This window comes from Ascaphus truei, chromosome 8 (genome assembly GCF_040206685.1).
Source record: "Ascaphus truei isolate aAscTru1 chromosome 8, aAscTru1.hap1, whole genome shotgun sequence".
Lineage (NCBI taxonomy): Eukaryota > Metazoa > Chordata > Amphibia > Anura > Ascaphidae > Ascaphus > Ascaphus truei.
The window spans coordinates 29,864,591-29,936,679 of NC_134490.1; the positions used below are offsets into that span (position 1 = coordinate 29,864,591).

A 72,089-nucleotide genomic window follows, 5' to 3' on the forward strand; every position below is an offset into this window, starting at 1 on the left:
GTTTGGAGGGAAAATCTTCTCTGTCCCTGGTTCAGCTCCCTTTTCCTCAGGGTGTGTCAGCATTCAGGTTTAGAAGTTTCCCCTGTGTCTTGAAAGCAGCTTTGCTATTTCTTCTGGCAGGGCTCAAGACAAGTGTCCCTTCCTTGGTTCAGCCCAGTTGTGGACTAAGGAATCTCTGCTCTGTCTCCAAAGTTCAGCTCAGGTGTGAGCAAAGGAGTCTCTCTTCCTGTCTCAAAAGACAGGCTTTTCTAAGCAACCAGGCAGGTGGTGTTTATTAATTGACTACCAGCAGTTAACCACCACACTGCTGCATTAGAGGCACATTACCTGAACAGGGATAACTCCCCTGTTACAGTTTGCTTTTCTCAGGATAAATAAACTGTAAATACAAATATAGGATAAGTATCTGTTGCTTAAATTTAACATAGGTTGAACTTGATGAACATATGTCTGTTTTCAACCTCACCTACTATGTAACTATGTATATATGATCATCTATTGAGCTAACTTTTGTGTCCCTCATACCAGGGTTTTAGAATCAAGCTGGGGAGACTTTATAGGGGTCAGTTCTGTCACCTTTTTGATTATCACTGTGGACAGTTCTGCTCGTTTTCATTGGGCTCATGGACTGTTTTACATCTTTCCGTCAATAGCTTATTTATATGCATTTCACCTTATGCACTTATGCGGATAGGGCTGGCAGACTGGTGTGTGATTTTTAGAGATTTTTATTTTAAGTTTTATAATCGGAGAAGAATAAATTATTTGCTTTATTCAGTGTGCATATATTGGACACTTTTTGTATTCCCTTCTATTTCCCTTCTCCCCCCCCACCCCCTCTTTTGGGATATTGTTTCCATGTACACAAACACACATGAACAGTGACATACAGAAGTACACACACTCATATACACCTGTACCCTTGTATGCAACAATACACTTAAACACACACACATAGAGTATATATACACAGACTGTAGCTCTCCAGGGCAGGGATTTCCTTTCCTATTGTCTAACTTTGTTGCACTTATTGTATTATTATAATTCCCTGTAATGTATTGTCTTTGCAAAGCGTGGAGTACACTGTGGGCGCTACATATATATAAAGCAGAAAATAGCTGTGTTAGTCCAGTTGCGATAGTGCAGAATAAATGAGTTCTTCAGTATTCGGTGATACCTTTTTTATTGGACTAACAATTTATGTCATAGGACAAGCTTTCGAGAGTTCTCCTCTCTTCTTCAGGTCAAGCAATACTGATATACAAAGGAATCTATGGCTAAAACAGTGTTTTAGTGAGTAGTCCCCTCTCTCCACACTGTTTTAGCCATAGATTCCTTTGTATATCAGTATTGCTTGACCTGAAGAAGAGAGGAGAACTCTCGAAAGCTTGTCCTATGACATAAATTGTTAGTCCAATAAAAAAGGTATCACCGAATACTGAAGAACTCATTTATTCTGCACTATATATATATATATATATATATATATATATATATATATATAAACACAGCTGAAAACATCCATATCTTTACAAACTCACTTCATAGCACTTCCCCAGGCTTCTCACATCCTCTTACAACAAGTCAACACTGACCTCAGAATACAATTCATAAGAATTTCTGCACGCAGACACGGTTCTTCCACCACACAAGCCCGGCATATACACTCAGGCATAAGCCGTGAGCTGCTTTCTCACTGATGACAGAACCCTGCACAATAAACCACCCTGACATGCCAACCCCATTGGTCCCAGAACACCTGGGTGTGATGTGGTGATTTTAGGTGGTATGTTCAGAGGCACAGATTCTAAGGCTGCGTCCATGCAGCCGAAGATGGCGCAGAGGAGTGCGGGCGCGTGACGTCGCCCGTGTTTAGCAGGAGCGTTTCCTGGACAAGGTAGATGCAACGTGGAGGGCGTGTCTATGGGTGTGCCAGTGACGTCCCGGAACTGAGGGCGAACCGCTCAAGTGACCTGGCTGTCGCGCCAAGAAATCAGATTGAACTGATTCCTTGCGCACCGTGTGCCGTGCCTTGCGCACCGTGTGCCCCCTCCTGCTGTAGCACGCGTGCGCATACCTCTTCGGCGCGGTCTTCGGCAGCATGGACGCCGCCTAACTCCCATATTAGGCAGACGTTTCTCCTTGTGGCCATACTGTATACTGTAGCTGTGAGACTGTGTCACCTATGTGAGTTTGTATAAATATGAACAGTTAACAATACATCAGTCCCACATCCTGTACCAGGCAAAACAAAAAAAAGTGTTTTTAAACAACGTATAAATGTGATAAACTTCCAGGTATCACAGACAATGGTTTACTTTTACATAACATTCAGCTATTCCCAGATACAATGTGACTAAATGACCCAGCAGCAGAGATACAGCTAACACTGGGGATACCTCCCTGCTACAGAAACTCTGCCTGACATGAGACCTTTCTATTAAAATCCCAACACATACAGTACTCCTGCTGTCACCTAGTGGTCCCTGTGGTACAGACATAAATAACATCACAGGAGGTGACAGCAGAGAGACACAGAACCCTGAACATGGCGGCACACAGAGGGAAACCCTGAAGTCCAATACTGGGGGTGGTATTTCGTCATTTATTGACATATTATATTAAACACACCAAGTTATTCCCTGCCATGAAATAAAACAGATTCGAGTTGTTGCCTGCCTTAAACAAGGAAGAGGAACTATACGTTTGTAAAGATAAAACTAGTGGTGCCCCCGAATCCAATCACACTCCGACATTTCCTCACACGTACATAGTTAGTCACATAAACATTGAAACACCGTTACAGAGATATGCAGATATACACTAATATAGTCACACTCAGAAGGTATTTGATGGCGTCTGCCTTTACTCATTACGTCCTGTTTCTCTGGTGTACCAGACGTCCCACTCTGTCATACGCCGCTCTCTCAAGTGACAGAACTTCCCCAGTCTGCGTGTCTTCTAGATGTGGCTGTGCTGCGGTTACACTGCTGCACAGCTGCCCTAAATACACCTACTCGCATTCTGCAGATGTGGGACGGTGTCAGTTGTTCACATACTTTGTCTGCTGCGCTTCTCGGAGGCACCGTTTATGAGAAGACACCTGACACATTGTCACAGTGGAGCTATGCTGTACTGTTCTGGCTCTAATGTGCCTCTCCCGTCCCTGGAAATGGCATGTTGGTGAGAAAAGGGATCCCGTGCTGGGCCCATCAGGAACTGGTAACCACACCCCTGCAGTGCCCTGTAGTAATCCCTGGCGAAGCTGGGGTTGTGGCTGTCTTCTTTGTGTTTCAGGACTTCAGTCTGGTGCAGCATGAGGATGATAACGGCACTGCTGCTTCTGATCAGTACTAACCTGCTGAGAGGTAAGACTGTTAGACCATGCTGTATGACTGTCCAGAACTGGGGTAGCCTATTCCAGTCCTCAAGGGCCAACAACAGGTCAGGTTTTCAGGATATCCCTGCTTGAGCACACGTTGCTCAATCAGTGGCTAAGTCAGAATAACTGAGCCACTGATTGAGCCACCTGTACTGAAGCAGGGATATCCTGAAAACCTGACCTGTTGGTGGTCCTTGAAGACTGGCGTTTGCCACCTGTGGTCCCAAACATCTCACCTCTGTCCTGAAGCCCTCCCTCGTCTACTTAGAGAACCCCCTAGATTTATTATAACCTCGCAGTTCTGTTTTGGAGAAATATGCAGGTGAACAGTCATTTTCTAACAACTGCTTTATAACAAAAATGTTCCCTGCAATCTTTCTTCAGTCAGTTACAAGACACTAACTATCCCCCCTCCCCCAAATTTATGTTGTATATTCTGTGATCTTGCGCTTTTTTTGGAGAGGGGGGAATGCGGGGGGGGGGGGGGGGAGAGAAGCTTTCAGGTTTAAAGGTGCAGTCCCAAACCAGAACTAAAGTCAATTAACAAATGTGTTAAATAAAAGTATCCTAAGCACATGAGATGTGCAATTTGTTGTTAAAGTATATTAAATGACATATTGCAAAATAAACCAATGTTTCAGATCCTTGAGAAGATCCTTGAGAAGAACCAAACGTTCGTTTATTTTGTGATGTGTAATTGAATATTCTTGAACATTTTCTTGCAAGTATATATATATAATAGATATTTTAAAAAATTGGGAAAGAAAATGGCTAGCGCCAAAGAAAATAAATATTAAAATATGTGTAAAGCGAGAGTTCCCTAAATAAGACTAATCGAGTAAAATAATGTGACAATGCCAAGTGAAAAACAACTAAACAACTAGTGCAAATGATGCTAAATAGCTAATAATAACTGTTTGAACAGAAAGGACCAAAAAGAGCCCTCAAAAAACAATGGGGGCGATTCAGTAAGCTGTGATAACTGCTTTTAAGTACGATAAATGGCTTTTAAGACCGATACTGCCTGCTGCGCGATTCACTAAACAGTGATAACAGTGCTTTACCGGCCGAAAAAGGAATTTTTTCAGCCCAAAAAAAACTGGAAAAAAATATCGTCCGATCAGGCAATAAATGGCAAATGTGCCGTTTTTTGCCAGTCAGCGCAATTCACTAAGCAGTGATAAGTGAATCGTACTTAAAAAGCACGTCAGATTTTTGCAACAGCTAAAGGTTGGCACAAAATAAATGGAGCCACGAATAAAATCATTGTTTAAATTTGTTCCACCACACAATTAATACAACAGGCCGGCGGATGTCCCTGGGTGATCCCCGCGGGAGTCCGGGGCCCTCAGGTGATCCCCGCGGGAGTCCGGAGCCCTCGGGTGATCCCCGTGGAAGTCCGGGGCCCTTGGCTGATCCCCACCAGAGTCCCGGGGCCCTCGTGTGATCCCCGCCGGAGTCCCGAGGCCCTCGAGTGATCCCCGCCGGAGTCCGGGGGTCCGCGCTGGCCTGCGGTACCAATCGTGTGGCCAAAAAAACATAACAGCCAATACTTTAAAATAAATACACCCCCCCTGCCCCCTAACACATACAGTACAATAATGGGTAAAATTACTATTATCCAGATATGGATAATAGTGCATTTGTCCATTACAAATAAAACATTAAGCTGCAGAAATAAAATAAATTTTGCACTCACCCCTGCCAGGCTGCCGCGATGAAAGCCGTCCTCATCCTCATCACCGTCCATGTCCTCCCTTGCTACAAACAATGCAGTACAATAACAAATACAATCTAATGTCCTCTAACCCCTTAATCACATTAGCGTTTATTAACCGCTACAGTATTTAAGGGGTTAACCCACCCTCTCCCGCTACCCACCCAGGAGGCCTAACCACCCTCTCCAGGCAACTACCCCCACCCTTCACCCATTCATTGGTACAGTGGGTACATGATGCTCATAATATGGGCATGATTTACCACTATAGCAAGAAATGGTGAAGGAATAAAAAAACAGGCCCAAATAAAACATTACATTACAAAATGAACATATTACTAATGCCAATCATACAATTGAATGGCACAGTGGGTACATCATGCCCATATAATATGGGCATGATTTAACACTATGCCAGTCAATGGTCAACCTAAAAAAATCAATCACAAATAAGATCCAATGCATTCAAAACAATCTCAAACTAAAAACAAATAAAGAAGTAAACCAAACAAAATTACCACCATCATTCAAAATCAAAAGTCAAAAAATAATCCCACATTAAAAAGCAAACACCAATCAAAAGCCAGAAATAAACAGTTTAAAACACCACCAAAAATTCCTGAACACTACATCAATATGCAATATAAATAGCATCCAAATTTTAAAACAAAGAACCAATATACACTTAAAATACATACAAGCAAGCATACTAAAGGGTCATACATAAATACATTTGTAATGAATGTGTGAAAAATAATGCAATCACCAAAAAAATACAATAAAAAAACACCTGTAAATGAAAGATAACATACATTCAATTTTTTCCTTACCTTTTAGATGTCTTCACCCTCCGATTCCCGTGGTTACCGCAAGCTCCCTCTCTCTCCCTATCTTTCTTTCGCTCTCTCATCCCGATTTCCCTCCCTTTAACTCTCACCTTCCCCCACCCCCCACACACCCATATCTCGTTCTCCCCTTTCCCCTGCTGCTCTCCTTCCCTCCCCCAGTGTCCGGTAGTGAGTGGGGGCGCCCTGCTCCTTTAATTTGTCCTGGGCCTCATGATATCTGTTCGTAGCCCTGTCTGTGTCTGTAAAAATCCTATGCACAATGCTTCTTACCGCGCACCAGAATGTAATTGTAAAGCGCTTTGCGTTCCATTGGGAGAAAAGCGCTATATGCTCAATTTCTGCCTCATATATAGCAGGGATTTGACCCATAGAAATGTAAGTAATTCCGTGTCATTATATTGCTCTGCATGGTTATTATATGAAATTGCTCTGCAATAAGCTGCCTGTCCCTCTGGCACTAACTTCATAATTTACTTGATCACCTATGATATCTAATGAGGCAACTATTTGTGTTCTGAAGGTGCTGCCACCAGCAATGAGGTCACACCGAGGGAAAATTGGATCACAACTACAGGTACAGGAGATAGTAAAGGAGAAACTACTCTGTGCAATTGATTGGAGGAGCGGGACAGGTTACAAATAGTCTAACACAAATTGTACTCCTGTAATATTGTCCACAAAACAAACTCCATATGTGGTTGGTGCTTCCTCTTTAAGAGTTGTATCAAAACTCTTTGGTAAATACAAAAACTGCAGTGGGGTGGAAGAGCACAAACACACCACTCTATGGGGCAGATACATTTATTAATACAGTTAAAATCAAAGTAATTTATCTCACTCACAAGTAAGGGGCTTGTACTGAAGCACAAGGACGTGGCATTCAGGTCAGTGACGTAGATGCCCTTTCAATAGGCACATTTCTCAGAGATTCTGTTTCCACCTTCTCCCTCGAATGCTAACGATGCCGCTACTAGCCGTCACGCACTATTATTTCACTATTATTTCTGGGTGGTCGGTGATGTCGTCATGGAGATACCTTCGGCACCTCTAAGATTCCGACCAGGTCCCTCCTTTAGACACGCCCTACGCATTTCGCAGACCCACTGTCCGCTTCCTCGGGGGCATGGGAGTGCACATCGACATCGGCACGATCACGGATTTTGCCAATTGAAAGAGCGTCTGCTCCACTGACCTGAATGCCACATCCTCGTGTGTGAGTGCAAGAGAAATCATTCTGCTTTTTACTGTACTAATACATGTATCTGCCCCATAGAGTGGTGTGTTTGTGCTCTTCTACGTCACTGCAGGAGAAATGTTTTTAGTTTCAGAGATCTAAATTATTTTACCATTGGATGCTTAGAAGGATCCCATTAGAGTCTATGCGCACAAATGATTTATATGAGACTTGTGTGCCGTTGACATTCATTTACATCTTTTTCTTTTTTTTAGGTGTAACTGAGAAAATTCCAACAGATCTCAGCTGCTACCTCAATTACACTTTTGAACACAATTTTTGCTATTGCAGCTGGGAAGCTGGAAAAGATTCACAGGGAGCCACCTATGTGCTGAAATACTGGTACGTGTCAACAGCAGCAATACAGAGGCAGTTTTCCCTAAAACACCCTACCTTGAAAAGTGAGCTCAACGGGATGCCCTCAGCTTAATCAGCTTTATCTTCTTCACTATGTTTTGTATTTTTATTTAAAAGAGCCAAACGCCTGCAGTCGAGTATCCACATGCTGTTTGTTCTCCCTTGTTCCACTCCAACAGGCAGCACCGAGCTGTTTTCTATGCAGGCTCCAAAGAGATTTAAAACACAGATAGTGATCATGTGATCACCTATAAACCCTAGTATATGCACTCAAATGTATAAGTAGGAAAATTGGACTAAATATGTCCTGGGATCCCAATATCCCCGATCGGGATCCTAGGACTTATTTAGTCCATTTTTCCTACTAAGGCTTTGGTCCCGCTGCGGCCGGCGGCGCGGCCACCAACTCCTTACCTCTGGTCTGGATGTCCCCGCTGGCTCCTTCCGGCGTGGCTTACTGCGTGCTGTGACTACGTCAGCCAGCCGGAGCTACAAGGAGCTTGTGGTTTCGGCGAGTGCCGCGTCACGTGACACGCAAGGGAACCAATCACGGATTGGATCCCAGCAGCCAATCCGATTTCACCCCCCTGCTCCGATCCCCCCGTTCCGATTCCCCCCTCTGCTCCGATCCACCCTTCCGATTCCCCCCCTGCTCCGAACCCCCTCTCCGATCCCCCCCCCCGTTCCAATGTCCCCCCTTGCTCCGATTCACCCCCCGTTCCGATTTCCCCCGTGTGTATTTGTGTGTGTGAGTGGCTGTGGGGCTGTGAGTGGCTGTGAGGCTGTGAGTGGCTATGAGGCTGTGAGTGGCTGTGGGGCTGTGAGTGGCTGTGGGGCTGTGAGTGGCTGTGGGGCTGTGAGTGGCCGTGAGTGGCTGTGGGGCTGTCTGCAGTGCTGCGCTGTGTGTCTGTGTGATGGTCCCGCCCCCTCACGTCATGGACGCACCCCCTCACCCATTTTGGCCACGCCCCCTGCGCCAGAATTTTTTTACTGCAGATCGCAGTGCAGTGAATTGCACGCGCCGCCGGCAAGCAAGGCGGCTGTGCGGGTGCGTGCAGCGGGGCCTTAGCCTTATACATTTGAGTGCATACACTAGGGTCTGTAGGGGATCACATGATCCCTATCTTTGTTTTGATATCTCACCATTAATTATTCCCTTTTGCACCTATGTAATCCATTCTGATACCTTTTGATGTTAAGGCTGAGTGGTTTGGTCAATTAGTTAGCCCTCCAAAGAGATTTATCAGTAACGGTGTCCTATCTTAATCTCAGACATCTTCGAAGTATCAGCAGCCATATTAATTTAGATTTTGGGCTCACTTTTTAGGAATTAAACACAGTAAAAAAATTTTTTTTTAAAAACCCCGGTGCAAACAGACATCTTCTTGCACAATGTGGGGAAAAAATCTTTAAAAAATAAAAGTTGCACCTTTAAGAAGTTTTGCATAGTACGTATCTCACCCCCTACAAATAGACATACTGCTGTATACACAGAAAAAGTGTGTATGAAGAAACTGTCCTACCAGTCTAAGGCTAATGCCCCAGTGCCTGCGCTGCACGCGCGCCTGCGTGGCTGGCGGCATGTGCAGCCGAATTCCCCCGGTATGCAGTGAGCTGCAGGGGGAAAGACGGGGATGGGGGGCGTGACGGTGCGCGGCCATGATGTCACCCCGCAGGTTCGCCCTCATTGGCTAAATTGCTGGGGGCGTGGCCTAGGGCTCCGTCGCATGTCCTGCTCTCAATTTTCTTGAGAGCAGGAGAAACTGTCGGCGCAGTGCGGCGCCCCCCCCCCCCCCCTCGCTGCAGGCCCAGCCCCAGCCCCATTGTGGGGCGGCTCTTGTCCCTGCAGCGTCCGCCACAGCGGGCGCTGCAGTAGCCAGCGGGGACGAGGCCTAAGCTTCATTCCGTATACCAGACCCCACACAATGACATTCACGCCCTTCCCCCCCCCCCACCCCCCACACACACATACACAACTCTGAACTACAATTCCCAGCATTTTCTGCTGCTGGGTATGAGGTTAAGTGCAGGGATTTCAGGAAGGGCCAGAAGAGAACAGACAGGAAGGATCCAGCTGTCCCATCCAGATCCTGTTCAACGCTCCATAGACTCTCCCCTGCACAATGAGCAAACAAACAGAAAGGGAACCCAACCAGATAATAAGCAGTGAAGCTCCTTCCCGCTGCTGGACAGAGAGATCAGCTCTATACAAATACACGGGACTCAAATCTTCTCCAGCATATTCACACAGCCTGGGCTTTTCTATCAGCAATCCCAATATTTCAAAACCAAGTGTTAATGGACTTCATCAGGACCTTGTTCTTGACCCAGTTTTAAAAAATAACTGAGTTATACAGTTTCTGTGTAATGCAAGCTGCATGTTGTATTCTCAGGCCAGCAAGTATATACCCGTTTGAGGACTGTTGCCATAAATAATTGCGAAATGCACTTTTGATTACTGGAAGTAGCTCTTCTCGGTGGTTTCAAGATTACTGTCAAACCATTAAGAGTGAGACCCCTTCCCCTCTCCAAAAGTAAAGCTACTTCATGCGAATTTCCTAAGCAAGGTAAACGCTATATTTACTAAGCAGTGTTCTGCTGTAGGACATTTTATAGTGCTGGGAGACACCTTACAAACCATTCATGTCAATAGGCTGTACGGTGCATGCCAGTCCTGTAAGGGAGGGGCGCGCAAACTGGGGGACCCAACATTTTCTGTGGGGGGAGGGCACGGCGCTTACAGAGATCCCACACTCTTCCCCAAAGCATTTAAATGAAATGCCGGGGAGCGCGCGCGAGCCCTTAGTCGCTTACCTTGTCTCCAGCGGCTTCTGGCGACACATCGCTATTACAACGAGGCATCAGATGACACTGTGGGGGTCACATGACGTGTTGCCATGGCAACATGACATCACATGACGTCGTGATGTCAGAAAACGCAGGAGAAAGGTAAAGGGGATTGTGAGGGGGGGGGGGGGGAGAGCAGCTGTATCCCTGATGTAAGCTATTTTACGGATGAAGACTGCTTAGTAAATATTGCCTTTATGTTGCTCAGGAAATTGGCATCATTATAAGAACCGGGTGTAAGAGCAGTTAAGGGAGGAGTTATAGGAGCAATTAGGGGAGGAGTTATAGGGATCAGTTTTAGGAGCAGTTAGGGGAGGAGTTATAGGGAGCAGGGATAGGAGCAGTTAGGGAATCAGTTATAAGGAGCAGTTATTTAGGGGAGGAGTTATAGGGAGCAGTTTTAAGAGCAGTTGGGGAGGAGTTATAGGGAGCAGTTGGTGGAGGAGTTATAGGGAGCAGTTGGGGAGGAGCTATAGGGAGCAGTTGGTGGAGGAGGTATAGGGAGCAGTTGGTGGAGTAGCTATAGGGAGCAGTTGGTGGAGGAGGTATAGGGAGTAGTTGGGGGAGGAGTTATAGGGAGCAGTTGGTGGAGGAGTTATAGGGAGCAGTTTTAAGAGCAGTGCATCAGTGTGTCTGCATGTGTATCAGTGTGTCCGTGTGTGTATCAGTGTATCCGTCTGTGCACAGTATCAATGTGTCTGTGTGTGCATCTGTGTGTCTGTATGTGTGTCAGCATGTTTGTGAATTTGTGTAGTGGTTAAAGGGCATCAGGAGTGGGTTTTTAACAGCTATAACATTGCACAATTAACCCATGTACCGCCTGAGGACCCAGCAATATATATCTCTGCAGTGTTCTGCTGTCTCCTCTGGCAGTGAAGGAGTTACTTATTATAATGTGTGCCTCTGGCCTCCCTGAGTAATGATGGACTTCCACTGGCCTAAGGACAAATAATAAGACCTGTTGAGCTCCATTGAAACCCTTCTGACTCCATCTCTCCTCTAGCAACCACAGACTGGAGCCTCAGTGCTGTTCCTTTCATGCGGGGATACAGAATCATTTTGCCATTGAAGAAGATGATGTGTATATGTGGGAAAACATCTCATTCTGGGTGGAAGCATCTGAGATGGGCCAGGTCTATAGGTCCAAAAACATCACAGTGCTGCTGAGTAAAGCAGGTGAGTGAGACAGTTTTCTAATGAGTGAGACTCACTGCGAATGAGAGAGACAGTATACCAATGCGTAAGACTGACTGCAAATGAGTGAGTGCCATCCAATGAGCGAGGCTGACATCCATTGAGGGAGTCTGTCATCCATTGAGTTCGACTGCCTTCAAATGGGTGGAGATGCCTTCAGATGAGTAAAACTCGCTGCACATGAGTGAGACTGCCATCCAGTCAGTGAGACTCACTTTAAATGGGTGAAGCTGCCTTTTAATAGGAGAGACTTACTGCAAATGAGTTAGTCTGCCTTTCAGTGAGTTAGACTCACTGTAAAGATGTAACACTGCCTTCCATAAAGAGACTCCCTCTAAATAAGTGAGACTGCCTTCCAACAAGTAATGCTGCCCTCCAACGAGTGGTACTGACTCCAAATGAGTTATACTGCCCTCCAACGAGTGGTACTGACTCCAAATGAGTTATACTGCCCTCCAATGAGTGGTACTGACTCCAAATGAGTTATACTGCCCTCCAACAAGTGATACTGACTCCAAATGAGTTATACTGCCCTCCAACAAGTGGTACGGACTCCAAATGAGTTATACTGCCCTCCAATGAGTGGTACTGACTCCAAATGAGTTATACTGCCCTCCAATGAGTGGTACTGACTCCAAATGAGTTATACTGCCCTCCAACAAGTGGTGCGGACTCCAAATGAGTTATGCTGCCCTCCAACAAGTGGTACTGACTCCAAATGAGTTATAATCATTATACCAACCCCTGCCCACCAACCAAGCAAGTTTTACTAACTAATGTACCGTACAGCACCCTAGATAAGGGCACTATATAAATGCTGTTATAAATAAATACTGCCTTCCAATGAGTCATACTGACTCCAAATGAGTTATACTGCCTTCCAACAAGTGGAATTAATTCCAGGATAGTGAGATTACCATTCACTGATTGGGGCTCAGTACAAACGAGTGAAGATGCAGATAAGAGCCTTTTTACAGACCTCCATGTCACTTATAGTTACAAGGTGAAAGAGAAACTGAAAGGTGTTAAGCTTGTTTTTTTTACATCTATGAGCTGTAATGTTAGCACTATCAGCCAAAGATACAGCATGAATAGGGGCATTTCCATTACCACTTATATATATTTTCTTTATTTATAAAATGTTTTACCAGGAAGTAATACATTGAAAGTTACCTCTCGTTTTCAAGTATGTCCTGGGCACAGAGTTATGACCGTTAGGGACAATATATGCTATCTGTGTATTTAACAGTTACAGACAAGATTAAAATGTGAGACAGCTGAAGTCTTGAAAGAACTTAGACTGGTCTCTGGTAGGTTGTTCCAGTCGTGTGGTGCAGTCTTGTTGAACCTTGGACCTTGCAATAGTGCCCTTGTTTGGCTATATTGCAGTTTAATGAATAACCCCCCAGAGCCCCCTGCATACCACTGCACATTTGCAGATCCTGTACGATTAACTAACCCTGACTGTTCTTGTTTCAGTGAAGTTTGGTCCCCCGGAACTGAACAATATCCAGTTTATCACACAGGTCAGGAGCCTGAGGATTAAGTGGCACAGGCTGGAATGTCTCCCAGATACCAAGCCATTCCTGAAAGAGGCTCAGTGCAGAACAGGGAGTCGCTCACTTTGGAATGAGGTGAGACAGAATGACATGGTACTTATTTTTTTATGATGATTGTAAATTATTCTTTTGAGTCTGAAGGCGGCCGTCAAGGATTTGTGATCCCATTCATGCTGACACAGGTATTGAGATCTGTCACTAACCCCTTTGGCTCCTGCTTCTTCTGTACCTGGATACTGCTGTCCATGCCACTCCTTCTTCATCATGGCTGCAGTGAGGAAAAATATATGTTTGCACTGTTTCAGGAAAAGCGGAAGCCTAGAGAGATGAGCAGTGAATCTCACAAATCCAAGATGGCCGACTCCTGACAGGAAAAAGCAGGTCTTAATAATTTTATTGTAGATTTTGTTCATCGTCGATTGTGAAGTGTCCAAATTTCCAAGCTAAGTTTTAAAAAGGGTGTATCCTGCCCTTGAGATCGTCATCACCACACATTTCACCAGAATCTTCTTTCATTGCTAGAAACCATGTGGCCTGCATGAGAAGGACGACTCTTCAAGTTGTGTTCTAGATCAGAACGACGATACAACCTGCATAGGTAAAACTGGGGATCCAACATATCAAAGCGAGCTTCGTTTTTCACAGTCAAGTTTCGGTGATTTATTGTAAGTCTCGCTGATTTGGGGTCAGTCTCACTTATTTTTACCATCAGAGAGTTCTAGACGTCAGTGGCGTTTCACTTATTAAAGCCAGGACTTTTCCATTCATTTGCTTTTTGTTAAGGTCACAATCCCCCAAACTTCACTGATTTCAGTCAACACGTGTCCTGAGCAAAACAGATGAGCGAGCGTTTTCCAAAGAGTGAGACTCACTGCAAATGAGTGGAACTGTCTTCCAATGAGTGAGATTCACTGCGGGCGAGTGGGACTGTCTTCCCATGAGTGAGACTAACATCCATTAAGTGGTATCCCATACTCCGTTTGCCACAAGACATGAGGGCCTATAGCAAAACATCTTTGCTATAAAACTGGTGCAATGAAATCCAGAACTCCATTGAATAATTCCATTGAATGCAATGAGGGTTTTCATCATTGATATATCTGATGCTGTGTTTTGCAGACAGGGGACTTGGCTAAGTAATCCCCAAGTATCAATTAAGGGTCATGGCTGATATGCAAAAAAAATCCCCAAAACAGACAACATTACAAGCACGATCCGTATGAGTTTGATGGTCCATGTTTTTTAGCTGACATAAGGAAATTAAAGACGACTACACCACAATTTAGGGAAACTTTAATGTGAATGTTTTCTTGTCGGGTAATAACGGTGTGTGTTTAATACATCAAGAAAGGACTAAATATCAATAAAATAACCAAGCTTAATCATCCCAAGTAAAGGACTTCAGGGTTTCCCTCTGTGTGCCGCCATGTTCAGGGTTCTGCGTCTCTCTGCTGTCACCTCCTGTGATGTCATCTATGTCTCTGCCTGGGACAGGGACCATTAGGTGACAGCAGGAGCAGGTGTTTGAAAAGAGCAGGATTTGTTTGATACTATTTTTTAATGAGAAACATACACATATATAATGTATTCCGAGAGCATATCTTCTGTTCACATGACAGTTATATGCTATACATTTATACATACTGCGATATGTGCGTATAAGAATTGCTTCATTTCTCATTTTCATTTGCAGTAGTAACAATTAGAGAGTAAGGCCGCGTTTGTCGCCGGCGCTTACACATGTAAGATATTGCTGCAGCTTTAAATTAGTAGGTTGTCAGCTGGATGGCTCACTGCTGTATGTCTCCTCAGAGACCTGTACGTTGACTCTGGAGAGAGACTACGCGTACTATATTCAAATACGGCAGAAGTGTGCAGATGGTATATGGAGCGAGTGGAGTGACACTGTGTTTGCACCCGCAGGTGAGCTTTGTTTGATGTTAGTCCCTTGTAGGGTTGCCAGGTGTCATCTCCAAAAATACTGGACACAATGGTGAAAGGTGCGACGCGTTCGAGGAAAGTCAGCGGTCAGGCATGTTATTTATAAACTGACCGTTACATCATTTGTTTTTTAAATTTCACTGCAACTTTGCACCAATTTGCACCATTTCAGATTCTATTTCGTAAAAGAATTCTGGGGACAGAGTGCCCCCATCCCCACCACCTCTCACCGCCCCATCCCCACCATCTCTCACCGCCCCATCCCCACCATCTCTCACCGCCCCATCCCCACCATCTCTCACCGCCCCATCCCCACCATCTCTCACTGCCCCATCCCCACCATCTCTCACCGCCCCATCCCCACCATCTCTCACTGCCCCATCCCCACCATCTCTCACTGCCCCATCCCCACCATCTCTCACTGCCCCATCCCCACCATCTCTCACTGCCCCATCCCCACCATCTCTCACTGCCCCATCCCCACCATCTCTCACTGCCCCATCCCCACCATCTCTCACCGCCCCATCCCCACCACCTCTCACTGCCCCATCCCCACCATCTCTCACTGCCCCATCCCCACCATCTCTCACTGCCCCATCCCCACCATCTCTCACTGCCCCATCCCCACCATCTCTCACCGCCCCATCCCCACCATCTCTCACCGCCCCATCCCCACCATCTCTCACTGCCCCATCCCCACCATCTCTCACCGCCCCATCCCCACCATCTCTCACCGCCCCATCCTCATCATCTCTCACCGCCCCATCCCCACCATCTCTCACCGCCCCATCCCCACCATCTCTCACCGCCCCATCCCCACCATCTCTCACCGCCCCCATCCCCACCATCTCTCACTGCCCCATCCCCACCATCTCTCACTGCCCCATCCCCACCATCTCTCACTGCCCCATCCCCACCATCTCTCACTGCCCCATCCCCACCATCTCTCACTGCCCCATCCCCACCATCTCTCACTGCCCCATCCCCACCATCTCTCACCGCCCCATCCCCACCATCTCTCACCGCCCCATCCCCACCATCTCTCACTGCCCCATCCCCACCATCTCTCACCGCCCCATCCCCACCATCTCTCACCGCCCCATCCTCATCATCTCTCACCGCCCCATCCCCACCATCTCTCACCGCCCCATCCCCACCATCTCTCACCGCCCCATCCCCACCATCTCTCACCGCCCCCATCCCCACCATCTCTCACTGCCCCATCCCCACCATCTCTCACCGCCCCATCCCCACCATCTCTCACCGCCCCATCCTCATCATCTCTCACCGCCCCATCCCCACCATCTCTCACCATCTCTCACCGCCCCATCCCCACCATCTCTCACCGCCCCATCCTCATCATCTCTCACCGCCCCATCCCCACCATCTCTCACCGCCCCATCCTCATCATCTCTCACCGCCCCATCCTCATCATCTCTCACCGCCCCATCCTCATCATCTCTCACCGCCCCATCCCCACCATCTCTCACCGCCCCATCCTCATCATCTCTCACCGCCCCATCCCCACCATCTCTCACCGCCCCATCCTCATCATCTCTCACCGCCCCATCCTCATCATCTCTCACCGCCCCATCCCCACCATCTCTCACCGCCCCATCCCCACCATCTCTCACCGCCCCATCCTCATCATCTCTCACCGCCCCATCCCCACCATCTCTCACCGCCCCATCCCCACCATCTCTCACCGCCCCATCCCCACCATCTCTCACCGCCCCATCCCCACCATCTCTCACCGCCCCATCCTCATCATCTCTCACCGCCCCATCCCCACCATCTCTCACCGCCCCATCCTCATCATCTCTCACCGCCCCATCCCCACCATCTCTCACCGCCCCATCCCCACCATCTCTCACCGCCCCATCCTCATCATCTCTCACCGCCCCATCCCCACCATCTCTCACCGCCCCATCCCCACCATCTCTCACCGCCCCATCCCCACCATCTCTCACCGCCCCATCCTCATCATCTCTCACCGCCCCATCCCCACCATCTCTCACCGCCCCATCCCCACCATCTCTCACCGCCCCATCCCCACCATCTCTCACCGCCCGATCCTCATCATCTCTCACGCCTTCCCCTCCCTCTTATTTTCTCCCCCCTATCCCTCTCATTTTCTCCCCACATCTCTCTCATTTTCTCCCCCCATCTCTCATTTTCTCCCCCCATCCCTCTCATTTTCTCCCCCCATCCCTCATTTTCTCCCCCCATCCCTCTCATTTTCTCCCCACCATCTCTCTCATTTTCTCCCCCCCATCCCTCTCATTTTCTCCCCCCCCATCCCTCTCATTTTCTCCCCCCCATCCCTCTCATTTTCTCCCCCCCATCCCTCTCATTTTCTCCCCCCCATCCAACTCATTTTCTCCCCCCCTCCCTCTCATTTTCTCCCCCCATCCCTCTCATATTCTCCCCTAATCTCTCTCATTTTCTCCCCCCCATCTCTCTCATTTTCTCCCCCCCATCCCTCTCATTTTCTCCCCCCCATCCCTCTCATTTTCTCTCCCCCATCCCTCTCATTTTCTCCCCCCCATCTCTCTCATTTTCTCCCCCCCATCCCTCTCATTTTCTCCCCCCCCCCCATCCCTCTCATTTTCTCCCCCCATCCCTCTCATTTTCTCCCCCCATCCCTCTCATTTTCTCCCCCCATCCCTCTCATTTTCTCCCCACCATCTCTCTCATTTTCTCCCCACCATCTCTCTCATTTTCTCCCCCCCATCCCTCTCATTTTCACCCCCCCATCCCTCTCATTTTCTCCCCCCATCCCTCTCATTTCTCCCCCCATCCCTCTCATTTTCTCCCACCCCCATCCCTCTCATTTTCTCCCCCAATCTCTCTCATTTTCTCCCCCCCATCCCTCTCATTTTCTCCCCCCCATCCCTCTCATTTTCTCCCCCCCATCCCTCTCATTTTCTCCCCCCATCCCTCTCATTTTCTCCCCCCCATCCCTCTCATTTCCCCCCCCCTATCCCTCAGAACAACTACAACACCACAGAAACATGCATACGCATGCGCACACGCATACACACTCACAGAAACAGCCTCACCTGCTCCACACTATTTCGTCCAACTTGGCCCCACCCCCAGGCTCCCGATTTCTCCTGATTGGCTGCTTCTGGCTAATGCAGCCAATCAGGATGGAGCAAACTGCCCAGCCCGTTAGCAACAGCCCTGCTCTGGGAAATCCCGCGGCCTCAAGCTGATCAGATCACTATGTCCAGAGAGGTAATACCGGTATACACACACATGTCCAGTATTACCCTCTCATTATTTACTGGACAGAGTGTCCAAATACAGGACAGTCCGGGTCATTACTGGACACCTGGCAACCGCGGCCCTTGGTTGGTACAATGTTACTATCCTCTCAGTCCAGTGATTTAAGTGCCTGCAAAGAAGTAGCAGATACTGCGCTTGTTTTCAAGCAATTGTAAGCCTGCTAAAGTTGCAGTTCCCTAGGACCAAAATGACCCAATGGCAGTGACCTATTTCAAGGTTCAATTCAACGTAGCCAGCCAGAGAACAATCCTGTAAATAATGTAACAGTCTCATTAGCTGAATGGGGGAGTCTTGTTGAATCAAGTGTTTTCTTTACCCTTATCCCCACCCTGTCCTTATCGGAGAGTCAGTAAAGGTAAGAGGAGGGTGAAAAGGGGGCTTTGCCTGTGCAAACCTTGGTAAACACACAGGGACATCAGACTGAAGGGGTTAGTTAGAGAAAATCAAACCCCTCCCAGGTCTTAGCTCACTGTCTTTACAAAACTGACTTCAACAAATTATTTAGAACATAGTTATAGGTGTCAGATATTGGCAAAAAAAAATAAAAGACAATCAATTACCCAGATGTGTCCCTTGAACATATCACTGCTATTACATTCAATGAAATCATTGAGACATTATTACTTCCATCAGAACATTGCTGTCTTGAATATGTAATTGTATTTGCGTTTTATATCAAAGAGGACACAGATCCTAATTTCCTGTTTATTTCAGACATTGTTGCCAGCCCAGAGATAGATTACTCAGTGGGGAAACTCCACCACAGTGAAATGAGGAACCTCAGCTTACAGTGGAAGGTACGTGTGTTTTTGTGGGTTTTAATCTGTAATGATAAAGAACACTTATGAGCACCTCACACGTCTCAGACGTGTCCTCAAAACCTGCCTCACCCCATAATCAAGGGAAGAAAATCAGGGCTCCACAGATTTGGTCAATAAACTAATTTATTGCCAATAAACTTATGCCATTTCTGCTTTTGAGAAAGGCCTGTGTGGCCGAAACGTTAAGTTTATTGGCAATAAATTAGTTTATTGAGCAAATCCGTGGAGCCCTGATTTTCTTCCCGTCGTTATACCCTGGATTGATACAGAGAATCCTGAACCAGGAGCACCGGTAGTTGTAGCCCCTTTTTTCTGATTATAATAGTGTGCAGCAATTTATCGTTCTTCACCCCATAATCACACAGCCTACAAGGTGTCCACTGCAGCCAGGGATTCTGGGTAATGACATGCAAATAAGCAATCATAGTGTGTCAATTTCCGCTTCTTACTTACTGTAACTCAGATCCTTTAAGCTTACAGTATGCCTGCTGTTTCACAAAGGTTTCTGTCTTCCAATGCCAGCACCCGATGGTTTTTAATAGAGATTGGCAAATGCGTCAAAGTTCGGCCTGCAAATTTTCGCACAAACTTTTCTATTTATTCGCAAAAACCCGCAAAAATTAGTAAAAATAAATCAATCGCACAACATATTTATGCAGTGTATTTCTGCTGATGTAGAATTTGGAGCATGCTGCGTTCGTATTCTGCGCAAAAAAAAAAGAGAGAAGACTTTCGCCAATATTAAGTTGACTGCGGAAATCAACGCAGAAAACCATCAAGAAAAGTGACGCAAGTCGCACATTCCTTAACACATAGACCTGCGCCAGTACGCAAATGTAACGCCGCCCCCTAACTCCTCCCACTTGCTCCATAAATCCCTCATCTCATCGCAGGCACATGCAGAGATACCCCAAAATGGCGCAACTAAGATTAATATATAGGCGCTGCCTGGCGCAGGTATAGTTCCGTTGCGACAAACGGCAACATTTTGTGTTTGATCCCTTGGCTTGTAAGTTAGGCGAACCAAACGTTTTTTGGACAAATTCACAAAATGTCGAACTTGCAAGAAACCACAATTTTTTGCAGCAGATTTCAACTTTGGAGAAAAATGTGGCCCATCTCTAGTCTTTAGCCACTGCACAAACTCATTGATACACACACAGTACAGACACACAAATACACCCACATTAATGCACTAGTACACACTCAGACATTGAAGGCTCTCAATTTGCAAGGCCCAAATAATCGTGCACCTCCAATTTATTTAGCGTGTATATTTGCAAAACTTGCACGTTTTGACCAGGTATATCGCTCATGTTTTCACACAAGATGGAATCCAAGTCGCTTGTAAATTTACGTCTGGCAGGTTCGTTGACATGTTTCCCGACTCTCTTTTTTTCCACTCGGAAATGTCCAGACACAAATGTGTGCAAAAGTTTCAGATATCTCTAATCTTATAAGAGGAAGTTATCTCTTTGAGGATCATTCAAACTGCTCGTCTCGACCACGGGGCTAATGCCTTTTCCATTTACAGGATGCCAGAGAAGAGCAAGGAAGTGTGACGTATGAACTCAGCCTGACGTTCTTGCCTTGCGCGGGAGAAAGGTTGTATCACAGCACGATTGCCAATACGTCCAGTTTTGAGCTATCCGGAGCAGCTTACAACCTAACGATCGTGGCTTCTAACTTGGCTGGAAGGGGTCGACCTTGGTCATGTGTCATTGAACAGGATCGAACAGGTGCGTGGGCTCTGAGTCATTGTGAGACATATTTGTTATGAGGCACTCAAGGCAATGGGCCGCAAGGTAACATAAGGCGGAGCACTGTTTGGTAAATGTGTGTTATAAATAAAAGGATAGTGTGTTCCAAAAGGCTCTCTTTGTTTTGCTCCCCTCTGTGTCAAATGGAAAGGACCCCAGGGGCCTGCAATGCATTGCTCTTACATTTTCAATAATTACTCCACATTAGACCTGGAGAAGTTTTTTGGACGCAGAACTTGATTCATCTCATTTTAATAAGGGAGTCTCCCTAACTCTTCCAGTAAACCCTGTGCATGCTGAGGATGAAAAGCATACGTTGAGATTGAGACAGATTTGGTTTCCCCTGAATGAAAACCCTATATGGTCCTGACAGCGCTGGCGACTGCTCTCTACCGTTTTAGTTTTTCTCTACCTAACCCACCTTATGGCTTTCCTAAACTCAGAACCCCTGTTTTAAATGCGTGCACTGCATATGAAGAAGAGACCTGTGAGGTTCGGAAAGACCATCACATGTGAAGAGACCTGTGCGAGGTTAAGAAAGCTTTGTACACACAGAAACTTGTGAGGTTTGGAAAGCTTTGTACACATAAAGAAGAGACTTGTGAGGTTTGGAAAGCTCTGTACATGTGAAGAGGAGATCTGTAAGGTTTGGAAAGCTCTGTACATGTGAAGAGGAGATCTGTAAGGTTTGGAAAGCTCTGTACATGTGAAGAGGAGATCTGTAAGGTTTGGAAAGCTCTGTACATGTGAAGAGGAGATCTGTAAGGTTTGGAAAGCTCTGTACATGTGAAGAGGAGATCTGTAAGGTTTGGAAAGCTCTGTACATGTGAAGAGGGCATTTTTAAGGTTTGGAAAGCTTCATACACCTAAAGAACAGACCCGCGAGGTTTAAAAAACTGTGTACACTCTAATGTAATCCATTATTTTTTTGTCAGACTAATAAAAGGCATCACCTGACTTCTCCATGACCAGTGTAGCTTCATTTTGCTTGGGTATGTCCGGTTCATCGTGATTCTACATTTATGTACGTCACAGATAACACAATAATAATCTTTGCTGCTGGGGGATACTGCAATGTCCTGATGACGGGTGCCTCTTTAGGATTTCCTTTTGTGAACGTCCGTTGTGCCGGAACCAATACATTGAGAGTGCAGTGGACAGAGGAGACAAGCAGGAGAGCCAATTACTGCATCGAGTGGAAACCCACCGCGGCAAAAGAAGACTCCTCCCAGTCAACAACAATCAACAACTTTTCCAGGCAAGAAGCAGATATACCTACAGGTAAGAACTTGTTACAGTATGGTATTATAGGGCCATAGCATGCTGGAGACGTTACATTACTGTCAGATACCACTAGGGGGCATTTTTTTATTTTTATATTGTATTGAAGCAGGGGGTTTCCGGAGCTGTACCGCGTTGATTTCAGCTCAAAACCCCCCGGCTTCCAGCGATACTTACCTTCATAGGGGGTGCCGGTAGCAGCTGGGCTAGGTGGGGATATCGAAATGGCGGCTTACATGTCACATGGGCCAATAGGAAGCCGTGCCATCATCCTTTATGTCTTCCTATTGGCCAGTGTGACCAGGACCTTTAAACTGCAGAGTGATACCGACACCCCCTACAGAGGTAAGTATTGGGGGAAGCAGGGAGTCCCAGGAGCTGAAATCAATGCAATTCAGCCCCGGAGACCCCCTGCTTCAATCCTATCAATAAAAAAGACAATAAAAATCATGTCACTTGGACTGCTGCTGTAAAGGCAGCCTACACTCCAATTCATTTAAACTTTAACCCATTTATTGCCAGAGAGCATTACTTTGCTGGTCCCGCTCACCGCAAAATGGTTAATCTGAATGTTTCCATGTCGGGTAATAACGTTGTGAGTTTAATATATCAAGATCAAAATAATAATCCAGCTAAATGATGCCAAGTAACGGAGCGCGTGGTTCCATGTTCGGTGTCTCTCTGCTGTCTAGTGCTCACCTCCTGTGATGTCACTTATGACTCTGCCTGTGACAGAAACCATTTGGGGCCATCAGGACTGGGTTTTTTCAAAGTCATTTGCATTGAGACAGTGTTTCTGTAGCAGTGAAGTATCACTGCTGCTGGACCATTTAGTTACATTGTATCTATGGTGAGTTCGGTGAAATTACTCTGATATCTATTAATAATGTACCTGGAACTTTCTGTAGCATAAATGTATTCAAAAATGGCAGCAGCACTGAGACTTCCTAATCTATTTTTTTCTTATAAATTTTTATTTATCAGATTTTTCATGGGGTGCAGAAATAATAAAACTAGGGGGGGGGGGGGGTAGGCCCCAGATAAGATCGGATTGATACAAACATTGTAAGGTACATCATAGTAGTAAAGTAGTAAAGGGGGGGGGGGCATACCAGATGAGGGGGGAGGGGTGCCTGCCAGTCCGTTCTGGAGGTTTTCGAGCAGCAGGGGAGAGAGCCCGTAATGATCCACTGACCACATCATCAAGGTCCCCACAGAATCCACTAGAGACAATCATTATTATTACTTAAAAACATTTTAAAACGTTTATTATATACTTTTAACATATTTTTTGTTAAAATACACTTATTTGTACATTACATTTCTTTTGGGCACAACCAGCCTCTTAATCATCTCCACTGCTTGACCCCCATTTTGGGGGGGTTATTCTGAAACTGGGTGTCAACTAGAGTAGGGCTGTGTGGTTTAAGGGAGAACCCGAGATGATTTGGTTCTATTCTTTGCTGCAGAGGATTTCCGCCCCATGGAATGTTACAGAATCACCGCTCATAGGTTTGGCAAAACCTGGTCTACCTTGGGAACCGGATACTACTTCAAACGTACGTTTTGATTCTCTAACACAGGGGTGCACAAATTTGGGGGAGCAACTTTTTTCTGGGGGGAGGAGGGGAGGCACGATGCTGAAAGAGGCGCCGCGCTCTTCCCCATAACATTTAAATTAAATGCTGGGGGAGCGTGCAAGCCCTCTGTAAATCCCTTACCTTCGGCGGCTTCTGGCGACCCGTTGCCATGCAACGCGACATCACATGACGTCGTGACGTCACAAAATGCCAGAGAAAAGGTAAGGGGGGAGGGGAAGGAGGGGGGGGGCAACACACACGTTGCCAACATTATTGCAGCCAATGGTGCCCTGCCGCAGGATATGTACAATCCATCAGCAGAGTAGCGCCAATTGCCATGAACCACCTGTAAGCGATAGGGGGGTGGGGCAGGAGCGCTATTTCACCAGCGGGAGTACGCCAGTTGCTGCAATGTTTGCTACATTTGTAAGAGGATCAAAGTCACATATTGCATCATAATCCGAAAACCAGAACCAATTAAACTTTAGGCAAAATCAGAACCAAAACCTGAATACCTTTTTAGAGGCAAACCCCCAAACTAATAATACCAGGCCAAGTGAGCAATCTCTCATATAAATAAAAATACAATATACCATCTTTTGATACTTTGATAACAATTGGTGGGTGTCATTTCTTCTGAACCCTGCAATGTTTTCTCGCAGCTTCATTGAGCATAGGACCAGGAAACCTCACGATGAGGAACATCACAGCCCACTCTGTGCTCCTGATGTGGGATGGATTTGACCTTAATGAATGTCAAGGACTTCTACAGACTTGGGTCATCATCACCACAGACCATGAGAAGAATGTATCAAGAGGTTGGACAATAACTTCCATGTCTTATGACCTAGCACTAATGATTGTGGTGACCAGTCACTTAACACTAATCTCGCTCACAGATGTTTCTTGCCTTAAACAGAGTCTTATGAGAACGCATCAGTCACTCAGCACCTTGTAAGGAACCTGTCATTAGAATCCCGATACACCTTCAATATTAAAGGGATCACCTCCTTTGGGGAACAGACCGGAAGCAGCCAGAAATCCGTTATCACACCCAGGACTGGTAAGCAGCAGACGTGTTGTGAAGATGTGGTAATGTAAAGGAATAGGAGTTTGTGTGTATTCATTGCTCCATTTTCTGTTTGCATCAAATGTAAGAAAGTGTTCCCCACATTTCCGGCAAATGGTTAGCCACAAACGTTTACACCCCCTCAGACCTGGCGGATTTTGCTGACGCAAATACAAGATAAATAACGAACGCACGGAGACGCAGAGTTTGCTACATCTCATTATCATGTGTGCATCATTTAACGCTTTCCATACGTCTCATATTGACACTCCCCCAAACACAAGCTGATGCACATGGTGCAAAATTTGGTGCAAAGACCTTGATACAATTGACACAAAGAGATGCAATTTGCATCAAATTTGCCTCGATACATCACCCCTTTGTATTTGTTACCATTTGTGTTGTTTTCTTCAAGGACCAAAGTGAAAGAAGGACAGTGCCATATTTGATAGATCAAATGTGGCTGATAAAAGCAAACATGCATAAGTATTTTGAAATACTGTATATTCTTAAACTTATGCTGTGTACCTAGTTACGTGTGTGTACTGTATATATGTGTGTATAGATCTATATATATGTATCTACTATATATTTGTGAAATCACTGTATGTCTGCGTCCCAAGGGTCAATCGCATTGGACCTTGGGCCTGTCACTCCTGCTCAGGCCATGCCCGCCCCCGCACACCTCTCATTGGCCTACGTCCAACACCAATGCCACACTGTCCCACCCCTCACTGACTCTCATTGGCCTGCGTCCAATGCCCGCCCCCGCACACCTCTCATTGGCCTGCGTCCCACCCCTCACTGACTCTCATTGGCCTGCGTCCAATGCCCGCCCCCGCACACCTCTCATTGGCCTGCGTCCCACCCCTCACTGACTCTCATTGGCCTGCGTCCAATGCCCGCCCCCGCACACCTCTCATTGGCCTGCGTCCAACACCAATGCCCTAATACTTCCACACTGTCCCACCCCTCACTGAGTTTTGGGAACGCTTTCCTCTAATCCTCAACCTGCTCTGTGGCCACGCTTCACAGCTATCAAAACCTTCACGTCTGCTACCACAGACTGCCGAATCAGGTACAGCAGTGTTTCCCAAACTGTGCGCCGCGGCGCTTGGCTAGAGGGGCGCCGCGATCAGGGCCGCCAGCAGCGGGAAACAAGGGCTGCTAGCTCATTTAAAAAAATAAATAAAAAAAACCTCTGAGGGGCTCACGTGACCGCTCCCATCCAATGGGGCTGCAGCCTGCCCGGCATTGCAACTGCAGAGCCACCAGACAGCACCAAGGTGTGTGTGTGTGTGTGTGTGTGTGTGTGTGTGTGTGTGTGTGTGTGTGTGTGTGTGTGTGTGTGTGTGTGTGTGTGTGTGTGTGTGTGTGTGTGTGTGTGTGTGTAAAACGGGCTGCAGGGTGTGTGTGAAAAACGGGCTGCAGGGTGTGTGTGTTGTGTGTGTGTGTGTGTGTGTGAAAAACGGGCTGCAGGGGGTGTGTGTGTGTGTGTGTGTGTGTGTGTGTGAAAAACGGTCTGCAGGGTGTGTGTGTGTGTATATATGTGTGGTGTGTGTGTGTATATATGTGTGGTGTGTGTGTGTGTGTGTGTATATATGTGTGGTGTGTATATATGTATGTGTGGTGTATATATATATATATAATGTGTATGTGTGGTGTATATATATGTGTGGTGTGTGTGTGTGTGTATGTATGTATATATAGATATAGATATATATATATGTGTGTGTGTGTGTGTGTGTGTGTGTATATATGTATGTGTGGTGTATATGGATGTGTGTGATGTGTGTGTGGTGTGTGCGTGTGAATATATTTATCAAAGTTGCACAATGTTAATAAATAATTTATTCTCACATGTCTTTTTTTTTTTTTCATTTTTAAATATTATATAATACACACACACACACACACACACACACACACACACACACACACACACACACACACACACACACACCTACCAAGTGACAAACACACACAGTGATACCCGCCTACCAAGCGTGCTTGCTGTCTCCTCTGCCAGGACAGTGAAAAGCTCCTGGTAGAGCGAGCAGCAGCAAGCAAGAGCGAGCAGCAGCACCTAAGCGCTTACTATGTCCCAGGCCAGAGGAACTATAGCAGCGCTGATTACAGATGCAGGGGCTTTGTGCATCTGTTCAGCCTGGCTCAGCGACGCTGAGAGAGGGAGGCCCGGCGCGCACGCTGGAGGAGCAGCACCGGGAGACTGAGAGAGAGAGTGAGGTCAGAGAGAGAGTGATGTCAGAGAGAGAGAGAGAGAGTGAGGTCAGAGAGAGAGAGAGTGAGGTCAGAGAGAGAGAGAGTGAGGTCAGAGAGAGAGAGAGTGAGGTCAGAGAGAGAGAGAGTGAGGTCAGAGAGAGAGAGAGTGAGGTCAGAGAGAGAGAGTGAGGTCAGAGAGAGAGAGTGAGGTCAGAGAGAGAGAGAGTGAGGTCAGAGAGAGAGAGAGTGAGGTCAGAGAGAGAGAGAGTGAGGTCAGAGAGAGAGAGTGAGGTCAGAGAGAGAGAGAGAGAGAGGTCAGAGAGAGAGAGAGAGAGAGAGTGAGGTCAGAGAGAGAGAGTGAGGTCAGAGAGAGAGAGTGAGGTCAGAGAGAGAGAGTGAGGTCAGAGAGAGAGAGTGAGGTCAGAGAGAGAGAGTGAGGTGAGAGAGAGAGAGGGAGGTCAGAGAGAGAGAGAGAGGGAGGTCAGAGAGAGAGAGAGGGAGGTCAGAGAGAGAGAGAGGTCTGAGAGAGAGAGAGTGAGGTCAGAGAGAGTGAGATCAGAGAGAGAGAGTGAGGTCAGAGAGAGTGAGAGTGTGTGAGAGAGACACCAACTGCGCACTGCAACTGTTAGGTATGTATATACACCTTTGTTTTTACTTTGGGCGCCGCGTAAAAATCCTGATCGCCTTGGGGAGCCTTGAAAAAATTCTGATTGCCTTGGGGAGCCTTGAACCGAAAAATTTTGGGAACCACTGAGGTACAGAATCTACACACAACGCACAAACACAGCACACACACACATTCACACAACACCAAACACTGCAGACTGCCTCTTCAAACCCCCCCTCCCCTCCACGCCACACATCTCCCTCACGCAACCGGACCGCGAGGCCGCGGCCTCCACTCACACACCATGGCAACGATGTCCCTCCCCCTATCCCGCTACCTCACACAGTGTAGCTCCCGCGAACCGCACAGCACGCCACATCTCCTGCACCTCACACAGCTCCCTACCGCAACCGGACCGCGAGGCCCCCTACCCCGCTACACCATGCCACCAATGTCCCTCCCCCTATCCCGCTACCTCACACAGTGTAGCTCCCGCGGACCGCACAGCACGCCTCACATCTCCTGCACCTCACACATCTCCCTCCACAACCGGACCGCGAGGCCCCCTACCCCGCTACACCATGCCACCAATGTCCCTCCCCCTATCCCGCTACCTCACACAGTGTAGCTCCCGCGAACCGCACAGCACGCCTCACATCTCCTGCACCTCACACATCTCCCTACCGCAACCGGACCCCGAGGCCCCCTACCCCGCTACACCATGCCACCAATGTCCCTCCCCCTATCCCGCTACCTCACACAGTGTAGCTCCCGCGGACCGCACAGCACGCCTCACATCTCCTGCACCTCACACATCTCCCTCCGCAACCGGACCGCGAGGCCCCCTACCCCGCTACACCATGCCACCAATGTCCCTCCCCCTATCTCGCTACCTCACACAGTGTAGCTCCCGCGGACCGCACAGCACGCCTCACATCTCCTGCACCTCACACATCTCCCTACCGCAACCGGACCGCGAGGCCCCCTACCCCGCTACACCATGCCACCAATGTCCCTCCCCCTATCCCGCTACCTCACACAGTGTAGCTCCCGCGGACCGCACAGCACGCCTCACATCTCCTGCACCTCACACATCTCCCTCCACAACCGGACCGCGAGGCCCCCTACCCCGCTACACCATGCCACCAATGTCCCTCCCCCTATCCCGCTACCTCACACAGTGTAGCTCATGCGGACCGCACAGCACGCCTCACATCTCCTGCACCTCACACATCTCCCTCCACAACCGGACCGCGAGGCCCCCTACCCCGCTACACCATGCCACCAATGTCCCTCCCCCTATCCCGCTACCTCACACAGTGTAGCTCCCGCGAACCGCACAGCACGCCTCATCTCCTGCACCTCACACAGCTCCCTACCGCAACCAGACCGCGAGGCCCCCTACCCCGCTACACCATGCCACCAATGTCCCTCCCCCTATCCCGCTACCTCACACAGTGTAGCTCCCGCGAACCGCACAGCACGCCTCACATCTCCTGCACCTCACACATCTCCCTACCGCAACCGGACCGCGAGGCCCCCTACCCCGCTACACCATGCCACCAATGTCCCTCCCCTTATCCCGCTACCTCACACAGTGTAGCTCCCGCGGACCGCACAGCACGCCTCACATCTCCTGCACCTCACACATCTCCCTCCACAACCGGACCGCGAGGCCCCCTACCCCGCTACACCATGCCACCAATGTCCCTCCCCCTATCCCGCTACCTCACACAGTGTAGCTCCCGCGGACCGCACAGCACGCCTCACATCTCCTGCACCTCACACATCTCCCTACCGCAACCGGACCGCGAGGCCGCGGCCTACACTCACACACCATGGCAACGATGTCCCTCCCCCTATCCCGCTACCTCACACAGTGTAGCTCCCGCGGACCGCACAGCACGCCACATCTCCTGCACCTCACACAGCTCCCTACCGCAACCGGACCGCGAGGCCGCGGCCTACACTCACACACCATGCCACCAATGTTCCTCCCCCTATCCCGCTACCTCACACAGTGTATGACAACACCTACCACTGGAAATCAGATGTTCGTTGAAATAAAATTTGTTTTCCTAACTATTTTACTGTCTGTATAATGTACACAACACTCACCCACACAAAACCCCCTCATACACACACACACACACGCAAACATCCTGTCATTCTATGCCACACACTACACTCAAAAACGTGCCATTTTTAACATGTGTATGACCAACAACACGCACTCACACACGTCACACACACAACATGCCTCATACACACACACACGCCATCACACACCAGCAACACACACACATGCTCTCACACACCACACACCATGCCACCGATGTCACTCCCGCTATCCCGCTACCTCACACACTCTACCTCCCGCGGAACAACCAGCACGCCTGACATCTCCTGCACCTCACACATCTCCCTCCGCAACCGGACCGCGACGCCGCGGACTACAGTCAAACAGCATGCCACCAATGTCACTCCCGCTACCTCACACACTGTATGACAACAACTCAGCTGTTCCTTACAATAAAATATGTTTTCCTAACAATTTCACTGTCTGTATAATCTACTATATATTTCTGAAAGCACTGTATGTCTGCGTCCCTAGCGGCAATCTCATTGGTCCCTTGGCCCGCCCGCCCCCGCACACCTCTCATTGGGCTCACACACTCACACCACCCCCTTGGCCCACCCCCCACACCTCTCATTGGGCTCACACACTCACACCACCCCCTTGGCCCGCCCCCCACACCTCTCATTGGCCTGAGGCGGAGTGACGGGCCAAAGCTCCAAAAAAAAAAAAAAACACACACATATATATCTCTGTCCTCTCCCCCCCCCATCACACTCACCTCCCCCCCTCCCCGGTGCTCACCTCCCTCCCGCTCCACTCCCTCCCCGGTGGGGGGACACGCGCCCACCTAAGACGCGCCCGGAAGCCGCTCCACTCCCGCACTCACCTCCCTCCCGCTCTTACCTCCCGCACTCACCTCCCGCTCCACTCCCTCTACACTCCACTCCCTCCCGCTACACACCACTCCCTCCCGCTCCACTCCCGCACTCACCTCCCTTCCACTCACCTCCCTCCCGCTACACACCACTCCCTCCCGCTACACACCACTCCCTCCCGCTCCATTCCCTCCCCGGCGGGGGAACAGGCAGCCTGCCACGCGGCGCCTAAGATGGCGGACCCCCTTCCTCCCTCGCGCTCCATTCCCTCCCGCTCCACTCCCTCCCCCGATCCACTCACGTCCCTCCCGCTCCATTCCCTCGCGCTCCATTCCCTCCCGCTCCACTCACCTCCCGCTCCACTCACCTCCCTCCCGCTCCACTCCGTCCCCGGCGGGGGAACAGGCTGCCACGCGGCGCGTAAGATGGCGGACCCCCTTCCTCCCTCGCGGCGCCGAGTAAGAAGATGGCGGCGGCCGGAAGTACAGGTAGGTGTCGCTCCCCCACCTCCCCCCCACCTGTGGCGCCGCACGAAACTGAGAAAGGGCGCATCACGGGTGTGTGTGTGTGTGTGTGTGTGTGTGTCACTGCCCCCCCTCCTGTCCACAGCCCCCCCCCTCCTGTCCACAGCCCCCCCCCCCTCCTGTCCACAGCCCCCCCTCCTGTCCACAGCCCCCCCCTCCTGTCCACAGCCCCCCCCTCCTGTCCACAGCCCCCCCTCCTGTCCACTGCCCCCCCCTCCTGTCCACTGCCCCCCCTCTCCTGTCCACTGCCCCCCCTCTCCTGTCCACTGCCCCCCCTCTCCTGTCCACTGCCCCCCCTCTCCTGTCCACTGCCCCCCTCTCCTGTCCACTGCCCCCCCCCTCTCCTGTCCACTGCCCCCCCCTCTCCTGTCCACTGCCCCCCCCTCTCCTGTCCACTGCCCCCCCTCTCCTGTCCACTGCCCCCCCCTCTCCTGTCCACTGCCCCCCCTCTCCTGTCCACTGCCCCCCCTCCTGTCCACTGCCCCCCTCCTGTCCACTGCCCCCCCCCCTCCTGTCCACTGTCCTCCCTCCTGTCCACTGTCCACTGCCCCCCCCTCCTGTCCACTGCCCCCCCCTGTCCACTGCCCCCCCTCCTGTCCACTGCCCCCCCTCCTGTCCACTGCCCCCCCTCCTGTCCACTGCCCCCCTCCTGTCCACTGCCCCCCCCTCCTGTCCACTGCCCCCCCCTCCTGTCCACTGCCCCCCCCCCCTCCTGTCCACTGCCCCCCCCTCCTGTCCACTGCCCCCCCCTCCTGTCCACTGCCCCCCCCTCCTGTCCACTGCCCCCCCCCTCCTGTCCACTGCCCCCCCCCCTCCTGTCCACTGCCCCCCCTCCTGTCCACATCCCCCCCCCTTCCCACCGCCTCCCCCCCCTTCCCACCGCCTCCCCCCCCCTCCCCCCCTTCCCACCGCCTCCCCCCCCTTCCCACCGCCTCCCCCCCCCTTCCCACCGCCTCCCCCCCCTTCCCACCGCCTCCCCCCCCTTCCCACCGCCTCCCCCCCTTCCCACCGCCTCCCCCCCCTCCCACCGCCTCCCCCCCCTTCCCACCGCCTCCCCCCCCTTCCCACCGCCCCCCCCCCTTCCCACCGCCTCCCCCCCCCTTCCCACTGCCTCCCCCCCCCCCTTCCACCCCCTTCCCCCCCTTCCCACCGCCTCCACCCCCTTCCCACCCCCTTCCCACCGCCTCCCCCCCCTTCCCACCCCCTTCCCACCGCCTCCCCCCCCTTCCCACCCCCTTCCCACCGCCTCCCCCCCTTCCCACCGCCTCCCCACCCTTCCCACCCCCTTCCCACCGCCTCCCCACCCTTCCCACCCCCTTCCCACCGCCTCCCCACCCTTCCCACCCCCCTCCCACCGCCACCCCCCCTTCCCACCGCCCCCCCTCCTTCCCACCACCCCCCCTCCTTCCCACCCCCTCCCCCTTCCCACCGCTTCCCACCACCTCCCCCCTCCCCACCACCTCCCCCCTCCCCACCACCTCCCCCCCTTCCCAACCCCTCCGCTCCCCTCCCCTCCACCCCCCTCCCCTCCACCCCTTTCCCCTCCCTTCCCCTCCCACACTTCCACCCCTTCCCCCCCTCCTCTAACCCTTCCCCCCCTCCTCTAACCCTTCCCCCCCCTCCTCTAACCCTTCCCCCCCCCTCCTCTAACCCTTCCCCCCCCTCCTCTAACCCTTCCCCCCCCTCCTCTAACCCTTCCCCCCCCTCCTCTAACCCTTCCCCCCTCCTCCACCCCTTGCCCCCCTCCTCCACCCCTTGCCCCCCTCCTCCACCCCCTCCTCCCTTCCCGCCGCCCTTCGCCTTCCTGCCCGCCTTACCGCCTCCCCACCCCGCCTCTGCCTTTCACCCGCCCTTACTCCGGCCGCCTCTGCCTTTCACCCACCGCCTCACAGCCGCTGCATGCACTCAACAGACACCCGCCACACTCGACACATACCTGCCGCCACACACACCTGCTGCCTCCCGCCCCTACGCACCGACATCACTGACCCACCGCCTCACACCCTAGCAGGACCCCCACTCACACACAGCACTCACAACCCACGCGCCACCCGCCGCCTCACACCCTAGCAGGACCCCCACTCACAGACAGCACTCACAACCCACGCGCCACCCGCCGCCTCACACCCTAGCAGGACCCCCACTCACAGACAGCACTCACAACCCACGCGCCACCCGCCGCCTCACACCCTAGCAGGACCCACACTCAGACTGCACTCACAACCCACGTACCACCCGCCGCCTCACACCCTAGCAGGACCCCCACTCGCAGACAGCACTCACAACCCACGCGCCACCTGCCGCCTCACACCCTAGCAGGACACACGCCTCACATTTTTACATCACTTATGGCACCAAAATATACATTGTACTGTGGTGTGGTTACAATAAACCATTTTTATACAACATCGTATTACATTTTCTTCCATCTTTCTTTTCAATATTATTATCCAACCTTTACAACAAACAGTCACCTATTGTTCCACAATTTATAAATAATACTACCTATTACGCATTTACATCCCGGGCAACGCCGGGTCTCTCAGCTAGTATACTATATATTCAACTGAAATACAGTTACAGTACTCAGATATCTTGCCAAATGTAAAGTAATTTAGCCAAATCACTGTTTCATTCCTATTTGGGATATTTGTCAAGATAGAATAGTGAACTGTGGAGACCAACTGAACATACTACTTGAAGGCGGCCTACAGCAGTGTTTGAAAGACTGTACATCCAAGACCGTCATCACACTTTCCTAGTGTTGAGATCTCCATGTAGGTCTGGGTAGTACGGTGTTGTTGTCCTGTGGTGTCAGATCTCCCTTTCACAAAGAAGTGGTTAAGAAATGTCTTAAAAAAGAAAGTATATCCATTTTCAAGCATGGGTGTAGTAAGGGAGCTGACATTGTCTGGGTTATGCACTTTTCCATAAACCAGAGACCCATCCAAGGTTGAGCCTTTGAACTGCTTGTGAACCTTGTGTGTACCCTCAACATGTTCCTACTGAGCAGAAGTAGAATTTGTGTTTCTTGATCTAAAAGGTGGAATTTGGTTGGCTATAGACCTCAAGTGATGATGATTACACACTGCATCTGGTGAACGAAACTTGCTCTGGAATCTGGTTACATTCTATACTGTTGAAGGAATTATAGCTTAGTACTATACTGCCATCTACAGTCTCAACACACAACCATCTGCTCTTCTCCCTGTTATCACCATCTGCCCTGAATGCATATGGGGAAGTGTTCCTGTATAGACCAAATTAATAAAAAAAACTCTGACCTGGCCAATGATCTATTAATTTGTGCGTCCAGGATAGATTTCATCCTCACTACTTTCTCCGACTATCCCTTGGTGTGCACTAGACATATTTACATATGACATATGAACTAGACATATTTACAGTATGATCTTCTACTGTGGTCTTCTCCACACACTTCTGTACATTTGGATGTGATAGACGATAGTATTGTATTGTATGTCTTTATTTATATAGCGCCCTTAATGTACATAGCGCTTCACAGTAGTAATACATGGGGGGTCGCTTGACCCGGGAGGCTGCCAGGCGGTTCCCCCCGCCGCCCGATAGTAAGGTTATCTCTTGCTCCTCCATGCCATGCTTTAAGCAATTGAAGCTTTTACAAGGCTTGGATTGAGATGTTTCTGAGTTTAAAGCAGGTATATGTCGGTCTCTGCCCCACTGTAAATTTAATAGCAGTCTCGCAGAGTATTGATATTAAGAAATGCAGAATCTGACATAAACGCTATAATACTTGAGCAGGGTTTTCATTTCTTCTAGAGGTTTCTCTACAAAGCCACAACACTTTTTTTTAGACTTCTTATGCAAAGAGAATTGTCGGTCTGGGACCTCTACTTTCCTACTTTTGGTAGTAGCATGGGTTGAAGCAGTGGACATTGTAGAAGATACTCCTGTCTTGTGTACAGTGATAGGTGTTCCTGTGCTACTGTATCTTGCAACTAGTTTCTCATTCTTGATTGAGGAAGGAGGAAAGGTGACTTGATTCTCCTCTTTATATCTTGGAAGTCATGTGGCACTTTATCCACAATGGGGATCACTGCAAGAGAATGTCTAGATAACTGAGGCCTGGTAGATGTGGATCAGCTTTGACCGAATCAAGCTCTAGTAGCAAATTCCCAAGACTTTTGATTGTCTTTATTTAAGATTATAGGAAAGTCTTCACATTTCGTGATGAGTGCTTTCTAGATAACTTATTGGCAGCCGTATCACTCCTGTAGCTTTTCCAATACAATGTTCAGTCCAACTGCAGGATTATCCACATGTACTGGCCTAAACCTCTTCGCATACTCTGAGTACTTGTTTCCAGCCAATTAGCCAACAGATCAAGTTCCTCACTTGCAGGGATGTCCAAATGTCTGATAGCATTCCTAGAGGTGGACCACCATACACTGTTGTTTTCAGGATGGTCGTCAAACCTGGTAAGCCCTGTATTGGCAGGTTCACTGTGAACCAGCTTTCTGGCAAAGTCTGTCATATCTGACGTTGCCTTTATAGCGAAAAGCTCAAGTTGTTCTCTTGCACTTCATATGTAGCCATAAAATGTATTATCTAACTCAATTTACATTGTCCTTGTCCGTTTCTTTGTAGATGAAAGTATTGCGGTTTGGCTGCTTCTAATCATATGCGTGGGAATCCTACTTGGCTTTATGGCTATTGGAGGTCTCAGTTGCTTTGGTATAAAGAAGTAAGTGCCTCGTTTTCAACCACATTAAACGCGACCCACATTTTGAGAGGCTGCTGATCCTAATTTCAATCTGTTTCAGACTCACACTATCCCTTTGTCCCGTCCTGCCCGATCCCTGCCACAGCAGTGCAACAAAGTTTTTTTCTACCGAGATGAAATATGTGAGTACAGTCATATAACCTGGGAATCTACTCCAGGCTTATGGGTGCCTGTTAACCCGTTCACTGCCAAAGCAGCCAGCCACTCATATCACTAAAGTAGTTAAAGAAGAAATCCAGTCTACTCAACATATAAAGTGTCTTCCATTTACAATGGCCAAATCTTTTTGCCGCTATATTTGGCAATCGCGCCCCTTGTTACAGTCTGGGGTTGAATTCTGGCGATATCGGTTGCTGCCAATTTGCCTTCCTGGGAGGTTAACATTGCTGCTGCTATTCACATTCATTAAGACAACAGAGGTTGCCATGTTAACAGGTGATGCCAGTAAGATAATAAACAGGTCGGAAACTCTTTTCATCCTTTATGATGTTATTTTTGCATTTTCCTGCTTCTTATCAATTTTTTTCCATAATGGAAAAAAAAATGCAAAATTAAAACACTAATTTAATATATAGATTTTTTTTAGCAATTAGAACAAAAATTAGAACTAAAACCAAAACGCCAATGAAAGTGTGTATTTATTACATTAATCTGCTGATACACATACAGAAACACGGACATAAACACTTTAACACACTCATCCACAGACACATACTGTACACACATAAAAACACTGATACATACAAGGGGTTATTTCTTAAAAGCCGTGCATATAGTGACAGCGACCGCGACGTCACCCATCACCGCTAGCGAAAGTTGTATTTCGCTTTGCGGCGGCGTCGCGGGCGACCAGGCCATTGATTGGTTCAGGGGCTGTCACATGAGGCGATAGCCCCATAAAAATCAAATATTCCCGGCTGCAAAAAATCACGATGTTCCATCGCTTTGTCGCCGTCGTGCTTACTATAAGCGCACGCGGCGGCGGCGACAATGCATTTGTTTTCGGGGAACGTCGCGTCGCCGGCACTATAAGCGTGGCCTTAAACTACAAAAGTGCGAGTTGGGACAACACTGGACGGACACTACCATTGATTTCAATAGGAGATCATTGCGATAGTGTCCCTATCGGCACTATAACAGTTTAATGAATAACCTGCATAGATTCTCAGATGCACTGATCAATGCAGTACAATGTACACAGCTTTACACACGCACACTCACACATGTACACAGATACACAGCCCCACACACATGACATTGTAAGCCTGCGCGGTTCTACCGCCCCATGTCACATTACCGCTGCTTTTTTTGAGTCCCGCCTATTGACATTGCGGTAAATTTGACTTTTCCAGATTCAAAGCCCCATTTCTCTCATTGGCCCGGACTCCGAAAATGGGCCTGAAGAGTCTCTGATAGTAGAGCCCAGAACAAAAACTGACATTTCTGTAGCTATTGTCAAGGAAACCATTACCACTCACTGGGCCCTAACTGAGGAGAGATCTGAGCAGGTGCTAGGCCTAATCTCTGAAGTAGAGGCCGACAGCCAGTTCGAGTACAGGAGGCAGATGCATCCGACGTCCCCAGGTAGCGACAAGGACTCCAAAGGCCAGGAGTTCTTTGTGAGGTTTAAAGATGGCACAGTTGGCCAAGCTGAAGACCCAACAGAAAACGAGTCATTGACCTGCTCCAACGTTTCCGCACCTGTGTAAGAAACTTGTATCTAATATGACAGAGGAGCAGGTTTAATGCTGGAGGGGTGAACATGGAACATGCAGGGTCCGCCTGGGCCCTACCTGGTGGTGAGGTAGAGACCCAGTCAGGCTGCTGGTAGCAGAAGTTGAGCCCAACTTCCAGCGGGCCTACCTTCCAGTTCCAGGCTGCCTACACGGGTCCCCCTCCGCCTCCCCTCCTCCGAAGGCGAGTGGGACAACAGGCAGTTGTTGTTAACCCCTTTCACACACACTTGTCACACGAGTAGGCATGTATGTAACAACATGCTTGACAGCCAGGTGGATTTAATCTGCACTGTGTGGATTCCTTTCAACGAAGACTGAGCTATGCACTGCTTGTAGGGTCCTTCCTTCATAGACTGATGTACGCTTGATTCAGTCACCAAGCCGATAGGACACCAATAACCCTCGAGGATTTGTGCCCAGAATACACTCCGTGTTCGACAGCTGTTTATTATTTTAAAGATTACTTCTACCACAAATTGCCAAGAAGGTGTCGGAGAAAGTTATGTTGCATGTTACACAAAGTCTTACGCTTCCCAGGGCTGAACTCAGGAATCTATGGTCAACACTGCAAGTGCTTCTTTATGTTCAAATGCCCCGTGGAAGTCCCCGAAAACACTGAGTAATGCAGAGGAGCGTGAAGCCAGCTTTAACCAAACTGTCACTATATGTATCTACATCGGAACGTGTACCCGATTGAAGTCTACATAACCTGCAGTAAAACAACTGATGGGGTCAATATGTTTGGAAAGTCTGTGGATGTCTAACGGGGAGGATCATCTGCACAAGCAATTTTGACGGACTGACAAATTCCCTCAGATAAATTTTCATTACCTCTGATTTTTGGAAAGCGTAAAAGATTCAGGCACTTTGACCACAAGCTGCTCCTTTTCAAGCACTGTGCTATTAACGCTTTTAAAACGAGGGAGAAGATAGTACGGGCTGACGTGACGGGTTTGGACAAGATCTTCAAGCTGTAATCACTCATCCAGCCATAGTTGGAAAAGTTGGACGCTGTTCACCTTGAGTTCTCCCGTATTTTATTGGGGGTCACATTAAAATATTTTATTTGAAAGGAAATGCTACAATTCTACTGTTTTGGACTATACGAGCTCCCAGTTATATCAGTATACTTTGTTCTCTGAACCCGAGCTGTTGTCTAATACTTTACTCTTGATTATGCCCAATACGTAAAATTCTGGTATTCAGCTTTAGGAGGTTTTAGGGTTCTTAATACACACACAACCCTTGTAAGCGCAGACCCACTTCACCATACATATTTATGGTCAAAAGGTGTGCTACTGGGTATGTGACAATGTAGAAACAAAAGACAGAGAACCCCAATGCTACATCCAACATGACACATCCTATAAATAAATACTTATCTGTTCTTTCCTCATAAGTGGGGGTCACTTAGTTAAATACTTTGGCCGAAGCATGTGTAAGCTTGCAAACCATGTCAAGGTGTGCCCTCTTTTTCTGCACGTCCTAACACTGTCCCTGCAAATCTTTACCTCTCTAATATGAGCAATAGAACACTGACACATTTATTATTAATACCCAAGAACAATAATCTCTCTAAGTAATGCAACATACATGAATTGTATAATACTTGCGGAATTGCCTGGCATTCCTGGGCAATATATTTATAAAGACTGAGCCACCAGTGCTTAAGCAGATGAGCCACCTGTGCTGAAGCAGAGATGTCCTGAAAACCTGACCTGCTGGTGGCCCTTGAGGACTGGAGTAGCCCACCCCTGTTTAGGAGTTAATTCGATATCTGCCGAAGTGGCTGTTTGGATTATTTTTATTGGGGGATATTCATCCGAAAACCACCCAAACAGCCACTTAGGCGTCTGTAGAATTGACACCGTAGACTTTTTATCCAAAAGGTAAACATAATTATTATCAAGAAAAATTGCCTTTGGTCAGTGTGTGTGTATGGCTTTTTATAACACAGCTGTAATATTGCTGAGGAAGGTTCATGCCGAAACGTTGTGCATCTGTCTTCTTATACATCACTCTGCATCATATAAATATTTATTGGTGAGCATATCTTTTCCTTTCCATTTTTCCTGAGTGCTACAGGTTAGTTTGCATGTCATTGTTTGGGTTTAAGGATAATCCTTTTTACCTGTTTGAAGCACCAGTATATATAGTTCTTCAGAATCAGAGAAATAAAAAAGCAGCTGGAACTTTGCCCCTTTTCTGCCTGTGTTTGAGAGAGAGAAATCCACCGGCCGTCTCCCATTGGTTACAGCTCGGACCCTTCAGCTCTTTACAGCCCCAACATCGATGATAAATGATCAGTGAGCTATTAGGGACGTTATCAGCACTTCTGTTGTATGTATATCTTAGTACTCATAGTTGCATATAATACATTGCATGTGTAATGGAGTCTTCATAGACGTTACTCGCCTGTAAGTTTCTGTAACCATTTCCTATATTGACAGAGGTGAGAAAGTGTACCTATTTTCATAGGTGTAGGTTAATGCACTGTTCCATTTATTGCCACTAGGGGCCGCTACAGGCAAACAGACAGAATACCTGGTATCGCTACAATAAAAGGTCTGTCACGTCTTTTTTTTTAACCTGCTATCAACTTAATGTAATAGGAGGAGTTATAGGGAGCAGTTATATGGAGTAATAGGAGGAGTTATAGGGAGCGGTTATATGGAGTAATAGGAGGAGTTATAGAGAGGTTATGTGAGCAATAGGAGGAGTTATAGGGAGAGGTTATATGGAGTAATAGGAGGAGTTATAGGGAGCGGTTATATGGAGTAATAGGAGGAGTTATAGAGAGGTTATGTGAGCAATAGGAGGAGTTATAGGGAGAGGTTATGTGAGCAATAGGAGGAGTTATAGGGAGAGGTTATATGGAGTAATAGGAGTTAAAGGGAGCGATTATATGGAGTAATAGGAGGAGTTATAGAGAGGTTATGTGAGCAATAGGAGGAGTTATATGGAGTAATAGGAGGAGTTATAGAGAGGTTATGTGAGCAATAGGAGGAGTTATATGTGAGTAATAGGAGGAGTTATATGGAAGTGTAGGACACTGACACATTTGATGAGATTTGTATCGATTTCTGCTTCTCTTTGATCGGCTACTCAAACCATCAGGATCGAAAGGCCATGAATTTATGATGGGAGTATCTCACCTGCATAAGAAACCTGCATTGTACAGTAGCTATGAAACTCGTTTAACATGTTACACAGATAAAACAAGAAGAAAAAAAAGGAACAGAAGAAAATAAGTTGCGCAGGTGCGGCTGGCCCTTTCCTGCACTGAAAGGGTTAATCCATCAGGTGACAACAATTAATAGGCGAGTAATCTTTTTCATAATAGGCTCCTCATTTCTAGCCATTCTAATAATGCAGAATAGAGGACAAAAAATAATAATACTCCGCTTGTAAACTCTTCGGGGCAGGACGTTCCTGTGCCTTATGTGTCTCTTGCTGCTCTTATCCCCACCGTTTCTATTTTATTTACTGCGTTGTCATTTTGCAAAGCACTGCGTACACTGCGGGCTCTGCGTAAATGAAATATCCACACCCAAATAAACATCATTCATGTAGTCCAGTATAGCACTGTAACGCAGGTGTGCGCAACTCCAGTCCTCAATCCGCCAAGCCCCGCCCCCCCTGCCCCCCCAACAGGTCAGGTTTTCAGGATATCCCTACTTCAGCACAGATGGTTCAGTCTTTGACAGCCACCTGTGCTGAAGCAGGGATATCCTGAAACCCTGACCAGTTGAAGGGGCTTGAGCACTGGAGTTGAGCCCCCCTACTGTAAACTTTGAACACAAGTTACATAGTAGATGAGGTTGGGAAAAAAAAGACATATGTCGATCAAGTTCCACTTGTGCTAAATTTAGACGACAGATACTTATCCTATTTGGACTGGATACATTACATTTCAACCTTAACAAGTATTTCATGTATGGCCTCTTGGAACGGTGTTTTCCTCGCCCTACACTTGAAGCGATGCATCCCTGTAATTCTACCCATGGGGAGAAGGTTATTGAGTACACCCTCTTATAATTACCCTCGCTTCTTAGAATCTCAGAGTGTAATAGTCTGGGTCATGCTGGTGCAGCCTTGTTACACGAGGTGTTACATAAATTACATTGCTAAGCATGATCTCATATAAACCACCATGACCACTCTGCAGACAACACAGCTGCTTGAACTGGATCTGTTAAATATAGCCTCCCGCCAAACTCTCCCTCCATCTTTTCAGAGCTCCTTAATCACAACTGTAGCCTAAAGGTGTCTAAGCACAAGCAGCTCTGAAGTGACCTGCAACGCAGGGGTTAAAGCAAACCAATGCAATTGCCTTTTTTTTATTTATTTATTAATTGATTCATTCATTTATGGTCCCTCCCGCATTAAAGGGGCAATACATAGGCAAAATGTTTCCATTTTGAAAGCAAATGCAATTAAAAATCAATTAACTAGTCGCATAAATTCATTTACAAACATTAATACACCTAATGTAAACAAATCATTAAACAAATTGTCCTAGAGGGTAAAACACCCAAATGTCAACTTCCCTTTTCATGGTCGATATAGAACAGTGTTGGCCAACTCCAGTCCGCAACGGCCACCAACAGGTCAGGTTTTAAGGATATCCCTGCTTCAGCACAGGTGGCCCATAATGACTGAGCCACTGATTATGCCACCTGTGCTGAAGCAGGGATATCTTGAAAACCTGACCTGTTGGTGGCCCCTGAGAACTGAAGTTGGCCGCCCCTGGGGTACCATATAATTAACCTGATGAGTTACAAATGATCCTAGTACTTCTGAGGGAGTAGATCACCCTTCATAGGAACCGGCAGCATTAAAGTGATCTAGGTAAGTAACAGGCTTGCATAATATGTAACTGTATTTGTAACCATGTATCATTTGTCTTAACTCTGTGCCCAGGACATACTTGGAAACGAGAGGTAACTCTCAATGTATTAATTCCTGGTAAAACATTTTATAAATAAATAAATAAATATGCTCAGGGTAGCCTCGGAGTGATTCCCAACGCCTGTGAGGGGTGAGGGATCTTACAGATCTCGGGAATCAGTCCGAGACTACCCTGAACATATTATGCAAGCCTGTTACTCCCTCCACTCTATCCCTTCGGGCACTGAGCAATATAATTTGTAGATGTAGATGTATACGAGTTAACACTTATATCAACAACCACTACAGTGCTAATAACCTGGTTCAGAGGTTCCCAACTCCTGTTCTCAAGGACCACTTACAGTGCAGGTGTAGCCCAGCTCTCCGCTCACCTCCGTGCTGGGTGGGGGAGGGCTGCATGGCGAGTGGATCGCCGGAGCTCTGCGGCGGACCACCAGTGCAGGGCGCTGCCATGTTGAATCTTCACGCGGGCGCGATAGAGTTCTCGCGCATGCGCAGTAGCAGAGAGAGTGCGGCAGCTATTACAGGCTGCTCCGCATGGGACTACATGTCCCAGCAGCCCCAGGGGCTGCTCACCACATGGGAGACCGCAGTCTATAGGGTTTCCAGATTCACGGAGAAGGAGTTAAATACATTTGGCGCGCAAAGTATCGTGCGCCAGTAGGGAGCAGGACGACATGGGGTGAGGTAGTGTCCAGGGAGGAGGGCTCCTCTGGACTAGGCCAGATATCCCCTTAGGTCCCAGCTAGGCCCCGGCCACCTATAGCTTGTGGTGCTGCACGGAAGGCCCCTAGATAGGGCCACTTCCCCAATAGCACTTAGTGTGATTAGTACCACGGTGACCGAACGGCCACGTGTAATCTGCGGCCTGAGACCAGACCACAGATACAGGCACATTATCAGCGACATTAAGGGACACCATCCAGCTGGAGCTCCCTCAAGAGGTGGACGCCTCCGGGAAGGAGAGGAAGATGATCAGACGGACCCGCGTCCGTTGCGGGATCACGTTGCGGACTGCGGAACCATCATCTTCCATATACCCTGGTCTGGATGGAGACCAGGAAGGTACCCACGTGCACAAACGGCCATACACAGTGGGTAGCGCTACTCCACACACTTTGCATGGGCTTGTCTCTGGGGACATCTCAGTACTTTGGGGGATCTTACCTGGGTGTGAACAGTGCATGGGGGCAATGCATTGTGGGAAGGTTGATTATAGTGCGTTATTATTATGGCGGATGAGTAAACTGTTAAACTATACCCGTGTGGTGTGTATTACTATTATTGTATTGGTCCCTGTGAGGGGTTATCCTGCAGAACTAGGATCCCTCCCAGGTGGAGGCGCTGCACCAAGAAGAACGATAGCTCACCCCAGGCTCCCAGCGGCGGAGGCTTGGGCCTTTCTGTGAGCCACAGGTAACGGCAGCACACGTAGTTCCCATAGTCACAGGGAAAGGGGGCTCCACAGGTTTTAAGGCTATCCTGTCATTAGCACAGGTGGCCCAATCATTTTGACTGAACCACTGGTGCTCAAGCAGGCAGGGGTATTCCTAAAACTTGCACTGCTAGTGGTCCTTGAGCACTGGAGTTGGGAACCTCGGACCTAGATCACTTTAATGCTGCCAGTTCCTACGACAGGTGATCTATTCCCTCTGCTGTAGTAGGATCATTAGTAACTCCTCAAGCTACTTATATGGCATACCACGGGTGGCCACCAACAAGTCAGGTTTTCAGGATATCCCTGCTTCAGCACAGGTTGCTCAATCAGTGGCTCAGTCAATTATTGAGCCATCTGTGCTGAAGCACGGATATCCTGAAAACCTGACCTGTTGGTGGCCCTTGAGGACTGGAGTTGGCCACCCCTGCTATAGAGATTTGAACTTTTTTGTGGTTATGACAATGAAATATGGTAGAGGATTCAATATATTTAAAAGGAAAAGAAACGCTAGGATCCGGAGTCAGGTGTGGTTGACTTAATTTGAGGAATTACATCGTTATTTAAAGTGTAGTCGGTACATTGAACATCCTTCCAGGCAAGTGAAAAAGCATTTTAGAATGCTTGAGATACACACAATGACATAAACTACACAGACACACAATGATGCACACTTGTGTACACAGATACACAGACACACACATGCTTATGTGCTGTTATGCACCTGTGTTTGAAAGAGTGCTGCTCCCCTGATTGTCCCAGCAGTGTGTCTGTTAGTGACAGTCACAGGGAGGAATGAAGTAATGATTTGGAATTTCATCACCAGTTTTTGTGGTTTGCATTCACTGTAATAAACAGGGAGTCCCGTGTTCCTCATAACTGAAGCGCCGCGTATCAATAAGAACAGTAAAGTTGCTGTATAATGTTTAACTCACATTGCATCACAACAGACAGAATGACGACGTGTGAAAACACAGCGTCTCTTTATAACTGCACACGTACATCTGGTTTGGAAGAGTTAATGAGCTATATATATTAATATGGTCTTATAAAGCAGGGGTGCGCAAACTGGGGACGCGCCCCCCAGGAGGTGGGAGATTTTGCTGGGGGGGGCGCTCTTCCCCGTGAAACACTTCACTTACCGGGATTCAGTCGGCTGTGACGCGTCGCCATGGCAACGCGGCGTCAAATGATGCCGCGGGGCCATGTGACGTCACACATGTCAAATGACGCCGTGGGTCATGTGACGGCACCCGTCACATGACCCCGCAGCATAATTTGACGCGGATACCAGGTTGGGGGAGGGGGGAGGGGAGAGGGGGTGCAGGAGAGCGGGACAAGGAACACAGGGGGGCGCAGCTGGAAAAGTTTGCGCTCCCCTGCTATAGAGGTTATTCATTAAGATGGTATAGTGCTGATCAGACACTATGGCACGGACGCTCACACTCAAGTGAAACCCTTCAAGTAAAATCATTTTACTCCATATAACTGCTCCCTATAACTCCTCCTATTGCCCCATATAACCGCTCCCTATAACTCCTCCTATTGCCCCATATAACCGCTCCCTATAACTCCTCCTATTGCCCCATAAAACCGCTCCCTATAACTCCTCCTATTGCCCCATATAACCGCTCCCTATAACTCCTCCTATTGCCCCATATAACCTCTCCCTATAACTCCTCCTATTGCCCCATATAACTGCTCCTTATAACTGCTCCTATTGCCCCATATAACTGCTCCCTATAACTGCTCATATTGCCCCATATAACCTCTCCCTATAACTGCTCATATTGCCCCATATAACTGCTCCCTATAACTCCTCCTATTACTTCATATAACCGCTCCTTATAACTGCTCATATTGCCAGGGCCGCTGACAGGAGGGGAGAGCCAGAACAAGTGTCCCGGGCCCAGTGGCTACGGGGGTCCAGTTGGCCGGACAAAACACTTGGGCCTGACCTCTGGTCCTCTCATTGCTGCTGCCGGGCCCTGGCTCTCCCTCAGCTGCGGGCCTATCTCACTGACTGTACCACGCCGGGCCTCTGACACCGGCGCATCAGGAAGCAAGCTGGGCTTAGCTACCGGCGCGCACCAGCATGAGACAGAGGCCCGGCGCCCGCCGGGGTCAGAAGCTCAGTGTGGGACAGTTAGTGAGGGAGGCCAGCAGCTGTATTTATTTGGTGGTTTTAAAAAGATATATATTTGGGGCTGGGTGGTGGGTTTATTTGTAAGTATTTGGGGCTAGGTGTTTTTTTTGGTATGAATTGGGGAGGGGGGGGGTGTAGTATGTATTTTGTGAGGGGGGTTGTGTGTGTAGGGGGAGGGGATTGAGTGGGGTAATTGATGGTAGGGGTGGGGAGAGGAAGTGAGGAAGAGAGGGAGATGGAGGGGAGAGAAATACATGAGGAGGGGGGTGAGGAGGGGGGATTGAGTGAGTGGGGTAATTGATGGCAGGGGGGGAGAGTGAGGGGAGAGATGGGCTGAGTGAAACGGAGGGGAGGTAATACATGGGAAGAGGAGGGAAATAGAGGGGGCCTGTGAGGTGTGAATGGTGTGGGAGGGGTCTCGCAAGACCGCCGACACGGGGGGGGGGGGGAACCGGGGGGTAACTCTAGTCCCGGGCCCCGGGAAATCTGTCTGCGGCCCTGCCTATTGCTCTGTGTGATTTGCGTTCACTGTAATAAACAGTGTCTTGCGTTCCTCTTAACGGAAGCGCCGCGTATAAATAAGAACAGTAAAGTTGCTGTATAATGTTTAACTCACATTGCATCAAAACAGACAGAATGATGACGTGTGAAAACGCAGCGGATCTTTATTAGGTTATAACTGTGCACATGCAGACGTATTACTGCAGGTATTGTGTATTAACTCTTACAGGCCCGTCTTATCTGCTTATACATGTGCCATACGTATTAACAGGGCTTGACAAATTATGCAAAATGCTACTCGCCTGATAAAAAATGGACTCACCCCCCCTCCCCAAATTTTTTGAATTGCACCGTACAATGGCGAAATCTCCTTCTCATCTTCCTCTCCCCCTCCTTCTCCTCTTCCTCTCTCACCCCCCTCCTTCTCCTCTTCCTTTCTCACTGTCAGGGTTCTGCTCGCCACAAACCAGGACCGGACCGCGAGGCTGAGGTGGGGTTGTAAAAGCACCGACCTGAGACCGCGCAGGCTGATCCGGATTGCGCAGTTCGTAGTCATATGTCGCAGGATCAGGATTGGAGAAGACAGCGTCGTCGTTGTAGAAGCCAGGGTCAGAACAGGAGACGTCAGGATAAACATTGTTCAGGCAAGAGTTCGGCAACATGTAGTCAGGAGAACCCCGCTTCAGCTTAGGAGCGCGGGGTTGGGCTCTGCGCGAGCGACGGCCATGGCCCATGGTGCTGGTCACAGGAGATGGTAAGCAGACCAGAGTAGCACACCGCTTTGCTGCACGGGTGCACCAGTGCTACAGCGCAAGAGTCCTGAGCGGGCTAGGGAATCCTCTGTCTCAGCGCAGGAACCAGGACACGGCCTCTCTAGATTAGGGAAAGAGTAGGCCCCAGGAACCAGGAAGCTGAAGATACACAGGGAAACCTCCGCTACTGTGCAGGAATCCAGGAGACTGAAGGACGCCGGGACGAAAACCTCCGCTTCAGTGCAGGAATCCAGGAGGCTGAAGGACGCAGGGACGAAACCTCTGCTTCAGCACAGGAGAACAGGAGTGGACCGCTGCGTGAATATAGCAGCCGGTCCCAGGAACAAGGAGCTGAAGTGAACAAGAAGAGTACTCAGCTACAACACAGGAGACTGGAGCAGACCGCTGCGTGAATATAGCAGCCGGCCTTAGGAAACCTGGAGCTGCAGACAACAAGGAGAATACTCCGCTTCAGCATGAGGGACAGGAACAAGCGAGGGCTTGTGGCAGAACAGATAGTGACATCCAGGAAGGACTATGCTCGGCAGGGAGCATTATGGGAAGACAATACTTAAAGGCCAGCGGGCCAATCCCCGGAGAGGGGTGTGAAGGTACTGCTCCAATGAATGAATGCAAGTCTAGGTTGCAGTGATAGGCTGCACAGCTGCAGTATATACCAGAGGGAGTGTGTATTGCTTTGGTGAGTGAATCCAGGCTGCAGCAAACATCAGGAGAGGTGCTCCAGGACTGCACACGTCTGCAAGGTAAGGCAACCAGTAAACCACGGAGCGGATTCCTTACAGTACCCCCCCCTTCACGCGAGACCTCCGGGCGAACATGAGCACACATAGAGTTGGGGGACCGGGAATTGTTGCTGAACCGTCTAGGATTGGGGGTAGAGTCGTGGTCCAGAGACTCGTGGTTACTCCTTAGTGTACCCCCACCCCACGGTGAAAACAGCGGCCAGACAGGACCATCCATGGGTCTCGGAGACATCGAATTGTTCCTAAAGTTCTTTAGGTGGAAAGGGGATCCGTAAACTAGCAGTTCCTTGGTGAGTACAGTTCTAGGAAATAAGAGTGGTAGAAGAAACATCCTTGGTACATGGCTCGCCCCGCAAAATGACTTGGAAATCCAGGGCTGTGAAGAACCAGAGGGTTCCAGAGCAGAAACGGCAGAAGAACCCCTACAGGAAGCCCAGTCTTTAATAAAGGAACCTGAATCTAGGCTCAGCGGCCCTGATAGTTTATCGAATACACCAGGAGGAACTTTGTAACAGAAAAAGTTTTGGCTGACCACTGCATGTTGAAGTTTGCGAGAATTTTTTCCTCTAGAAGGCTCCCAGGTAATGGTTAGTAATGGTATAGGCTGGTTGGAAGCATCTCCCGATATTGGTATGGAAGGTGACAAGGCAAGCAGTAAACCCGGCATAGGGACCGAAATCTTGGGATACGTACAGAGTATTTCCAACTGAGAGGAAATAACAGGGGCAACCGAAAATTCCGAGGGACAAAACCATGGTTTAGCAGGAGCAGAGAAGCAAACAACAGTAGAGCTCTCCAATACTGGGAAATCTTCATTGGGAGATAGTATTGTCAGTGAATCAGGAATAGTCCTTGGGATCTTCAAATCAGTAGCTTGAGAAAAAGGCAGAGCCAGGGTAGTGGTGGGAGGGAAGCTAACATCAGAAGCTGAAGTCTGTACCTCAGTGACAGGGCCTTGAGAATCAACAAGCAGCAAGTATGAACTATGAAAACTCTTAATGACAGGCACCTTAGGAGTACAAGGAGTCTTTTCCGAAACTGCAATGGCCCTAACCACAGGGGTACCTAACCTGACAAAAACATGAATTGGTGTGTTTTCTAGTGCAAAATCTCTGATCACAGGACTCCTAACCGATAGTGAGGGTGTCTGGGTTTGATTAGAGAAGAAATCAGATGTATTGATAAGTGACTTAGAAACAATTACTGAGGTTCTAGATTTGCTGGACATGTGAGAAAAAATACCCTTTAAGACAGGAGCTTTAATTTCTTCCCAGAGTAACCCCATGTTTGCTGGGACATATTTAGACACAGTACTGAGGGACTGGGTTTCAGCAAAGGCAGGACAGCTAAATAGCTCAGATTTAAACCCCAAGACTTGTAATATATGCATGGTGACCTCAGACAGTACTAAGGAAGTGACCACAGATATGCTGATCCCTGGAGAATTAGCCTGGACAGAGAAATCAGGGGGACCCCCAATCAGGATACTCCTTGTAGGAAGAGCTTCAGAATCAGAAGGAGAATCATTACCTCTCAGAGTCTCAAAACTAGAAAGACACAATTCAGCGAAAAGGGAAACAGTGTGCAAGCTTTTTACTAATCTATATGAAAAAGCGTCACTTTTGGGAGAAAACCGTGCGTCAGCAAACATTCCTGGGAACATAATATGAACCCCAGGAGGGACATACAGACTACTGTATGCTTTTAACCCTAAGCTTAAAGAGGAGGAGAACTCAGACAGTACACGGGGGTGAATCATAACTGTACTGGTCTCTGAAGTAGGTATTTGGTAAGGAATGTCTGGGAAACCAGAAATTACTGCAGACTCCATAATGTGGGAACTATGCGCTGAAGCAGGGATCACCGCTATGTGGGCGACAGGCTGGTTCAGCGAAACACCCGGGAGAAGGAACTCTGCGAGCAAGCTTAGGGAAAAACCTGACTCCTGAATACATTTATCAGGAACCAGAACTTTAGCCGAAGTCTCCGGAGACGAAACTGCGGAAACTTGAGCTGAAGCAGGGGATTTATAGCAAAGAATTTCTAGGGACTCCGTACGGTTATGGGAATCCCTCAATGCAACCTCTGCTGTCTGACTTGTGGACTCATTCTCTGAGGCTAAAACGAAGGCATTAACTTGGAGGCAGCAAGAATTTACAGGGGTGAATGCAGACAATGCCTGAGAGTAAAACATAGGTAATCTCTCTGTATTAGGAGAGACCAGGAATCTCTCGTCTGAAGCTAGGGGCGTGACCATGGCTGGCAGAGAACAGGGATTTACCAAAGGAAACTCAGAGAGCTGCCCCACAGGGGTTAATACAGAAATAACCCTGGGAACAGAACTTAGGGATTCTTTCTCTGACGGGGAAAGCGCACAGGACTGCCTAGCAGAGTTTAAAGCTGGAAAACCCTCAAGAGCTGGAGTGACAGATTCGGAGTTAGAAATAGGGGAACAAAGGGACTTATTCTCTGATAGTAGAACCTTAGTGTTGGCTAGTGAAACATATGTATTCTCCAGGAGAACCTCACAGGACTGCTCGGCAGGGGTTAAAGCTGGAAAACCCTCAAGACCTAGAGAAAGGACTTCTGAGCTAGAAATAGGAGAACTAATGAACTTATTCTCTGATACAAGAACATTAGTGCTGGGTAGAGCAACATATGTATTCTCCAGGGGAACCTCACAGGACTGATCGGCAGGGGTTAACGAAAACATATCATTGGCGTCAGGGAACCCGGCCATACACTCAGGGCAAGGATCCGTGGTAGACCAGGGAAACAGCCAAGCGGCAGCGAAGCTGGCGAGGGGAGGATCCTGTTCCTTTATGCAAATGTCCAATGTCATGGAAAGGATATGGAGTGTTTTTTGGGCATCAGCCAACATGAGGAGAGGGTCCTCTTTTGCTATATAAATGTCTAAAGACAAGGCCAGGGAAGAGAGTTCCTTTTGGGCGTCGTCCAATTCTAAAGGGTACACATTTTCCCAAGTTAAAGGGTAGCCAGGAAAGCAAATACAAGCGGCCAGCGATTGTTTTAAGTCCCGGAGGCGGTAAACCTTCATCATGAGATCATTACGGCATTTGTTTTGCAAAGGGGTTAAACCTACAAACACAATCAGATCTTCAATCAGGGGTATTATCTCACATAGAAACTGGTATTCACACTGGGACTGGTTTACAGGCTGGGACAGGCTTTCAGACAGAAACTTACCAACCCTCACCACAGGGCGGTCCGAGTTTGTGCGGCCGAGCATACTGTCAGGGTTCTGCTCGCCACAAACCAGGACCGGACCGCGAGGCTGAGGTGGGGTTGTAAAAGCACCGACCTGAGACCGCGCAGGCTGATCCGGATTGCGCAGTTCGTAGTCATATGTCGCAGGATCAGGATTGGAGAAGACAGCGTCGTCGTTGTAGAAGCCAGGGTCAGGACAGGAGACATCAGGATAAACATTGTTCAGGCAAGAGTTCGGCAACATGTAGTCAGGAGAACCCCGCTTCAGCTTAGGAGCGCGGGGTTGGGCTCTGCGCGAGTGACGGCCATGGCCCATGGTGCTGGTCACAGGAGATGGTAAGCAGACCAGAGAAGCACACCGCTTTGCTGCACGGGTGCACCAGTGCTACAGCGCAAGAGTCCTGAGCGGGCTAGGGAATCCTCTGTCTCAGCGCAGGAACCAGGACACGGCCTCTCTAGATTAGGGAAAGAGTAGGCCCCAGGAACCAGGAAGCTGAAGATACACAGGGAAACCTCCGCTACTGTGCAGGAATCCAGGAGACTGAAGGACGCCGGGACGAAAACCTCCGCTTCAGTGCAGGAATCCAGGAGGCTGAAGGACGCAGGGACGAAACCTCTGCTTCAGCACAGGAGAACAGGAGTGGACCGCTGCGTGAATATAGCAGCCGGTCCCAGGAACAAGGAGCTGAAGTGAACAAGAAGAGTACTCAGCTACAACACAGGAGACTGGAGCAGACCGCTGCGTGAATATAGCAGCCGGCCTTAGGAAACCTGGAGCTGCAGACAACAAGGAGAATACTCCGCTTCAGCATGAGGGACAGGAACAAGCGAGGGCTTGTGGCAGAACAGATAGTGACATCCAGGAAGGACTATGCTCGGCAGGGAGCATTATGGGAAGACAATACTTAAAGGCCAGCGGGCCAATCCCCGGAGAGGGGTGTGAAGGTACTGCTCCAATGAATGAATGCAAGTCTAGGTTGCAGTGATAGGCTGCACAGCTGCAGTATATACCAGAGGGAGTGTGTATTGCTTTGGTGAGTGAATCCAGGCTGCAGCAAACATCAGGAGAGGTGCTCCAGGACTGCACACGTCTGCAAGGTAAGGCAACCAGTAAACCACGGAGCGGATTCCTTACACTCACCCCCTCCTTCTCCTCTTCCTCTCTCACCCCCTCCTTCTCTTCCTCTCTCACCCCCCTCCTTCTCCTCTTCCTCTCTCACCCCCTTCTTCTCCTCTTCCTCTCCCACCCCCCTCCTTCTCCTCTTCCTCTCTCACCCCCCTCCTTCTCCTCTTGCTCTCTCACCCCCTCCTTCTCTTCCTCTCTCACCCCCCTCCTTCTCCTCTTCCTCTCTCACCCCCTTCTTCTCCTCTTCCTCTCCCACCCCCCTCCTTCTCCTCTTCCTCTCTCACCCCCCTCCTTCTCCTCTTCCTCTCTCACCCCCCTCCTTCTCCTCTTCCTCTCTCACCCCCCTCCTTCTCCTCCCTCTCTCACCCCCCCCCTCCTTCTCCTCCCTCTCTCACCCCCTCCTTCTCCTCTTCCTTTCTCACCCCCTCCTTCTCCTCTTCCTCTCTCACCTCCCTCCTTCTCCTCTTCCTCTCTCACCCCCCTCCTTCTCCTCCCTCTCACCCCCCTCCTTCTCCTCTTCCTCTCTCACCCCCCTCCTTCTCCTCTTCCTCTCTCACCCCCTCCTTTTCCTCTTCCTCTCTCACCCCCTCCTTCTCCTCTTCCTCTCTCACCCCCTCCTTTTCCTCTTCCTCTCTCATCCCCTCCTTCTCCTCTTCCTCTCTCACCCCCCTCCTTCTCCTCTTCATCTCTCACCCCCTCCTTCTCCTCTTCCTTTCTCACCCCCTCCTTCTCTTCCTCTCTCATCCCCTCCTTCTCCTCTTCCACTCTCACCCCCTCCTTCTCCTCTTCCACTCTCAACCCCTCCTTCTCCTCTTCCTCTCTCACCCCCTCCTTCTCCTCTTCCTCTCTCACCCCCTCCTTCTCCTCTTCCTCTCACCCCATCCTTCTCCTCTTCATCTCTCACCCCCTCCTTCTCCTCTTCCTTTCTCAAAATTTATGTATTAGGCTATGAATAAACTGATGTATCTGTTTAATGTATACCTGCCTAATAAAAATGTTTGGGAAAAAAAAATCCTTGGGCTTCAGAGCAGATTAAATTTATGCACTTATCCATGTTCCAGGTTCTTGTGAGTATGATGTCAGCTTTAAGAGACCTCAGGCTTTGGACTATTTCTGGACAAGATATGAGTGTATTAAAAACACTGAATTATGGAAGTCCTTTGTAGCTATTCCTGTGTCTAAACTGGAAAGAAAGTCTGTAACAATTCTCTTCAGATATGAATCAGTCCCGATATTCTGATATGGCTTGGCAGACAATGTGAAGTACGGGCTCCACCTACAAGAATCATGGATGAAGAGGACATCTGGATAGGAGGCTGGAAAGTATAAGTCAAACTTTGGCGACATGGTGTCAGGATCGCTTCTAGGCTCCTCCTCCCAGACGCGTCACGCAGCAATGCCTGCAGCACGCGCAAGCCCACCAACCCAACAGTGCACTCATGGAGGCACGCTCTCGTCACATCGCCACGGCGCCAACTCCCGTGGGGACACACTCGCCCCACGCCGTATTCCCACTGCGCGCACATGCCGCACGGCAGCTAATCTCAAAACACACATCAGTTGTGTCTCACCTGCAACCAATCCTGCTTCCTCCTATTAGCTTCCAATCTGGGTCTGATGTCATCTTTCTGCTACCTCCTGATTGGTGCCTCCTTCTTTATATACCCTTTCAGTTCCCGTGTTGTGACCCCTGCTCGTACCTGGACCTGTCTCTTCTGTACCTCTGGACTTTGGCTTGTTATTGGATCCCCGCGCTCTCCTCAACCACAGCTTACTGATGCTGACTACTCTCCTCTCTCCAACCCCGGAACACGGCAAGTACCACGACATACCCGAACTCTCCTACTCTGACCCGGCTACACGACTCTAACTCTGCACTCCGGAGCTGGCCCCATGGTTGTAGGGCGGCGGTTATATACATCCCCACCTCAGCCCCGCGGTCTAGTCCTGTTTGTGGTGAGCACACGTGACATGGCAATGTTACAATATATCTGCCCAACTCTTTCTTCATTGGAAGAGAAAAAGGAAACTGTTTTAACTATGGTCAGCCAACCTTGTGCCATAGATGTGGTTCAGCCAGACCCTTAAGTAGTTCTTGTGATGTTCTAAAATGCAACTTATGTCAGTCCGTGGGCCACGAGAGGGCAAATTGTACAAAGATTTAATGTAATTTATGTGGTAAATTTGGACATTCCTATTGGAGTTGTGCAGAAGTATGGCATAATTTTTTAGGAATATGGGAGCAGGAGGTAGATTTTGAAGAAAATTAAGCACTTTATGATCGTGCCTTGAAAGTTGCTGACAGAATATGTCCAGATCAGCCTGGGAAAGGAGTTTGCCCAGATCCACCTGCAGATGAAGTTTGCCCAGATCCACTGTAGGAAGAAGAATTTACAGATTGTGTTGACATGGCCCAAGGAATATTAGTAGATCCCTTAGGCTAAGGCCCCGCTCCCTCAGTCAGCGCGCCCGCACTGCAGACAGGCGGGGCGCTGACAGACACAGACCGCGATATGCGGTCTGTAGGGAGCCGGGAGCCGGAGGGGGGCGGGAGTGGGAGGGAGGGGGGCGGTCTCTGATCGTGGTGCCGTCCACCCCCCCCCCCCACACACATACATATACACACACACACACACTTTAATAACACACAGCTCCTTCCCTGCTCCCCGCCCAAGGCACCTCCCACCTACCTCCGTCCCTCCCCTCCTCCCCATTGGCTGACTCGCGTACCACGTAATGCGTCAACGCCGAAATTCACAAGATTCTTGCACTATCGGACGGATGACGCGTCACAGTACGTAGTCAGCCCTGTCGGAAGGAGGCAGCGGGGGCAGGGACCACTCGGGCAAGGGTCTGGTGGTTCGCGGCCGCGCGCCCCGCCGGCCGCAGCGGGTTCGCAGCTTTAGAGGGAACCTCCTCAAACTCACTTCCAGAAGGAGAACAGTCTGAGAATACAATGGATGAACTTACCAAGAGTGTAATCCTGGCGGGCAATAAAGATAAACACAGAACGCAGAATTGGATACAGTGAAAAAGAAGGAAGAAGGGCCCAGTAAAAAGACTGGGAGGGACTCTGCGACTTCCTACAGGTCCTGCTGGTAAACTTCCTCAGGTGCCTGTAAAGAATCGTTTTTCTGTTCTTAGGAAGGATTGGGGGTCAAGAGCTGAAGACCCCGATGATGTAGAGGAACTTTTCTTATCCGAAGAGGAACATACGATGGACATTTCCATAGGGACAGACTCGGACATGACCCCACCTTTGGTGGCCACTAAGAGGTTTGGGTCATTGGGGGGTAATGTGGGGAAGAAGTAATATTTGTTTAGAAATTAATCCTTTTAAGGTAGCAGCTATTAATGTGGCAGTTAAGGCTCTTATTTGGTTTCAATTAAAAATGTGTATAAAGGAAAGTGAAGGTGCTGTTGAGGAGGAATGTTGGAACAAATGATGAGTTAATATTGATATAGTATAAATTTGTACATTATGTGCAGTTTTTATTTGAAAATTGTCTATGAAATGTAATGCTTTTTCAATAAAAAGAGTTCCTCCTATTGCTCCATATAACCTATCCATATAACTCCTCCTATTGCCCCATATCACCCCTCCCTATAACACTTCATATTGCTCCATATAACCGCTCCCTATAACTCCTCCTATTGCTACATATAACCGCTCCCTATAACTCCTCCTATTGCTACATATAACCTCTCCTTATAACTCCTTCTATTGCCCCATATAACCTCTCCTTATAACTCCTCCCACTGCTACATATAACCTCTCCTTATAACTCCTCCCATTGCTCCATATATCCGCTCCCTATAACTCCCCCTATTGCTCTATATAACCGCTCCCTATAACTCCTCCTATTGCTACATATAACTCCTCCTATTACTCCATATAACTGCTTGCTATAACTCCTCCTATTGCTTCATATAACCGCTCCCTATAAATCCTCCTATTGCTCTATATAACCGCTCCCAATATAATAATAATAGCATGTTCTTGTATAGCGCTGCTAGTTTTATGCAGCGCTTTAGAGAGACATTTTGCAGGCACAGGTCCCTGCCCGTGGAGCTTACAATCTATGTTTTTGTTGCCTGAGGCACAGGAAGATAAAGTGACTTGCCCAAGGTCACAAGGAGCCTATTGCTTAATATAACCACTCCCTATTAATCCTCCTATTTCTCCATGTAACATCTCCCTATAACTCCTCCTATTAATCCATATAACCTCTCCCTATAACTCCTCCTATTGCTCGATGTAACTGCTCCCTATAACTCCTTACCTAAATCCTATTATTGACACTCACTAAATCAAAAGTTCATAGAACGAAATGGTTAACCGATACTGTGCAACACGTGATGAAAATGCCCCTCTCAGCATCGGTTTAACTCCACATTGATTTCATACCTAGGCAGTTACTGGTCAAAGTCACCCACGCAAAAACCTGGGCACGATACAGTTGCAAAAAACAGCACCAGATTTGTCAAAGAGAAAAATCCCATTATCTAGTTTCCTGAATAAGCACATTGCCAGTCCAACGTTACTTCAGTTACTTCAGCCGTTGTATAACCCTGGATGTGGCCTTGGTGTGTACGACAGATGTATGTCAAGCAGAGGAAGCTGAAACTGGTTCATACCGGCCAGGGATATGCCAGATATTCCTACACAATTCCTCTTAGTAATGTACACTTGCAAACCGACCTTCCCCCCACAGACCCCATGAAATTAACCCCTTCCACAATCACAAATCCTAAAATACATTTTACTCCAAATAATCTTAACACCTACTGATTTTTTACACAATTGTAGATACGAAAACTGGTCGCCATATTATGGAGACTCTGTGGCTGCTTTTTCTTCTCCCAGAATCCCTTGCGTGTCTCATTCTCACTGGTTATTACTACCCCACACCTCTGGAATGCCCTTCCCTCAATATACGGCTATCACTCTCTCTCTCCACCTTGAAGACCCATCTTAAAACACGCCCCCTTAATGAAGCATATGGGTAGCTCCGTGGCTGATACTATACACTTCATACATGGACCGTGGCCCCTGCAGATGCACTTATCATTAAAAAGACAGGCGAACCAGTCCAAATCCATTACCTGAAATTTCCCGAGTTTTCCATGCAAAATCCGTTCAGCGGTGTAAAATCCGCCGACGGATTGTTACCATTTCAATCCACACAGATCAACCCAAAAACGCCATTGGATACAACCCGCTGGCGAATTGTAACAATCCATCCACGGATTCCGCAATCCGCTGACAGATTTTAAGAATCCAATCCACATTCGGGTTGCTTAATCCATGGATCGGATTAGTAAAAATCCGTCAGCGGATTGCGCAATCCGCGGAATGTATTATCAATAGTAACGGACAGTACACAAAAGGCAAATCGACATTTTTTGAGATATATCCGCGGACCAAAGGAACAGGCTTATCCGTGGCGGATCCAAATCCAGCATCAACAAAAAAATCGTCCATCTCTACTTTACCAGAACACCCTCCTACTGTCTCTGTACGTTTTTCCTACTTACTACTTAGATTGTAAGTTCTTTGGGACAGGGACTCCTTTTCCTATTGTTACTTTTATGTCTGAAGCGATTATTCCCATCATGTGTTATATTATTAGGTCACGTGTATTACTGCTGAGAAGCGCTATGTACATAGATGGCGCTTTATAAACAAAGACATACATACATACACTAGCTCTGCCAAATGAGGGAGGTGACATCATCAGACTGAAAGCTTCACCTGATCTTCTCTGCCATGTTGTATTTTATCCCATTGCAGCAGGGATTTTCCAAAGGACTTTGCCCTCCATTTAAAAAGGGGAAATTTAGGAGGGAGGCTGCAGGAACGTGGAGGGAGGAACTTTCACAAGAATAGATGAGGTTGCAACTTTTTTTTCATTGTGACTTTTTCATATATTATCAATGTAAATACTTCATGCAGAGCAAACAGTAATGTGATCATTCACACTGGTTGTATTTGTCCACTTCTGAGCCTTCTCTCTTGATACGTCCGCCTTGTGTTCTGTATACTGCTTTTATTAGCATTATTGGCTATCGTTGCCAGTTGGCTTCTCCAAAAATACTGGACTCAATGGTGAAAGGTCACTATGTCCAGGGAGGTCATATGTCACGTCAGGTCACTATGTCCAGGGAGGACAATATTACAGTACCAGTATTACAGTACCTCTCATTTTTTACTGGACAGAGTATCCAAATACAGGACAGTCCAGTTCAATACCGGACACCTGGCAACCCTATTATTGGCACAAACAAAAAGTTATGTTTAGCTCTGGAACTTCCCATCGCAGAACAATGCGATGCCTCCTTGTAAATTCTTTTTCTTATCGTGATCAACATTGTGAAAGCGTTTTGCTTTTACAGCTGCAGTCCCATGAAGCTGGCCATAAAATAACCTTTGATAACGAATTTGACCTTCTGGGCCAGGGGTGGCCAACTCCAGTCCTCAAGGGCCACTGACAGGCCAGGTATTAGGGATATCCCTGCTTCAGCACAGGTAGCTCAATCAGCGCCTCACCAAGTCGGCGCCGTTTTGCCAATAAGATAAGTTAACTTAAGGGGTTTTAGTGGTTAGGGTAGGGGGTTAAAGATAGGGGTTTTAGGGTATGGGGTTAGGTTTTAAGGGTAGGGAAAGAAGGTAAAGGGTTTAGGGCAAGGCGTTTTAGGGTAAGGGTTTAGGGTAAGGCGTTTTAGGGTAAGGGGTTAAGGTTTTTAGGGTAGGGGTAGCATTAGTATTACGAGTTAAAATGAGGGGGTTTTAGCGTAAGAGGTAAGGTTAGGGCCTTACCTTGGCAACAAAACAGGCACGACAAAATGTCCTACACTATCTGAATGTGGGGCCGAAAGTTTTCAATCAAGTGTCTTCTATACCCTTATCCCACCCTGTCCTTATCGGAGAAGCCCATAAAGATAAAAGGAAGTGTAAAGGGGGCCAATGCCTGTGTAAAATCTTGTTGTACACGCATGGATATCCGAGGGAGCAGCCAGAGGAAATGAAACCCACTCCCAAGTCTCAGCTCACTGTGTATACAAACAAACTTTAAATAGTGATTTAAAAATACACAAAGGTGTCAGACAAAAAAAATAAAAAAGGTATTGATCACCCAGCTGTGACCCCGTAAACATGTCACTGCCATTAGTGCACTTTGCTCTTAAAAAGAATTGATCCTTTAACAGGCACCCTGGGTACTAAGACCTGCTCAACACCACTCTTTGTCCATTCACAACACCCATGACCTGCTGTAACCTGAGGCGTGTAGCTTTTTATAGACTAAGAAATGAGTTTTAAGATGTTAGCGCTTAGTCATAAATTGCGCTTGTATTCTTCTGCATAATAATAACATGCATCATACTGTACACAACGCCTCCTTCTCAGACTGGATCCAAGAGAGCTTTGGAAATTCACATGAAGCCACCTCTGGGGTGCAACTACTTTGCTGGTTCTTTGATTTGCAGTTCAAACTAAATGGGCTCTAAATTGTAAGGAATTGCCAAACTCAAGTCATGAACCGATGGACAAATGTACAAAGAGACGAGGAGAAAACAAAGGAGAGACAGAAAACCAGATCTACTAAGGTCTCTGACTGCTTAGCACTGCTTAGTAAATAACCAAGGCAGGTTATGCTGTCAGCTACTTATAAAAAGGATGGCATATGCTTATATCATGATAAAAATGCCATAGCTACGTATGACCAGTGTTCGACAAACCTATACATTTGCTCGCCCCGGGCGAGTGGATTTAACCCCCGGGCGAGTAAATATTGGCCCAAGCAGCACACGTTTGGTACTAGGTGGCGAGTAGATTTTTTTGTGTGGCGCGTAGATTTTTTTGTGTGGCGCGTAGATTTTTTGGTGATTTGTCAACCACTGCGTATGACCATTGTGTCACCCCCACCCATATATGGTAGATGTCACATATAACTAGTGTCACCCTATTCCCATGGTGTGATCTGGTAACCACATTTACAAAGCTCCCCCAATAACTAATACAGCCCCACCCTCCTCCCCCCTTATAGCCACACTTCATCCAATGACGGTCACCTCTCTGCTTACCCAACTCCCTACCAAAAAACGCACCCGCAAGCTTTGAGGGCTGACAGTAATTCACTGAAAGACACGAGATACAGGTTGTTAAAACCCTTTAAACATATATTTTTTAAAGATTCATATATATATATATATATACACATATATTTATACCTGCCCGATAAATAAATAAAAAACTATTGAACGCGCCACAGCAATTAGGTCCTGCATCTTTAAAACACTGTTGAATCTTGTAGGGCTGCACATTTGTCTCCCTTCATTCAGTGCACAAGAGTTCCCCCCAGTATATCAAGCGCTAGGAAGCATGAGGCCACGTTCATAGTGGCGGCGCGAAAGCAAATGAATGTTTTCTATTGAGCGCACACAAATGCGCGAGATTTTTGAACAGGCTTTGGAAATTGTTCTTGCCGCCGTGACAGGCGCGTCGCGGCCACGTCACGTGAACTTTTCAGCCAATGATAGCAAGCCGCTCACCCGATGTCACGGCCACGCCTCTGCCATGCTTCCGCCACGACCTCCCTGTCACCTCCCGATGCCTGCAGTGCAGGGTTCGCGCGAGTGACGTCAGGCGGTCGCGCCAGCACTGACGCCGCAACTAGAAACGAGGCCTTACGCGGAGCACAAACTCTTCCAGGTCTGATTTAAAGCCAAGGGCCTTGTTCTATAAGTCCGATAGCGTCACCCCATGGAACGCCCCATTCACTTCAATGGTTCTTTCCAATAGCTGCAGGATCGGCACTAACACACTTTATAGTGGACCCTAAAATCTTTGTGAACCTGTTTGCGAAATGGTTAAAAAAAATAAAAATAACAAAACCTCTGAGCCAAAACAACGGTCTATTTCTTTTACTTGGGGTAAGTGCTTTGTATTTTGTTTTTGCCATAAAACATCACTTCCTATAGCAGATTTATTGTGCTGCCAGGGTGTAGCCAGAGTTTAGCAATCCTGACCCTCATAACACTGCTCCACCTCGTGCCAAGGACGGGCTCTGGACCTGCAGACGCTTGTGAAGCGGATCCAACCAGCTTGTCAGCAATAAAACTCTCAATTGAAATGTTATTACAGCTGTGTATAGATGGAGCCAAAGGCTGTGCCCTATGTAAAGCACAACCAATGGAAATATCCAGGTTTATTTGACCCTTTCACTGCCAGAGAGTGGCCAGCAATGCATTGCCCCGCAGTGCTATCTATGGATAATTTATCAATGTGCTCGTCCTCCTAACAAATATCCAATCGCCTTCAAAAGTTCTATTTGGAATCATCATGTGTCTTGTGTAAAACGCGTTTCCTTTTCCTCCGGGAACACTTGATTTAAGTATATCAGCTACAGATTATTATTTATTTATTTATAAAATGTTTTACCAGGAAGTAATACATTGAGAGTTACCTCTCGTTTTCAAGTATGTCCTGGGCACAGAGTTAAGACACATAATACATGGTTACAGATACAGTTACATAAATGAACAGGGTATACATTATATACAAGACATTGCATGCACAGTTAAAGATAATATATATTATGGACGTATGAAACAATTACAGACCAGATTAAAATGTGGGACAGCCTTAGATTTGAAAGAATTTAAACTGGTGTTGGATGTGAGAGTCTCTGGTAGGTTGTTCCAGTTTTGGGGTGCACGGTAAGAGAAGGAGGAACGGCCGGATACTTTGTTGAGCCTTGGGACCATGAACAGTCTTTTGGAGTCAGATCTCAGATGATAGGTGCTACATGTGGTAGGGGTGAGGAGCTTGTTCAGATAGCTGGGTAGCTTGCCCATAAAGAATTTAAAGGCAAGACAGGAAAGGTGAACTTTGCGCCTAGACTCTAGTGATGACCAATCTAGTTCTTTGAGCATTTCGCAGTGATGTGTGTTGAAGTTGCATTGGAGAACAAAACGACAGATTGAATTGTAGAGGGTGTCAAGTTTGCTAAGGTGGGTTTGAGGTGCCGAGCCATATACTATGTCTCCATAGTCAATAATTGGCATTAGCATCTGCTGTGCGATACGCTTTCTGACCAGGAGACTTAGGGAGGATTTGTTCCTGTAAAGTACCCCTAGTTTGGCATAGGTTTTGGTTGTCAGGGTATCAATGTGCATCCGGAATGTTAAGTGGGAGTCAAACCATATGCCCAGGTATTTAAAACTAGTGAAAGGGGTTAGGGTGGTATTAGTGTTGGTTCTAATCTGGAGCTCAGTCACTGGCAGCTTTAACATTTTAGTCTTGGTCCCAAATACCATTGTTACAGTCTTGTCAGTGTTTAAAAACAGTTTGTTTTGGGAAATCCAGTTTTCGAGTCTGAAAAAGTCAGACTGAAGTATGTGTTGAAGGTCAGAGAGGCTATGGCTGTGTGCATATAGGATTGTGTCATCTGCATACATGTGTATTGAGGCTTCCTTACAAGCTGTGGGAAGATCATTGATGAACACTGAGAAGAGTAGGGGCCCCCAGAATAGAGCCTTGCGGGACACCACAGGTGATATCCAGGGGGTTGGAGTTAGAGCCCGAGATGGACACATGTTGGGATCTACCTGAGCTCTGGAGTTTGTTAAGCAGGATAACATGATCAACTGTATCAAAAGCCTTTGCAAAATCTAGGAATACTGCACCAGTGAGTTGTCCCCGTTCCATTCTGGATTTCATTGCAAACTTTTAGCAGGGTAGTTACGGTGGAGTGTTTGGGGCGAAAGCCAGATTGGAATTGGCTAGGAAAATTTGTCTTGGTATAGTAATCGCTTAATTGGGAGTGGACACATTTTTCCATGACTTTGGATAGAATTGGGAGAAGTGAAATTGGCCTGTAGTTTGAGACAGTGTTTTTGTCCCCACTTTTGAAGATTGGGACAACTCTGGCAGTTTTCCAGGTCTTAGGGATATGGCCTGCAGACAGGATAGAGTTGACTATGGAAGAAATTGGTTTGGCAATGGCTGGGGCACCAAGTCGTAGGAACCTAGATTGTAATTGGCTGCTTAGTTTTAATTTGAGGAGCGCTTGTGTAATTTCCTCTTCAGATACTGGGCCAAATTGAAAATTGTGGGCAGTGTTGGGAGGGGGTGGGGCTATGTGGGTACTCCCAGGATGAGATTCAGGTTTGTGGTTTGGGCTGCATTTCGCTAATAAGTTAGTGGCACACCCCACAAAGTAATCATTGACTGCATTTGCAATGTCAGTGGGGTTTGTCAGAGTAATATCCCCCTTAGTGATATTACTTGGTTGTTGATGGTTAGAAGGCTGGAATATATTGTTGATAACCTTCCAGACGTTAGCTGGGTTTGATGTATTCTGGAGGAGATTGTCAGAGTAATATTGTGCTTTTGCGTGCCTTGTTTGCCTTGTGCACATGTTCCGCAGGCATCTGTAGTGATTGAGATCCTTGGTAGTGCCAGTTACTTTGTAGCTTTTCCACAAGGTATCCCTGAACTGGTAGAGTGCTATAAGGTCAGTTGTAACCCATGGAAGGTGGGCCCCCCGTACCCTTATGTTGCGTGGTGGAGCCTGGGTATCACAGAGTTTTAAGAACTCGGATTGGAAATAGTCGAGCGCAGAATCAGGGTCAGGAATTAAATCGATTCTGTGCCATGGGCAGTTGGTAATGTAATCCAGAAACTGTTGTGGGTTAATGTTTTTAAATGTTCTAGTGAGGAGAACTTTAGGGCTTGAATGGGGCGGTTTAATTTTCCTTACACAGTACACTATTGCATGGTCACTGAAAATATCAGGAAGGATGCCAGAGGATTGGTTTCCGAATTACCGGGCAAACAAAGAACAAATCAGAAAGAATAATTTAGCCGTGGTTTTGAGGACTGACAAACAGTCTTATCACTAAATCATCAGATAAAGATTGCAACACCCCCTCCCCCTCCCCCACAAGCTTTTCTTTAGCATGGAAAACTGTTAACAATTATTTTACAATACTTATGCAACTAAAGTGTCAATCAGCTCCATTTACCCTATTAAGCATGTTACTGCTATGTCACTTTTTGCCAGTGACAATTATTCTGTTGCTAAATCTGTATTTTTATTTTTTGTAAGTCAATTTGAAACAAAGCAAAACGTTAAAAAAATATTCAGCGCTGGATGGATATTAAAGTCTGGAAAAGTGATGCAGGAAAATGAAATGCTCCGGGAACATAAACCCCATCACCCCGTGCTACAAGCAACAGAATTAGATTGTAAGCTCCTCAGGGCGGGGGCTCATTGTGCCTGGAAAAATCTATGTCCAGCTCTGCATAAACTTATTTATTTATAAAATGTTTTACCAGGAAGTAATACATTGAGAGTTACCTCTCGTTTCCAAGTATGGCCAGGGCATAGAGTTATGATGACAAATAATACATGGTTACAAATACATCGTTTAACACCCATCGTTTTAACTTTATAATACTAATAAATGTGGTTTTAGTACATACTAGAGTATGCTGCACACCACAATGAAAAAATCAATACATACAGTCTACCAGTGCTGCTGGTTCAAGGAGTACCTGTCAGAGTTATTCCAAGGCAATACACAAGAAAAAGGGATCCAACGCTCTAAGGATTTGATAATAATGCTAATTTATTTGTGCCACACAACGTTTCGACCTAGATAGGTCTTTATCCATGCCTAGTCCATCCCCTACCACTTGCAGCACTTCTCAACAATCTACCGGAGACTCACACATCCGCCACCAGTCTAAGTTCTTTCAAAACTAAATCCGTCACACATTTTAATGTGGTCTGTAACTGTTACATATGCCTATAATATATATTATCCCTAACTGTGCATGCAATGTCTTGTATATAATATATACCCTGTTCACTTAATGTAACTATGTATTTGTTTACACAATATGAAAAGACTGATTAGCAACGGACCCAGGGGGGTCAGTGGGCCATGGGCCAGTAAAGTACCCTGCATATCAGCACTCAGACACATTTAGTATTTGAGATAATACCAGTAATCAGAATGTGGGGGTACAGAGCTAAGAACATTATTGAACAGTAATGATATGATGTATGTACTAAAACTCAGGAAAAAGGGATCCAACGCTCTACGGATTTGATAATAATGCTAATTTATTTGTGCCACACAACGTTTCGACCTAGATAGGTCTTTCTCAAGTGACTATTTATTTATTTATAAAATATTTTACCAGGAAGTAATACATTGAGAGTTACCTCTCGTTTTCAAGTATGTCCTGGGCACCGAGTAAAACAAATAAGACATGGTTACAAATACAGTTACATAAATGAACAGGGTATACATTATATACAAGACATTGCGTGCACAGTTAAAGAAAATATATATTATGGGCGTATGAAACAGTTACAGACCAGATTAAAGTGTGAGACAGCATTAGATTTGAAAGAACTTAAACTGGTGGTGGATGTGAGAGTCTCTGGTAGGTTGTTCCAGTTTTGGGGTGCACGGTAAGAGAAGGAGGAGCGGCCGGATACTTTGTTGAGCCTTGGGACCATCAACAGTCTTTTGGAGTCTGATCTCAGGTCCAGTTTTGGGATGCACAGTAAGAGAAGGAGGAGCGGACGGATACTTTGCTGAACTCTGGGGCCATTAACAGTCTTTTGGAGTCAGATTTCCAATGATAAGTGCTGCATGTGGTAGGGGTGACGAGATTGTTCAGATAGACGGGTAGCTTGCCCAGAAAGTATTTGAAGGCAAGACAGGCGAGATGAACTTTGCACCTAGACTCAAGTGATGACCAATCTAGTTCTTTGAGCATTTCGCAGTGATGTGTGTTGTAGTTGCATTGCAGAACAAAATGGCATATTCAATTGTAGAGGGTATCAAGTTTGCTAAGGTGGGGTTGGGGTGCTGAGCCCTATACTATGTCTCCATAGTTGATAATTGGTGTTAGCATCTGCTGTGCGATACGCTTTCTGACCAGCAGACTAAGGCCGCGGGCATGAACCGCGCTCACGCTCGGTAGTGAGCCCCTGTAGCTGCAATGAGAGCGGCTTTAGCAGGGGCTCGTGCACGCTTCCGCAAGCGTGCAGAAGCGTAGCCGACAAGTCAATTTCAGTTTCGGCCCCAATGAGGGTGAACCAGCTCCGTGACGTCACTGGCCCACCCCCCGACACGCCCGCGGATGGCGCGCGAACTAAGGCCAGGGAAAGCACCCGCTTTCCCTCAGCATGCCTCCGCACGGCTAAAGTCACTATGGACTTAGCCTTAGGGAGGATTTGTTCCTATAAAGTACACCTAGTTTGGCATAGGTTTTGGATGTCAGGGCATTAATGTGCATCCCAAATATTAAATGGGATTCAAACCATATACCCAGGTATTTAAAACTAGTAACAGGAGTTAGGGTGGTGTTAGCGTTGGTTCTGATCTGGAGCTTAGTCATTGGAAGCTTTAAAAATGTAGCCTTGGTCCCAAATACCATTGTTACAGTCTTGGCAGTGTTTAAAAACAGTTTGTTTTGGGAAATCCAATTGTCAAGTCTCAAAAAGTCAGATTGAAGTATGTGTTCAAGGTTGGAGAGGCTATGGCTGTGTGCATATAAGATTGTGTCATCTGCATACATGTGTATTGATGCTTCCTTACAAGCTGTTGGAAGATCATTGATGAACACTGAGAAGAGTAGGGGCCCAGAACAGTGACTTGCGGGACACCACAGTTGATATCCAAGGGGTTGGAGTTAGAGCCTGAGATGGACACATGTTGGGACCTACCGGATAGGTAGGAATGAAACCAGTTTAAAGCATGCTTCCCTATTCCAGAGCTCTGGAGTTTGTTAAGCAGGATAGCATGATCAACAGTATCAAAAGCCTTTGCAAAATCTAGGAATATTGCACCAGTGAGTTGTCCCATTTTTATTCCACACTGGATTTCATTGCAAACTTTTAGGAGGGTAGATAGCGTGAAGTGTTTGGGGTGAAAGCCAGATTGGAATTGGCTAGGAAAAATTTGTCTTGGTATAGTAATCGCTTAATTGGGAGTGAACACATTTTCCCATGACTTTGGATAGTATTGGGAGAAGAGAGTAGTTTCGTTTAGGGCCGGTAGTTTGAGTGTTTTTGTCTCCACTTTTGAAGATTGGGACAACTCTGGCAGGTTTCAAGGTCTTTGGGATATGGCCTGCAGACAGAATAGAGTTGACTATGGAAGCAATTGGTTTGGCAATGGCTGGGGCACCAAGTCTTAGGAACTTAGATTGCAGTAAATCAGGTCCACATTGGCTGCTTAGTTTTAATTTGAAGAGCGCTTGTGTAATCTTCTCTTCAGATACTGGGACAAATGGAAAATTGTGGGCAGTGTTGAGAGAGGGTGGGGTATAGGGGTACTCTCAGAATGAGGTTCATGTTTGTGATTTGGGTTGCGTTTCACTAATAAATTAATACGTTAGTAGCAAAGTAATCATTGCATTTGCAACATCAGTGGGGTTTGTCAGAGTAATATCCTCCTTGGTGATATTACTTGGTTGTTGATGGCTAGAAGGCTGTTATATATTGTGGATAACCTTCCAGAAGTTAGCTGGGTTTGATGTATTCTGGCAAAGATTGTCAGAGTAATATTGTGCTTTTGCATGTCTTGTTTGCCTTGTGCACATTTCGCAGGCATCTGTAGTGATTGAGATCCTTGGTAGTGCCAGTTACTTTGTAGCTTTTCCACAAGGCATCCCTGAAATGGTAGAGCGCTACAAGGTCAGTTGTAACCCACGGAAGGTGGGCCCCCCGTACCCTTACAAACTGTCAGCTCTACATAAGAATCTAACATAAGAAGCAATATTTTCATTGCACACAATTGTGCAAAGTAATTAAACCAGACACAATAATGTTATGGTGCAGTGGTGCGCAAACTGGGGGGTGCGCTAGATTTTGGGGGCGTGGCAGTTATAGAGGTCTCGCGCTCTCCCCTTAGGCATTTAAATTAAATGCCGAGGGACAGCACGAGGCCTCTGTATTATACTTACCTTTCCTTCCAGCGATGCGTCGTCCTGGTAACCCGGCGTCAAATGACGCTGCGGGGTCACGTGATGTCACTTTACCATGGCGATGTGACGTCACATGACCTCGCGCGTCATTTGATGCCGGGGTCGATCAGAGGGTGTGGGGGAGTGAGAGGCGCCGAGGAGAGCAGGCAGGGTTGCGCACAGGGAAGTTTGCGCACCCCTGCCCTAAGCCCCCCCCACCAGCCTGTTTACTTAAATGGACAGTAAAGTGCCATATTTACCAAGCCCTGCAGGAAGGGAAGTCTTGTGGAGTGACACTACTTGGTAAATATGGTCCTAAATCATTTTTAAAATAAACTACAGTACCACTACTTTTGTTAAGGCCACTTTCACCATGTCTGTTAAAAGCAGACTACAACGAGCCATAGCTGGCAGTGAAGGGGTTAAAGGGGGACTGGCTGTAGTTGCTCTTTAAGTGGAGGGGGGAGGGGGGGCGAGTGATGGGGAGGAAGTTGCCTTTCCGTCTGACTCTGTGTTTTCTGATTGGCCAGGCTAAGTTTGGTTTGTTACTAGGGAAGGCTAACCTTGCGATTCGATTGGCTGGTGGAGGATTCTGTCCCGTGCCTCCCTCCACCTTTCCCCCAGTCCGCCCCTCACCTCTGTTGCATGAACGTGACACTGAGGTTTCAACTTCTGCGCCCTTCACCCCTTTAAAAATCGGAAGTGAGGTCGGAAGTGCAAACACTTCCCAATTCAGAGGCTCCTAAGAAATGTCACTTGTAAATGAAATTGCAGCGAAATATATTAGTACGGTTAGATTATGGGGACACTGAGCCTTTAACTTGCAGAATTGTAATATTTCGGGCTCTTGAAAAGGGAGATTTGTAAATAAAGAGCCATCCAAACTCAGCATTACACATTGTCTGATATCATCTAAAATACACTTGTTTTTATGCAATGAGTCAATGCAGGAAGTGAAACTTGATTTTACTGCTGCAGGCTGTACAAATAAGAATACAAATCACAGAATGTATGTAATAGGTATTATTAAGATATATACCGATTTATTTACACACACACACACACACACACACACACACACACACACACACACACACACACACACACACACACACACACACACACACACACACACACACACACACACACACACACACACACACACACACACACACACAACCCCCCCTCCCCCTCCCTAATGGCATGAAGCCGATACAAACAAGAGAAAAGCATTGGTCAGCTGGGGACATATATTTACTTTTTGATGCTAAAACTTAATGGAGCGATCCCAAGTCAGAGTTTTAAATTTTTTTATCAGCGGTTCTTTGGAGCTAACCCGCTCTATTTCCAGTTCCAGGGACCCACCCGGTTATATGGTTACACTGTAGATGAGGTTAAAAAAAAAAGACATGAACATTGCGTTCAACTTTTACATTTAGTTGACCGTGACACCCGTCCTATATTTGTATTTATATAGACCCAGAGGAAGGCAAAATAAAAAACCCAGTGAAACATCATCCAATTATTTCTCATAAAAGGGGGAAATAAATTCCTTCCTGACTCCAATAATGGCAATCACATTACTCCCTGGACCAACATCCTTCCCATGTTTGCTTATTGGTATATCCCTGTATACCTTTCTTTAAAAGGGCAAACGCACCTAGCAGCAAAGTGAACCAATTCCACAGGCCTGTTTAAGGGGTCTCATCTGGATAATTGATGCCTTTTTTAACCCAAATCTGACAACTATAGGAATGGTTAATGAATGAGCCCCTCCTCCAACCTCCCCTTTATTGGTTCTCTGATAAGGACAGGGTGAGATAAGGGCAAAGAAAACGCTCTAGTGACAAACTCTTCCCCATTCAGAAGCCCCATAAAAATTAAACTGTCCGACTATGTGGGATTGCACCTTTAAAGATATATACAGTATGGTATCTGCCATCACAGTCCCTATACGTAGTACATTCCACATTGTCACTGCCCTTACTGTAGGGATTGCTTTTCCTTGCTGCTGGTGAAATCTCTTTTTATCCAATCTCCAGTGATGACTGTGTCCTTTGTCCTGTTCAAGGGATGAAAAGTTTCCTCGAAAGTTTCTTGTACTGACCTTGAACATATTTGTAAATAGTACTCCTATCAGCCTCTTTTCTAATGTAATAGAAAACTAATTTGGATAGCCTTTCCTCATAAGTCAGGCCTCTCATCCCCTTTATTAATTTGGTGGCTCTTCTCTGCCCTTTTCCCAGTTCCATGATGACTTTTTAAGGAGCGGTGGCCAAAACTGCCAGTACACCATTCCAGTTACCAGGTGAATTAGGCCCCACTGAGGTTGGCGGTGCGCGCGGACGCGTGTGCGCTGGCCACCAGCCCCTTACCTCAAGTGTGCTGGTCCCCGCTGCCTCCTTCCGACGGGGCTGACTGCGTGCTGTGACGCGTCAGCCTGCCGGAGCTACAAGCTTCTGGTGATAGAAGGTCACGTGGTATGCAAGGGGACCAATCACAGATTGGATCCCAGCAGCCAATCAGAAGAGAGGCATGTCAACTCAATATAGTTGTTATGGACAGCCTGTTAGGAAGTGTGTGATGTGATTCATGCTAATGTATGCAAATTATACTTAAATATCTCCCAGGGGTGCTCCTTTTTTGAGCACAAGTGTCTCTCCCTAAACTATTTGGAGGGAAGTTTGAGGGGCTATATATGCAACTGGAGACATTCTTCAATTGAACTCCTCCCAATTTCAGGGATTTGAATTGTGGATCAGTTCTGTGGATTCGGATCCAAGTTGAAACCGTTCCACTGCTAGGGATAAAAATCAAATCTGCCTTTTTGTGACCGATCCGCGGATGAAAGGAACTGGCCAATCTGCGTCAGATGCGAATTCCACAATAGACATGGAGTGGCCAACTCCAGTCCTCAAGGGCCACCAGCAGGCTAGGCATTAGGGATATCCCTGCTTCAGCACAGGTGGCTCAGTCAGTGGCTCAGTCAAAGATTGAGCCACCTGTGCTGAAGCAGCACTATCCCCAAAACCTGTCCTGTTGGTGGCTCTTGAGGACTGGAGCTGGCCACTCCTGCTTTACACAATTGTGGCACTGAGCCTGTGGAAATGGAGCCCTTCAATATCAAATACAGTGTCTGCTTCCCGAGACACTTACAGCTTTAGGTGCCAGGTGTTCTCCCATCCGAAAGAAATCAAATTACCGTCAAATGGTGAAGAAATAAGATGGACGGCCAAGGCGCCATTTGTAACAAAGTACAGAGTCTATTGGCAGCTAAAACGAAGTGTTTCTGGAACTGGAGGAGTCCCCGGAGCTGAAAATAGATTGGTTTGGCCCCAAACGACCCCCCAGTTCAAATTCTGTAAAAAAAAAATCAAATACATTTTGTCCGTGATTGCTACATTAAAGCTGCAATTCAAGCAATATCCTACATGTGTTTTTTTTTTTAAATAAATCAGTTCTGTACTATGTGAGAAAATATTTATAGCATTTAACAACAACAAAAAATCATTTTAAAAGACATTTTTCATGTATTATAATG

The 72,089-nt window shown here is 47.6% G+C and overlaps 1 protein-coding gene across 1 annotated transcript; it reads left to right on the forward strand.

The window, feature by feature from the left end:
- The first annotated feature begins 3,003 nt into the window (after nt 1-3,003).
- IL12RB1 (interleukin 12 receptor subunit beta 1) lies at nt 3,004-39,836 on the forward strand. The gene is made up of 16 exons (XM_075611079.1): nt 3,004-3,368; nt 6,468-6,521; nt 7,397-7,523; nt 11,389-11,561; nt 13,059-13,213; nt 13,661-13,736; nt 14,951-15,061; nt 19,085-19,167; nt 20,726-20,930; nt 22,053-22,232; nt 23,702-23,791; nt 24,475-24,630; nt 24,732-24,875; nt 35,820-35,916; nt 35,996-36,077; nt 37,308-39,836. Exons 1-16 carry the CDS (start codon nt 3,317-3,319, stop codon nt 37,662-37,664), a joined length of 2,142 nt encoding a protein of 713 aa, XP_075467194.1. The 5' UTR covers nt 3,004-3,316; the 3' UTR covers nt 37,665-39,836.
- Nucleotides 39,837-72,089: the final 32,253 nt, after the last annotated feature.

Excerpts from the sequence above, each read along its gene's own strand:
- IL12RB1 (XM_075611079.1), top strand. The coding sequence starts at position 3,317 with ATGAGGATGATAACGGCACTGCTGCTTCTGATCAGTACTAACCTGCTG. Across the intron at positions 15,062-19,084 it reads CACTGTGTTTGCACCCGCAG|ACATTGTTGCCAGCCCAGAG; the intron begins GTGAGCTTTGTT and ends TGTTTATTTCAG. Across the intron at positions 20,931-22,052 it reads CATTGAACAGGATCGAACAG|GATTTCCTTTTGTGAACGTC; the intron begins GTGCGTGGGCTC and ends GTGCCTCTTTAG.